The following is a 72089-nucleotide window of genomic DNA, read 5'->3' as shown; positions in this document are numbered from 1 at the left end:
CACGGCTTTTCCCAAAATCTCGATACCCTCTTTCCTCCAGGTTACCAGCTGTGTGTCCGGCTCTTCCAGTTTTCCCCGCTTTGACACCAGCAGTTTTTGAAACTCCCTCTGGCTGATAATAGATCGCGCTGCCCCAAAATCCACTTCCATTTTCACATTATCTCCACCAATCTCAACATCAACTACGTACTTCGGGACAGCGCTTGCTACTTGGCCGATGCTGAATAGGCTATCCTACTCGGTTCCTGTGCCACCCGTAGTCTGAGCCAGCTGGTCCTGTGCTTGCGTCTTATTTGCTTTGCATGCTCTTTCGATGTGTCCTTTTCCAGAACACTTGAAGCATTTCGCATTTTTGAACCTGCACCGCACAGCTGCGTGGTTGCCCAAACACCGAAAACAACGCTGATCACCCTGCTGACGCGCCCCCGCGACACGTTGGCTTCCATGGTTTTCCGCGTTCGGCATTTTAGCTCGCGAGCCTACTTCCGCGGTCATTTCTATCGGAGATTCCGGTTCTCGTCGTCTTTCGCTTATAGCTTGGTGCTGCTTAGCTGTAGCCTTTGCCGTGACTGCGAGATCGTACGCTGCTTCGAAAGTAAGTTTTTTGTCCGCCAGTAGCCGTTGTTGCACGACTTCGTCGCCGATTCCGAAAACCAACCGGTCACGCAGCATTTCAGTAAGCGCAAACTTGTCCCCGCCGAACCCACAGTTTCCAGCTAACCTTCGCAAGGCAGTGACGTAGTCGGCCACAGACTCGCCAAATTGCTGGTCCTGTTTCGAAAACACGTACCTCGAATACAGCTCGGACGGCTTTGGCTGAATGTGCTTCTGTACGGTGTCGGTGAGGACCTGGTATTCCACGTTCGGCGGTCGTAGAGGCTTGACGAGCGTTGATATCAGGGAGTACGTTTCCTGCCCGCACCAACTCAGCAGCACCGCCCTCTTGTCCACGGCCTCCGACACCTTGTTGACGGCACAGTACAGTTCGATGCTCTCGACGTATTCTTCCCATGTCGAATTTCCATGCACGTCAAACTCCTAAATGCGGCCACCCAACGCCATCACGCCTGTTTCCGGCGGCCCGCACGGGCCAGACCGTGCCTCGTCGCCAATGTAGTGACCAAGCCGACACTGCTGCTCCAACAACAAGAACGTTTACTGAAGCGATAGCGCGGCTTAAATAGTTCAGCGCCGATGCTTATCGGCGCTCACAAAAAGAGAAGGAAAGGCGCATGCTCGCCTGCCTGTCCTGCACGTCACCGCACGACGTCACTTGGCACGATATGACACTTTTCATCCATCCATTCACTCATCAGTCCGTCCGTGTGTCCATCCGTCCGTCAGTTCGTGTTGCCATTCTTCCTTACGTCCATCGGTCCTTCTATCCGTCCGTCCACATGTCCTTACCTCCATCTAACCGTCTATCCTCGGTCCGTCCACCTGTCCGTCCACCCATCCATCCATCCATCCATCCATCCATCCATCCATCCATCCATCCATCCATCCATCCATCCATCCATCCATCCATCCATCCATCCATCCATCCATCCATCCATCCATCCATCCATCCATCCATCCATCCGTTCTTCCGTCCGTCCGTCCACCCATCCATCCATCCATCCATCCGTCCATCTGTCCATCCGTCCACCGTTCATCCATCCATCCATCCGTCCGTCCGTCCGTCCATCTGTCCATCCATCCATCCATCCATCCATCCATCCATCCATCCATCCATCCATCCATCCATCCATCCATCCATCCATCCGTCCGTCCGTCCGTCCGTCCGTCCATCCATCCATCCATCCATCCATCCATCCATCCATCCATCCATCCATCCATCCATCCATTCATCCATCCATCCATCCATCCATCCATCCATCGAAGTACGTGACAGAACGAAGTTAACGAAGTACGTGAAAGAAACGATTACGCAAGATAATGATGAAGTTTGCTTTAGGAATCGATGTGGGATACCTGTAGACCCGTTTTTAAAATTACTTAATTTTTACTTAGGCAGCACCTGCGTGGCTTTAAGAATGAGAAATTTATTCAGACATCCGGGGTTTCTATTGGGTCAAAAGTCGCCCCTGTGTTAAGTTCTATTTTCCGGGCTAAATATGATCCGAAACTTGAAGTTCAAATAAATGAAAAAGTGGTAAGAACCTTCCCTTTCGTGGACGATTATTTGGTTTTTGGCAGTTACGAAAACACTGGTGCCTTCAAGACATGGTCTTTGGCATGCATCAACGAACACGAGGATGGTTCAAGTTTCAATTGTGAATTTCCCATAGAAAACAAACTGCAAGTTTAAATTTGATATTATCTTTTGCCTCAGAATACACATGCCACAACTATGCACCCCAGTCTGAGAAAACTCTTTCAAATTTTAGATTATCACTGAAAGGTTGTAAAAATTTGTCTCCATTCAACGTTGTAAAAGTGTTTGGGAAAAAATGTTGCGAACGACCTTCACAACAATTCCACATGGGAAGCAACTGGAATTTACACACGTGGCTCTACAAAGAGTGAAACGAGAGATTCTGCCAGCCGCTACTTAGAATTCGCGGGGGTGCCATCCCGAACGGAGCAGCGTCGGCCAAAGCCGGGCTCTAGCGACAGACGTCGCCGCTGTAGCCTGGCCGTTAGTCGGAATAAAGAAAACGGAGAGGAGCGTGTTTCGAAGGTAAAACAGCGGAACCTAGCCCCTCCTATGTGCTAGCATGGGGCTACACCACCGCGCTACAGAAGCGCAAACACCAAAACAAACGGGCATGTGAGCTTAGCAATTCCCATTTATGCAGATTTAAACTACATAGTTTAGTAGGTGTGAGAATTGCGAGAAGGCTGACGGAAGTTTTACAATCGCTATTTATCAGACCCCGTTGCTCGATTTTTCTTTGATAATTCCTCTTGAAACCCAACCGAATTGATATTCAGCAATTAAGAAAACGCAGTATCTTTCCAGACAAGCAATTCTCAAAAGGTGGCGTTTCTCGTGCAGCCAGGTGTCTGTGATTAGTCTGAGTTGGGTCTGGGTTACCCAGGAGGTGTCGTCGAACAAGTTCGTAAAGCCATGTGAAGTAAGCGCTCAATGGACGTAAAGCTGTGCCAGAACATGCACAACACCATGCTAAAGAAGACGAAAAACCGACGAAAGGGTCCCGCCGACGCGTCCGCCGTTGTGAGCACGGGGAACTATAGGTAACAGCCCTACAAAACCTCGACGGAAGCCCCACCGTACAGGGTGGAGACTCTTTTTGAACGATCCCGTGTTGCTGCTATTTGGTCAAAGTGCTCAACGCGCTGTTTTTTTTTCATTTTCTACAAGAACCAGCAAGGCGGAACAGATAAGACGATTCAAACTTCGCCAGTAACCTGAGTTGCCGCAATAATTACAGCGCGGTTTTGGTACAATGACTTACTGCGGTGGCGACCAAGGGCCCGAAATGGCGGCGTCAACGCATACGTGTGTTCAGCCTCCGTGACTAAAAAGCGTTTTCCGCTTCCCGAGACACGCTGGGAGTAGTATTAACTCAATGGGTGTTGCTTCTTCCCTACGCAACAAAGGAACCGTTGGGTGGTAGAGGTAGAAAGCTGTGCTTTAAAACAGCATTGGCCTCTCCTGAGTTGAGAGTGCATCCCAACAAAATCACTACAAAACATCCAAGTCATCCCAACAAAAATTATTTTTTGATCGATGATAGGGTTTAATGCGCCGACGCAAAGCAGGCGATGATGCGCGCCATAGTGGAGTTTGTTTACACGGGCGTTTAGTGGAGTTTTACCCACGGGCGTTTTTTTTTTACTTTTCGCCTCCATCGCAATACATGCAGCAACCTTAGTCAGAAGTGCTTTCGTAGGAGGAGGCCCACCAGAAGCCGGCCGTGCCAACCGTGAGAACTTCCCTCCATCCTGAGAACCGGCCATCAACCGCACGAAGAAGGACCACAGCGTACGACCCACGCGTTCATTCGATTAGAGCCGACACAACCAATCTTGTGAGTGACTCGCCGCCGAGGGGCATATTGCAGATTTCCAACTGCCCCTACTGACGCAAAGTTTGGATCGTTTTCTTTTTCGCTCACACAAGTTCTATTCTGGACTAGATTATGAGCTTGAGACAAGCACGGCCAGGTCAAACAATACGGTGATTAGTAGTTCGACGTACCCCAATGGCCGAATCGCATTCGCCACCAAACCAACGTGCCCCGACATTGCACTCTGATAGTACTTTACAGACGGAGCCGGTGTCAGATATCACGCAGCCAGTTCTCACATTGATGACGCAGTTGTTCCCAGCAACGAGCGAGTTCGAAAAACAGCTTCTTGCGGTCGAGACAGCGAAACTTAACAGCGCTGAGCAACCGTTTGCTCGAGCGCAATATACCAACGATAGAAGGTGTCACTGCAGCGCGTCGCTGGAGTTAAATTTGCCCATACGAATGTACACGGGTTATACCGACAAAAACAATGTATTTGACTTCCTTTACGAATCGTCAGGTTACCAACAGGCCATGGCAGTTTTGGATGGCATACTGATAACCAGAATCCTGGCAGTGGCGTTGCGCTGTTTATCAGCGGCTAGGAGACGACATCAGAAGCCATTTTAAAAGATGCATTACTTTACGAGGCACTTCAAGCAATAGTTCCTGCCCCCCAGATTTAAGTACCAGATCGAGGATGAACTGCGCGCACGTACTCAAGGTTAGAAAGAAAAACGTTTGGAATATGTACGCTCAATACAGGAATTGTACGAGCGCGCGGAACCGGAAGCTCCCGAACTGGAAAAGGTCACCTGGGTAATCCGCCAGTGCCATCCGATATTCCGGCCATACCTTCCCATCCAGCAGCTCTCGGGTTTTGACGACCTTGCTCAAGAGGCTTTGGCCATTGAGGCGTCCATGCTGGCAGCAGTGGATTACATGCGGCCGCATCGTATAGAGGCTTGCTTGGAGCCATCCTGTGAGGGGAAGAAGAAGAAGTTTATTAAAATGCAGTAGGCAAGTGTTACAACAGTACAAAATTTTACAGACAAGGGTCCCAAAGTCGAAGACTGTACCGGGACCCTCGATAAGTTAATAACAGGGGTAATCACTGATTAAATTTCAGGCAGCAAACAATAAACAGCGACAAGCAATTATGATCCAAAACAACAATAGTAGAAAAAATTTCAATTGGAAATGTATGGCAATTGCAACGTAAAAAGAACTACAACATTTTGAGGAAACCATAGAAGCAGAAAAAGCACGAGGTAGGTGTACAAGGTCGCCATATCAGTTATACAACAGGAAAGACTAACAAGAAAAAGAATAAGCGATAGAAACACAATTAATAAGACAACAGATGGTTTTTCAAGGATGATTTAAATGAAGACACGCATTTAGTGGATTTAACAGCAGCTGGTAGACTATTCCAAATTGATATGGCTGTGAAAGTTGAAGTCATTTTGCCGTAATTGGTAGCAGAAAATTTTTATTTGAGGCAAATCTTGTGGTGTTCTGGTTTACTAAGAATTTTGGGTCGACAAAATTGAAATGTAGTTGGGAACATAGAGACTTAAAAAATATTATGCTTAAATTATACTGAAACAACTTGTTGATTGGTAACACATTATAATGGCGCAATAAATCCTGGGAATTGGACTGAGGATGGCTCCTGGTGATAATGCGAATTGATTGATTTTGGATATGTTGTGCTGATGATGTATGACAATGATAGGTGTTGCCCCATGCTACGATCCCGTAATTTAAATGACTATGAATGAAAGAAAAGTAAAGTGATAAAAGCGCATCATGTGAGAAAAACGGACGAGCTTTAATTAGGGCCCTAATACCGTATGCAGTTTTTTTCTTGATATGGTTGATATGAGAATTAAATTTTAGGTTAGAGTCCAGTAAAATGCCAAGAAACGACACAGAGTTACAAGCAGCGATAAGATTGGTATCAAGCGTTAAAGCAGGAACGGAGGGTATTTGCCTTTGACTAGTTTTAAAGATCATATACTTCGTTTTTTCAGGATTAATATATAAGCAATTATTACGGCACCAATTAACCACGTTCTCGAGATCAGTGTCTAACTTAGATGTAAGGCCATCGATGGATTTGTCAGAAGATGTTATTGTAGTATCATCCGCATATAAAACGCAATGGCATGAATTCAGGGAATTAGGAAGATCATTGATGTACAGTATGAACAGCAGGGGTCCAAGTATCGACCCCTGAGGCACGCCTTGATTGATAGTTTTTGATTCTGAAAATACACCGTTAGTGCACACAACGTATTTCCTGTTTAAAAGATAGTTTTTTAGAAGTGTTAAGGTAGGGCCAGTTACTCCAAAGCTTTCAAGCTTTGTAAATAAAATGCTATGATTTATGGTATCAAAAGCTTTGGTGAAGTCCAGAAATACTGAGCCAACTAGGTAACCAGTGTCAATTGAATGTTTAATGTGATCAGTTAAAGAAAGTAAGGCTAGACTAGTAGAACTTCCCGAACGAAAACCAAATTGACATTGTTTTAATAGGCTAAACTTATCTAAATAATTAGTTAAACGCCTAACAAACAACTTTTCAATAATCTTGCTGAAGGAAGAAAGAATTGAAATAGGTCGATAGTTTGAAGTTGCCGTTTTATCACCTTTTTTATACACCGGAATGACCTTTGCGCGTTTTAACAGGGGGGGGAAAATGTCGGTTTTGAAAATTGGATTAATTATATGGCTCATGGGTACGCAGATCAAGTCCGCCACTATTTTTAGATGACGTGGGCAGATATTGTCTAATCCGGGTCTCGTATTTTTTATGTTGCGGATTGTTCGATATACTTCTTCAGACGTTACTGGAAAAAGAAAAAATGAACGCGTGGGACGAGGCAAGTCTATTTGATACGTTCCTTGTTTATGTACGTGAGATAATGAAAAGTAGGCACTAAAAGCGTTGGCTATGTGGCCAGGCTGACTGTATGTTTCGTTTTTAAATCGAATTTTAGGTATGCACGAGGTCGCGGGTTCGATTCCCGGCCGCGGCGGCCGCTTTTCTGATGGAGGCGAAAAGCAAAAACGCCCGTGTGTACGAGATTTCGGCGCACGATAAAGATCCCCAGGTGGTCAAAATTAATCCGGAGCCCTCCACTACGGCGCGCCTCATCGCCTGCGTTGCGTCGGCGCGTTAAACCCTACAATCAATCAATTTTAGGTATGGCCTTAGGAGCAAAGGACGGCTTCAAAAATTCGTTCAAGAGCTTCCATTGATATTTGAGATTATTTTTGTTATTCACGAATGCATTGCTATAGTAGCGTTGCTTGGCCACTTTCAATAGTTTGTTCAATACGTTACAGTATTTTTTATATCGTTCCGCTAGAGTTGTGTTGAAAGGTTTTTTCTTAGTTTTTTTATACAAATTTTCTTTCTTTCCTAAACTAGTTAACAGTGCACTCGTCATCCAAGGGTTACTAGGAAAGTTATGTTGTTTTTTGCACTTCACTTTCCTCGAGCTGACAAAAACTGCTTCAAGGAAAAGGCTACAGAATTCAGTTACTGCTTCGACGGGATCAGATGATGAATTAACGTTAGACCAGTCAGTGGAAATTATGGCGTCAACAAACTTATTCTTATTAAAGACCGTTGTAAAATACGAGGACTTCATTGGAGAGGCCTCACCAAGGAAAGCAACAAAAATGGGAAAATGATCGGTAATGTGAACTTCAACTACACCAGAGACTGAGGGTGGCGTAACATTTGATAGAGCATGATCTAATAAGCTGTTTGTCCCAAGAATGCTGCATCTTGTGGGAGAAGTAATTAATGACTCAAGGCCATAGCCAGTGAAGCAATCGGTATAAGCTGCATACATATTGGAAGTTTCATCTAATAAATTTATGTTTATATCGCCCACAAGTAAGATATCTTTTTTTTCAAAGGATAATTTGTTAAGAATTTGATCCAGAGCTAATAGAAATTCAGTGACCGAAGATAATGGTGACCGATAAATGCAGCCGAGAATGAATTTTTTGCCACTATCTGGAATGAATGAATGGTCGGTCTCTATCCAAACTGATTCGCAGTTACTGACGTCAATGGCAAGGTCATGCCTGCGACTGTACGCAATGCCAGAAGAAACAAAAATGGCAGCACCACCATGACTACCCTTTTCGCGGTGACAGTATTCAGGAACATAAGATGGGAAACCATACAAATCAGAGTCATCGTCGCAGAGCCACGTTTCAGAAGTACAAATAAACGAAAAAGAGTGATTTAGTGATGAAATAAAGTTAGTGATACCATCAATGTTTTTCCGGAGGCTTCTTGTGTTAAAATGAATGACGGATCGGTGATCGTCGGTGAGCAGAGTTTTGCAGACACCCGCGGACACCAAAGACATCTCGATTTGATAAGCACATGACATTCTTCAAAACTTTACCTGAAAATCCGCAGGTCAGCCTCGGAAAACTGTCCTTCGTTGCAATGCAACGAAGGTCGTTGCAATGTCCTTCGTTACAAGCAATGCACTGGGCATGACGGACCAGCCAATGCACCTGGCCACAATGGGAGGATCGCGGCCCTCTGAGAAGACTGTTCATTAACTCGAGCCCCGACAAAAGTGGTTACCACTGAAAGTCACTTTGGGAACCGAGGAAATGCGGACCAGGTTCAGCCATGGCTGGCCGAAGCCCTGCGGAGCCACTGAGTCAAATCCATATGGGTAAAACTCGACCCAGAAATAGGGCGCCAACGAAGGAAAGTTTTCTGCGCCAAGCCTCCAAAGCGGTGCGGCACCAACGGTGGAGATGGATTTCAAGCTGTGTGTGTGTGTGTGTGGGGGGGGGGGGGCTACTTCCCCAGCAATTAGGAGGCTTCATAGAAGAGGCCTTTGGACCAGGCCGACCAGGGGCTCGTGGCGCCAAAAGCGGAGAAATTGTCTATCCCATGCCTGTAAGTCCGTGCTTACGCAAACAACCCATTCCTCGCCGCATCACCCGTGTCGACTGACACCGCTAGGAAACAAGGGGCTGTCCACCAGACCGAGCACTCGAGCCCATCAGCCTTGTCGAGACCAGAAGCACCATCTAGCCCTATCGCAATGCAGCCACCGGGCACACGACAGCACACGGGTATTCTGGTCGTTCTACCACACAGGACCACGCTGTGCACAAACCCTGCCGCAACCGAGCGACAGACGCCAGTCGATATTGCGGCGAGACTCATCATATTGCGGTATAAACCAGTGTACCGACTCGCCGACGCAGCAGTGCATGGACCCGCTTCCGCAAAAGCAGCTAAAACCCCCGCAGAAAACTCCACACAGACGGCGGAGGCTGACGCAGAACAAAAATTCCCGACGGACTACATTTGAGCACGCCACACCCAATATGGAGGGGGTGGAAGGCGGTGGTTTGGGGCAGGGTGCATCTCAGGGCTTTCAGTGAAGAACTATCAGCGCATGTTGAGCTGTTGCCGTTGGATCTTCGAGAAGAGGCTGCAAGCGTGGATAATGCAGATTCCATTACCGTAAAGGTAATAAAATGAGGGTGCCTGCCCTGCTGGACACTAGAGCAACGGTTTCCGTGTTTGCATATTTTGTGTGAGAATGGTGCTCGACGAGGAAGATCAAATTCCGGCATGTAAGCACCGGTATCAGAACAGCCTCATACCAGGTTGTGCGCGTAACCTCTGCAGCGAGGCAGACGGTGATACATGATGGCCGCAAACACATGCAACGTTTTTTTGCATCTCCCCGGCCTTTCTTGTCCAGCCATCTTGGGTTGTGATTTTATAGCCAGGAAAGGACTAGTGCTTGACGTGAAATCAAAAACAACCCCTACGGCACCGGAACACCACTAAACAGCTTCGCAGCAAGAACATCCAAATCGCTGTCAGAGTTTTTGACGGCAGAGACCCCAAGCGGCAAGGATGAAAATGGGTTGGAAACAATCTTGCAGTCATTTTCAGGATCCGCAAAGGAAACATCGCGGCTGGAAACAGTAACACCGCACTTTGCAGCCATGTTCACAGAGCCTTTCGGGACTGTGAAAATTCTGGAACACCACTTCGAGACAGGCGATGCGCTTCCAATCCGGTTCAACCCCCAGGCCCTTGAGCATCCGCAAACAACCGCAGCTGGAGGGAGCCCTGCAAAAGATGGTAAAAACGGGAGCAGTGAGGTCATCAAAACACCCTTGGGTATTTCGAATTGTGTTGGCAGATAAAAAAGATTGTAGTGTCCGCATGTGCGTAGACTACAGACGTCTAAACGCGATAAACACAAGAGACTCTTACCCTCTTCCATCTATCGATGCGGTTATGTATGCGCTAGGCTGGGCAAAAATATTCACCACACTCGACTCCATTAGAGAATTTCTACAGATCCCTGTAGCTGAAAACGACGTCGAGCAAAACGGCATTCCCTTGCTGCAGAGGGCTATTAGAATTATTAAGGGTTCCATTCGGCTTGTGGAATTGCTCGCAACTTTCAAGTGCATTATAGAAATCGTGCAGGGGGACGCCAAGTTCAACATTGTCCTATTCGAAGCTCTGTTATGGATTATTAGTCTGGGGAACAACGATGTCCGGCAATTATAGTAAAACAATTGTGCTTCAGAAGAAAGTGCTCAGATGTAAACTATCACGGAAACTACCAGAGTCTGCCCACATCTCCCCTGTTTTTGAAGCACGATATATTAAAAGCAGACCAGCTTTACAATTTTAAGCTGCTTCAGTACATACAACAAAATAAACTTTGCAGGTGGGGCGTAGATCACGAATCAGGTTATTTAATACGACAAAAAAGAGAAGAATGCCGAAAACCAGGATAAACTATGGCAAACACACAACTGGATATCAAACACTTTTTATTCTTAATAAATTAAATAGCAAAATAGATTTCACGCGTTCGGTAAGTGCGTTTAAAAAGCACATTAAGAATCTATTGCAGTCACTCGATCTCCAATATACCAACTGATATTGCCTGCCGTTTTTAGTTCACGCAATCTAGCTGAAATTTTCTGGTTTGATTTTCTTGCTTTCTTTATTTTTGTTAATGGCGTTACCGTGCTTAGCGAAATATTATACAAATGTGAATAGTTATTCACTGTGTCATAAGAAATGCTTGTACTATTGGTCCAACAATTTTATCAGTTGTGAACGTTTTTTATTATTATATATCTTTTTTTAATATGTATGTTTTTGGTATCGGTTGTATCAGCCGCTTTATATTATGTTGTGAACTTGCTCGTATATATTTTGGATGTAGTTATTTTCTTGGTGTTCTTTTATAGAGAAGTTGCTTTAGATTTTTTTTTCTCTCTTTTTGTGGCAAACTTTGCTTTGTACAGATACCCAAACTGTCTATATCTTGCGTAAAATGTACACGCAACGTTGTTGAACTGTAGAGGGACAGAGTCCTCGTCAGGCGATTTAACCTTTAGTCTCTGTCCCTGTAGCACACTATGTATGTTGGTTTCTTCGAATAAAGGATTGATTGATTGATTGATTGATTGATTGATTGATTGATTGATTGATTGATTGATTGATTAATTGATTGATTGATTGATTGATTGATTGATTGATTGATTGATTGATTGATTGATTGAACTACTTGATGGCGTATATGGATGATGCGGGGGTATTTTCAAACAACCTTGAGGATCACGTTCTTCATTTACTGGCTGTGTTGCAGCATATGCAGAACTCAGGCCTGACAGAAACTCTCGCAAGGTACAACTGGCTGCCAGCAGGATCGAGCTCCTGGGCTTGGTTGTGGACCATGGTTCAGTGCGGCAAAACGAGGAGAACCTCAAGACGCTCTTTCAGTTCCCGAAACCAGAAAACGTCAAAAGTCTGCAGTGCTTCCTGGGTATGGTCGGTTTCTACAGGTACTGCATTCCGAACTGTGCGGACTTGCACGGCCTCTTCATCAGCTGCTAAGGAATGGCACTAGGTGGTCTTCGGCAGCTCCGGAGGAGCAAGCGTTTGAGGCTCTGTCAAAAGCTATCGCGAACACCACAAGCCCGCGGTTGCCGTATCTGACCCACCGTTTTGCTGTTGAAACCGTTGCAAGTGATTAGGGCATAGGGGCTGGTGTGCTACAGGAGCATAACACCGAACTGTACGCCCTGGCGTTCGCGAGCCCTACTCTGTCACCCGCTGAACAAAACTATTGAATAATGGAGGTGTGTCTCGCCATAGTATTTACCCCGAATAAAATTAACATATACTTGGATGGCGCAGATGCCCCGATGCTGACAGACCACCAAGCCCTGTCATAGTTGACATGGCTTCAGAACCCTTCAGGTCATGAAATTCACTGCAAACTAATGTTAAGCTCTATTCGTCGTTGCACGCATTTAAAAATGGTCTCCGTGAATTTTTTCTAGTCATAACCACATCAGCACTTTTTACTGTCAATGTAAAACTGCCTATTATCTGTTATTTTTGACTATGTGTTAATTTCGTTGATTTATTTGACCTACTGCCGATATTTCATGTACCATTGTCTATGCGCCCACTCACAGGAGGTTCTCTTTCAGCCCTTGGCTCTGTTAGCTCCTTTTCTATGGTCACTATTGAATACCTTACCGACGAACAAATAAAATCTTTTTCTGATTCTGCTTCTGATGTGTTTAAAAACTTCCACTGTATGTATAACTCATGCTATCACAATATCCACACCTACCGACACGAAGAAAACGCAAAAAAATAAATTGGTCAACCGCAACTGAGTGGGCACCGACCACATAAAAATGATTGTGATTCTTTGAAACAGGTGGGGGCTCTTTTAGATGGGTATATATTTGAGAGTGTCCCAGCCCTAAATACTTTGATGCTGTCACCTTTTTTCCCTCCAGCATGCTCTTCTTCACCATTCATCCAGTCGAAACAACGTAATGTAGACCGGGTTCTGTGTCTTTGTCTGCTCGACGATGTACTTGTGTCAGCACGTGCCCTTATGGGGAATTCTTCATGCATGAAATACAGGAACAAGGCAAAAAAGGACACGGACACAGCAATGACACAGCGCTGCGTTCCCGTTATTCTTTTTGTGGCCTCTTCCTGTGTTGCTGTATGAGGTGCATAAAGAATGCCAAAATAAGAAATAGTTGACAGTCAAAATTTACGTAACAACGTCAAGTGGCATCTACATGGCGTCATAACTGAGGTGTTAGGAATTCAGCTGTTTAGACAGCAAGGCTTTGTGTGGCCAACTCTTGTTTTTCACCAAGTACTGCATGCACACAGCCCTACACCACCTTGTCCCAGTTCCATCTCTACATCATGGTTATCAATAATCGAGTGGAATAAACACAACCCACTGTGGCAAACTAATAATTCTAAGGCTACGAAGCGGGACTTCACTTGAAATGTATTAATAATAAATACCCGTAAATATGGAGCCAGAAAAGAAAGTGAAATACTGCTAAATTCAACAGTTAAGATTCATGTTCAATTCAAGTTAGTGCCTTTTTGATACAATAAGCTGCTATTGGAATATGTCTTCGAAAGAACTGGCGATGCTCTAGGCAGAGTCACTCCATGCTTTAATGGTCACGAAATCCTGCCGTAATGCTATGGGAGGAGGTTGCTATGTTGCCGAAGCAGCCGTGCAGCGGCGCTGGGAACACGAAGGGGCCGATGAGACCTGCTCGCTGCGTCGACGAAACTAGGCTCCCGCTGAATCTGGTTGCTTCGGCAGTGTTTGAACAGCTTACAGTAATTACTTCAACTGAACTTTTAGATAGCCGACAGACATCAACTGTGTGCGCTGGTCGCAAACTCTCGGGCGGCCTCCATTGTTGCTACGACGCGTGCCCAAAGGATGCTCAGCGCCGAATAAATTTCCGCCTTTGTCAACATAGCGTGGGAATCACTAGAGTTCGTCAAAAGCATTGAGAGCCTTTGGCATCACCAAAGGAGCTGTCAGTTCCTCGTTACATATATTCAACTTCCGGGTGACACCGTAGACACGAAAAAAAAATTGTACCGCACTGCGTACATTGGAAGGCATGACTTCTCCAGGCGCGGCTGCGCGCCTTTCCCTCTCTATTTCTGGCCACACGAACGACGCCACATCGAGCGTAAGCCCACCCACCAGGACTTACACGCGTTTTACACGCTCTAATGAGTTCATTACCCCTAGAACTTAGACCTTTTGTTGGCGTCACAAGGTACCCTCTCCGCCGCTGGACTAAAAACTACAAAGGTGCGGCTCACCGCAAAGGGAACGTGACAACCTTTCCCTAGCTGGGAATATTTTTCTCGGCTATCTGTTCCTTTGTACACATTTTACCACGACCTGAGAGATCCTATAATACGTTTTGCCTTTCTTGATCGTTCTCCTCTTTTTGTATATATCTACACACATACCTTCCTCATTATCTATTTATTTCACTCGTATATGTTTTCTTGTTGGTAATCGGTGATCCGTGTTGCTGTAGCGTAAAATTCCTTGCACAAGCTGCTCAGTGAATGCCGTTCCGCGGTCCGTGATTAGGACTTTAGGGGCTCCATGTCTCAACACCACTTGGTTTATGAAGAACTTGTCCACTTTGTGTGCAGTCTCCCTTGGAAGAGCGGCGGTCTCTGTGTAGCGCGTCATCTAGTGTGTTGCTACGACAATCCACTTGTTCTCGGATCGGGATGTAGGTAACGGGCCCAGAAGGTCCATTCAAATCTGTTGAAAGTGCCTCGATGGGACAGCGATCAGCTGCAGAAATCCGGCGGGTCTCGTCAGGGACGTTTTTCGTCGCTGGCAGTCATGGCAGCTCCGGACGTTGTGGGTGACATCGGATGCAGGGCGGGGCAGTAGTACTTTGTCTTGAGTCGTGCCGAGATGTCCCGAAGACGGGTCGTCGTGGCATGCTTCCAAAATTGCGTCACGAAGGTCTGCGGTGATTGCAAGAAGATAATTCGTCCTCACTCTGTGGCTGAAATTTGTCTTCACAAGGACGAAGTTTTTCAGACTAAATGCAGGTAAGTTCCGTTTGTTCGCGCTAGGAGCGGCGATGTTGCGTCCTTCGAGGTAGTCGATCATGACGCGTAACTGGGGGTAGGCAGGCTGGTGGGCTGCTAGGTCGCTTTCCGTCACGACTCCAAAGAATGAGCTGTTTTCGTCGGAATCTTGTGGTGGTGGGTCGACGGGTGCGCGAGACAGGCAGTCGGCGTCGGAATGTTTCCTGCCGGTTTTATATACTAATGTAATGTGTGAAATTCTTCCAGGCGCAGCTCCATCTCCCCTGACGGCCTGAGGAGGCATTCAAATTGGCGAGCCAACACAGCACATGGTGGTCTGTCACAACCTTGAACGGTTTTCCGTCCATGTAAGGGTAAAATTTTTGAAATGGTCCATATGATCGCGAGGCACTCTCTTTCCCAAAGGCTGAGTTGTTTTTTTTTCTTTCTTGGACCGACCACGGCTGGTATAGGCGATTGCTTTTTCATGACCACTTTGTTTTTGGACGATGATTTCCCAAAGCCTATATCACTGGCGTCCATATGTATTTCTGTTTCGGTGTTTCCATCAAAATAAGCGAGCATAGTTGGCCTTTCCAGGCGTTTTTGCAGCTCGCAGAGTGCTCCCTTTTGGCCGCTGTCTTGGCAGTGTCCTTCAAGCGCGCTGTCTCAGGTGAAAAGGATGCTATCTTTCGTCAATGGCGTAAATGGCTCTGCTATGTGTGTGAAGTTTGCGACGAAGCGCTGGTACTACGTGCCTAGTTCGAGAAATCTTCGCACGCCTTTCATGTGTCGCGGTCTTGGGAATTTAGCTATGGCTGAAGTTATCACCTGGTCAGGCAGGACTTACGCGGCGTAGCCGACGTGGCCCAGAAATTTATGCTCCTCGCACGCGCATCCGCACTTTTCTACCTTCAGCCTTAAATCCGACGTACGAATGGCCTCGAATACAGACTCTAACCTTGCAAGGTGTTCGTCGGAAATACGGGCGAATACTAAAACGTCGTCGAGGTATACGAGGCAGGTGTGCTACTTCAGGCCATCTAGCACAGTGTCCATGACTCTTTGAAGCGTTGCTAGTCCCGTGCAGAGCCTAAAAGCATCACCTTGAATTCGTATAGGCCATACACGGTTATGAATGCAGTCTCCTATCGGTCTCTCTCATGCACATATTTTTTTGCCAGTAGCCTGTCTTCATATCCATCGATGACAAGTATTTTGCGTGGGAGATGTGGTGGAGGGTGTCGTTGATTCGTCGCAAGGGGTGCACGTCCTTTCTGGTGGTCTCGTTCAGTCCCCGGAATTCAATGCAGAACGTTACTGTGCCATCTTTTTTTTTCACGAGTACGACGAGCGCAGCCCAGGGGCTTTTTCATGGCTTTATAATGTCGTCACGGAGCATTTCACCGACTTGTGTCCGGGTGGCTTCCTGTTCGTGTCAAGACACGCGGTACGGTGACTGTCGGGTCATTCGGTGTGCATCTGCGGTTATAATTTGGTGCTTCGCTATCGGTGCCTGACGCAATTTTGAGTTGGACGAGGTCGCGGGTTCGATTCCCGGCCGCGGCGGCCGCTTTTCTGATGGAGGCGAAAAGCAAAAACGCCCGTGTGTACGAGATTTCGGCGCACGATAAAGATCCCCAGGTGGTCAAAATTAATCCGGAGCCCTCCACTACGGCACGCCTCATCGCCTGCGTTGCGTCGGCGCGTTAAACCCCACAATCAATCAATTTTGAGTTGGACGAAAACAACTCGCTGTAGCGACGTAGCAAAGTCAATAATTTCTTCCGTTTTTCTTGCGGTAGCCCCGGGTTCACGACTGAGGGATGCGGAAGCTTGAAGGTATCTTCGGCTGCGTGTTCATAGTCGGCGACAGCGATCACGCCACTCCCTTCTTGTGTCTCTTAAAGGAATGCAATTGCGGTGCCATTGTTTAGATGCTGATTCTCCTGGGTGAAATTAGTGACCAAAACGTGGGATTCACGTTGTTTAAAGCGCGCAATTTCTTATGCGACAGAGACACTTCGCTCCAGAGGCACACTTTGGTCACCCCCTACGATAGCATCGATGTCGAGGAGAGCATCTTCACAGTATACGGTAATCACCAAGTTTCCGCTGGCAAATTGACGTGATCATCGTAGATTCTTACAGCAGCACGGGGTTCTGGGTTCAGTTCCGGGTCCTGGAGTGATCGGATAAAAAAAGTTATCGACTTCGTCCGCAGATCAATTATGGCGCCGTGGCCCATCAAAAAGTCCATGCCGAGAATAACGTCACGGAAGCAGTTAGGTAAAATGACGAACGCTGAAGGGTACGTGGTACCATCTATGATGACGCGCGATGTGCACGTTGCACTTTGTGGTATGAGATGGCCTCCTGCAGTGCGTATGTGCGGACACTCCCATCTGGTCATAACTTTCTTCAGCTTGGGCACGAGTGATCCGATCATTACGGAGAAGTCGGCTCCAGTTTCTATTATTGCGACTAGATCAAAGCTGGTAATGGACACCTTGACGTCGGATGCCGCCTTTCTCAAGTTCCTAGTTTATTTGGCATTGCATCTCGAATTTTGCGTGTTAAAGGTCGGGCACTATACGTCGTCGTTGTCGTCGTCTCGGCGGTAGGCTCGATTATGTCGGGCACGCGTCGTGCCTTGTGGCTGTCGTCATGTTCGGTAGTTATGTCAGGGTTAGGTCGGGTCATCGGGATGAAGGAACGTCGTCAATAAGGGTCTTCGTGGCGTCCTTGCGTCGTTGGAGCATTTCCGGTTTTTAGCCGTAGAGCAACTTCATCCCCAGAACTTGCTGATTTTAGTTTTCCGCGCGTGGGCTAGGGACCTTCCACTTGTGAAGTCAGCATTGCGATGGCGGCTCGGCGTTTGTGTGGGTAGGGCAACGGCGAACGGTTGAAACGGGCTGGTCCACGGCTGGTGTTGGACAGTCATTCTTCTATCTTAGATGGGTGCTGGCCGGGTCGGAAGCGTGCTGCTCGATGGAGAACTCTCGCAAACCGGGCTTCCTGTAGGAGCAGCAACGGTAGATGTGGTCGGCTTCTCCGCAGTAGTAGCGCAGCAGACGATTATTGGCGGCTCGCTGTACGTCCGTCTTCCTCGCCGTCTGGTTTTGGACTATGGTTTCGAGCAGCGTGGAGTCGACGAACAGCGGCGGAGTACATTATTGCTTTGGGCTCGCGGGTTTCTGCGGAAGGAGTAGAAGTTACCAAGGTGTGCTAAACTTCTTTGCGGATCAACGCGGGAAGAGAGGCAAATTTAGGTAGTGCCGTCGATGAAAACTGTTTTCAAACCTCCCCCCTCACCACTGCACAGATTTTATCGCGTAGTGTATCGGAGCTAACAGTCCCGGCACGGATCGTCTTCGAAGCAAGCGCAATGATTGGGCGGTTCGTACTGCCTTGTACAAATTTCCAGCGTCTTCTTCAATGCGTCAGCCTCAGACGTGAATTCGGCCACCGTTTCGGGGAGGGGGAGGGGGAGGGTTGCGAACAAGGCAAGCACTTCAAGCAAGCACTTCACTTCTCGCATCAGAAACCTGAGTTTCTTTTCTTCTGCCATCTCGGGGTCGGCGCGGCGAAATAGTCTCTTCATCTCCTCAACGAAGCTGACAACCCCTTCGTTGCGGTATTCCGTGCGCGTTTCCAACAAAAGTGCCGCTAGTTCTTTCCGGGGGACAGTGGCGAACGTTTTGAGGAACTCGCTTTTAAAGAGAGTCCAGTCGGTTAGGAAGCTTTCCTGGTTCTCAAACTACGTATGGGCTGTATCTTCTGAATGAAAGAAAATATGGTAGAAAGTGTATTCACCATCCCACCGGTTCAAGACCCGGATGCGGTCCACTTTCTGCAATCAATCCTCAGGGTCCGCGAAACGATGGTGGTTCCCGGTGCTCTCTGCAGAACGATGGGGTGGGTGTCTTGCTGCACCATGTTGTCTGATACAGTGGTCTTTCTTATTGTTCGTTCTGGTAGGCGACCAAACTCGGCCGGTAAACCCTGAAGTCCGCGGCTTGCTCGGCTTGGGCAGGCTTGTAGGCTTCCAGAACGCGTAAGGACCATAAAGGGTCCGTACCCAGCTGCTCAACCAGATGTCATGAAGGCAAAGATGATGCTGTTCTCTCAAAGAAAAAAACGGGTTTATTGGAGCGAACTTTTGCTCCCCTAACAACTTAAACACAGTAGTCAACAAAGTGACGTGCGCAGACTGGTGTGGGCGAGTCGAACGCCGCGGCATCTGCTTAGGGGTCATTGATCTCTCGGCGCGAGGGCTTTTTGAACAGTCGAATTGCATCCAGAATAATGTAAATCATAGAAGGTTATTCTAGGTTAGTCCCCGATACCCTCTCTATGAAAAGAGATAACACGTGCGGCATAAAGAATACAACATGCGCTTTACTTTGCCTTCAGATTACACATATAACATAGCCGGGCGCAGCGGGTCAGCAAAAACAAAATATAAACAAAAAACCCCCAAACATTCTTTCTGGCTATTTTATTTTACCCCGTGCATCACCAGAGAAGCCAAGCGATGTGGTGAGCGGTTCAAATATTTAAATCAATAAATAGTGTTCTTTGTCCGTGGATAAAGTATACAAAGTCTGCAGGGGCCCTGAGGTTAACTTTTAATCAACGAACGACGATATTTGGTTGGAATACAAAACTCACCAATTAACGAAAATAGATAATTTACAACAAAACAGAAAAGTACTTCAGTGCACGTAGCTGAAAATGTTTACCTCACAAGGGTCTCCCAGCATGTGCCCTTTTTCGACAGACGCCCCATAGCACGAAACACTTCAGTTTTTTTTTCACAGCAACACGCCTCCAAAGACCTGTCCCAACACAAAGTGAGGAGGGCCTACTAACATCCTCTGGCCCTCTGATTCGCTCAACAAAGTGTCCTATTCGGCAAGTTGGACATTGGGCCTAAAAATAGCTACAGCGTGAATAGAAACAAGGACACAGAAAGACAGGACATCGCTCGTCCCGTCGTCTTTCAGTGTCCTTGTTTCTGTTCGCGCTTAAGCTATATTTTACTCTTCTTGGTCACGACCTTCACAGAATGTTTGTGCACAAATGATCACGTGATCCGCTCACACTCATAAACACCAATGCACAAGTGCAATGCAGAATAAATGCGGCCAACTAAAAGCAACTATGATCGCTGCCCATCGACCTTCGGGCGCTCTCTCTTAAGTATCGTTCACATGACGCGGGCCGAAATTATAACAAACGGCGAAAAATTCTTGGGTTTGTGAACACAGCGCGCGCCTAACTAAAGGAACTATTAGTCCGTCGTCACCTACATTTGCTGTCGTGGCGACACTCCACGCCCGTATGAATCACAAACTCACTGCGTACCTTCGACTTGACAATTGCTGCCGAGGCGGCGCGCCTTTCCCCATTCATTTCTGTCTCCACAAATGACCTCGCAGCAAGCGTCACCCCACCGACTAGGAAGCACTCGTGCCTCGCCCGCACTAATGAGGTAATTGTCCCCCAACACTACAGCGAGAGAGTGTCACACTAAATATGATTGATAGAACACTATTCTCTGCGCTGTAAACGACTACCTGGAACGGGCAGCTGGCTGGTGTAGCGGTGCGCTTTGCGCACTGGTGGCGCGGGCGCGGACTGCCCCCTCCCTGAGAGCGGCGACCACCGTGGCAGCTTTTGTCCCGGAATAAAACTGAAGCGACAGTTTCGTGAGGAGAAAGTCATTGAAAGAATCTGCTCTAGCTTTACTGTGACCAGAAAATTACGCCTTTTGAGCAACCTCGAAGTTGATGCCAGGTAAACGAAAAAACGCGGGACGGATGCACGCTCACCTCTTCCTTGCGCAGGAAGTTTTACTTGCGTCGCTGGCGTTGCAGTAAGCGACAATAACTCAGGTTTGTTCGGGCTACGCTCAACCCGCATAACTGACGATCTACACAACCTGGTTTCACAGAATTTTGAAGATTTAAAGGTACTCTAAGCACAAAACAATTCCACCACTATCACAGCCTTTAAAACCCAACTTTGAATTTTAAGGAATTCAAAGGACGTGTTTCCACTTAAACTATCTTCATGGACATCAGCAGCAACGCGGTAACTTCTACTGGTGTTTGCGACATGCTCCATCAGCAGGCTCAGCTGATCACTCAGCTGATCACCCGACACAGAAACTTATCAGAGGCAGCACAACTTTATATATTGCTTTTAAATGAGCACTGGATTTAAAGTCTTAAGGGTGTATACAGTACTAAAAGATACCTAAATTATTAGAGTTGCGGTATCCAGCGTTATAACGCTGTCACTTACTTATACAGTATCACGAGGAGAACCGCAAGCATTTGGAACTGGGTCACCTCCCAAGCAAGCATCAAATTGTAATAAAACAGCCACCTTTAAGGCATTGTGAGGCATACATGCATGAAGGGTTTAGCTTTGCTACATCTTTTCATCGCAGTCTCTTCATCTGGAAATAATTAGTGGGAAAACACAAGTTCATCAAAAAGCTCATCCAATAGAGTACCACTTCACGAAAAGAAAGAATTTGTTGATTAAATATTTCGTCAAGTACATTCACACTTTCTACATCGAACTTCCAAAAGATTTCCACTTCCCATAACAAAGGAATTCGTTGATTATTATTTCGTCAAGAACATCCAAATTTTCTACAACGAACTTCTGTTGTTTATTGGCTGATGTAAATGAGAGCTACAAATTATAAAAGACCGGTTTTCCTTCTTTTGTGCATTTCTCAGTAGACGCATGCTGAGGAGATTCCAGTCTGCAGCACTGTAGAGCGTAGAGTCTCACAGAGAGCGCACCATTAATAGTTCTGCCCTAAGAAACCGGAAAATACTCTGCGATTCAGAAAGCATGTTCGGGGGAGGGAAAAAAGTTCCCCTCTGTCTCTCACACATGCTCACACAGTTCGTGCACACGTCTTAACTTCAGCCTATTCGAAATGCATACTTCTACAGTCGATTTGAAGGTGATCGCGGGAGCATCAATTAGCGGGCTTCCAAGCTGAATAGCGGCCGTTTTCAGATCTTTAGAACTGAAGGTAGTGTAGACATAGGGCAAACGTAGTGACAATTTGTGCCACACTCATCAGTACAGAATCCTGAAAAGCAGCATTTGCGATTATTTTTCTTACTCAAGCAAACCTCAAGTCAAATCTTGTTTCTTATGTTTTGTAACAAGCTAGTAAGTCTGTCAAATGTGATAGAAACTGCAGCCCAGATGCGAAAAACAAATATATACGCTCCATCCTAATACATTTTAGTACTTGTTCAGACCAGCCCTGTTTAGCTCCTGGTATAGGGCAAGGGAAGCCCCCCTTCCTGAAACCCACTAGTATACGAAACGGCGGAACATGCCCTGGACTGGATCATTTGCGGTGCGCTTTAAGCGACAGAAATTCCTAATGGTATAGTGCAGCAGAGTCTCTATATTTCAAACAAGAATAATTGAAACTTTTAAATAATTTAACCAATTTTTTAATATTTTTGCTGCTTAGACTGTTTTCTACGTGTTTGAATCCAGCTTAATTCAAACTGCTTCAAAAGTAAATTCGGTTAATTCGTACTTTCTTCTCGGCCCTGACTCTAAATATCGGCTAATTTGCCGCTCCTAGCTGCAAATTTCAATTCTTGTTTCACGAACAGTCACATGTAAAGCCGGTTACCTGCATACACGTTTTAATGCAATGAACTGGTTGATCTTGCTGCCATCGAGAACTTTGTTTCGAACGCTCATGCAAAGACAAAGCAGTCATCCATTTGCAAATTGTGCGTTTCACTTCAGTACTGTGTGTGAGTTTGCAATTAATAAGTATTCAAATGTTTTATTATAAAAGAAGTTGGTGTGTGGCCCCTAGTCGTATTTGTGATACATTTTGATAATGCAAACTTCTGATAATTCAAATAAAATCCTAGGGTCCCTTCGAATTTAAATTAGTGCTACTCTACTGTATGTTAGCGGTTGAGATGTGCACTCAGAAGTGGTTAATTCGAACTTTTCTTTTATTCAAGTGGGTGTATTGGTCTTGCTAGCTCTATGTGCCTTTTAATGTGGAAGAATGCCCAGCAATTCAAAGGAGACCAAATACAAGACTGTTTCAAAATACTGCACCAATAAATATTATCTAACCAGCGGATGAGCTCACAGGGTGCCGCGATTTACTAAGAAATTAGGCTACTGTATGCCATGCAGCAGCCCCTGTGCTACGTGCCACCCTGAACAGCCCACATTTTTGAACCCTTCGGCTCTCAACAGTGAAAATTCAGATGCCAGAAATAAAATGGCATGCTCTTGCCCGAGTGAAGTTACTGTGCATTGTAGCTAGCCTGCAAGCACTAAGTGACGTTTGCTGTGTTACAACACAGCAACTGAATGCACGAACGCTTGACAAATCACTTCAGTTAGCAATAGGCATAAACTCTCACTCACCACTCAAGTCAGACGAATCGACTTGTGAAGCCTAATGCAGCACCGCCCAATAAGGCTCCATTTTATCCTTAAATGCTGAGTTTCAAATTTCTGTTTGGGCATACATGTCATGAGCAACCGCCCAAAGCAGCAGGAGTTTCATCACCGCAAACAAAGATTAAGACAAAAAGACTAGAACTACTGAGTGCCAATCCCATTGTATGGAAATGCGAGGGTTGAGGTGAAAAAGCAAATAGAAACATAAGAAACCAGAGACCAGGCTTTGCTCCTGGAACAGATCCCAGGTTCCTCGGAGCGTCCGCAGGCCCTAACGACACATTAGTCTGGGATACTTTAGGGAGACCCTCTGGTAATGCTCCGTCAGAGACTTTAAACATGGCAGTTCTGTATTGCCCCAGAGTCGATATGCATCCTTGGCTTTTGGCGGTGGCTGGGCTTGCTACAAAGAAGACTTAAGCCATAAGATCAATACCCCACTTGCACCACTAAGACAACCTGATCTAACTATCCCTTCAATTTTGAATTACGACTATTTATAAGGGCTATCTGGAATAGTAGCTTTAAGGACCTTTTAGCCCAGCATACTGGTGACTCTCCATCGGAACTTGCAAAATATCTGTGTTTTTTGTGTGAACTCTAACTGCCTGGTGAATTGAAGTGACAATTATTTATATTGTCACTTCAATATAAGGAGAAGCTATGTCCACAAAGTGTGGCAAAATTAAACACCCACGCACCAGGAAGAGGTCCTCGCCATGTAAGTATACATCGTGCGGCAGAATGCCGAGATAGACTAGATGGTATACATGCATGACTAAACCTTCAAAAAGCCGAACACTGAAACACTGGTCCTAATGTCCTGTCTACCTTCGTTGTTAGTTTTACCTATTTTGGCATTGTGCTTTTTCAATTAGGGGTTTGTCATGAAGTATACATTGTTCAACAGTGAGCATCAACATAGTGCAAGAACATTGTATTGCGCAATTACACTCAAACAAAAGCATTCCATAATTTCAAGTCCGTTTACGTCAAACAATTGCGTCCACAAATAAAGTATCAGCAACACCAAGTGTACGCGTTAAGCATAGTCGAAATAATTTCCAAATATAGCGTTCCGGTAACACATTTTCAACACCGAACAGTTTTGATAAAAATAGTCTTTGGACGTCTAATCGCTATACTGTTGGGGCATGGGCGGTAAGATCTTTGGGGACGTCGCAGAGATGTTGGTGGTTTTCTGGGTCAGGAGAATCGTTGAAGAGTACTTTTGGCCACCATGCAACGTAATGCAAACAAATAGGTGAATACTCCCAAGGTTGCCAGCGAGTTTTGTCGAAGGGCCGGTTTAGCCCGGGCTACCACAAAACGAGGAGATGTTACTTCCGCTCTACTTTGCGATTAACACCAGCATGATATGAGCCGACGATACAAAGCACGAAGTAGTCTCGTATTGAGGAAGACGAGCTATGAAAGTAGCAGTGTTTACTAGTACAGGAACTGCGCGCATATAAATAGGAAGGGAGGTGTAGTGCAGATGTTATGAACAGCTTGACTTATTTAATTGCATTTTTTGTGGAGTATCTTAACAGTTGCCATGTGGTGGTTCTCGGGGTGTCGTATGAATTGGTGAGTGCAGTGATGGGATAAAAACTTTATGAAATTTGAAGTGTGGCCACTTGGGAACTTCTGAACGATACGATGACCTGTTTGTAAAGAATCTATGTTATAGTCTATAATTTTGTGGTGTGAAAAAGAGACCCCTTAATACTTAGAGGCTTCGTAGGACTGTAAGCCAATAAATTGAATAATATTACATCAACTCTAATCTACCAAAACCCACACTGGCAACTCTTTCTAAGACCACTGTAATTTTTGAAGTTATAAGTATAGACATCTCATATCTCTCATCTTCTTGAGAAGCTTGCCCAGGCAGCTTGTCAGTGCTATGGAATGATAATTTCCTGGTAAGGAAAGTTACTTCTTTTTCTGTAGGAAACCAACAAGTCTACCCACCCTGCAAGACCTTGGAAATTCTGCAAAATTCACACTCGCTACTATGAGTGGAGGAATGTTTCAATACTGTCTGCGTGGAAGTATCGTGTAATACTGGAACTTAGGTTGTCGGCTACTGGAGCTGAATGTTAAGAAGGGCTCAAGGCAGCCCTCAGCTGAGGACTGTGCAGCTGCGCCTTTATGGAAGTGCTTGACATGTCACGTATTAAATTATTTCCGAGGGATCTTCTGTTTTGCATGAATGTCATCATTTAGTCCGAAACCGCGGTCACTTGTTAAAAGCGTTATTATTGTGCTTTATACATTTTTTCAAGTGCACCCATGGTTGCACTAACTTGGGGCCAGCTATGCGTCCATTGTCTTTGAAGTGTCTGTGTTTGGATTAATACTTTATGTACCTCTTAGACAAAAACAAAGAAACACACTAACTCTCCTTTTTATCCTCATGACAAAGGCGATTGTAAGCGCTCCCCGCCAGCTTTATATCAAAGACATTACCCGAAGTGAGATGTCGGCAAAGAAATACCTCAGCCTTTTTTCGTGTTTCTAACCACCGCCTACAGTCTTCAGTCAAGGCATCCTAGAGTGCCTATAGCACCACAGATCCTGGAGTATGGTCTTTTCAGCGGCCCCAAAGATGTGCGCTTGACCCCCTTAGTTGTTTCGTCAACAATTATGGGCGTATGATGTTTAGTGCAACTTACTTGTTTGTGAATGGGTTCCACTTCGCTCCAGCTTCGTCGAACCTTTTATGGGAATAAAACTCTTCAAAACTTTGCTTACGTCGGCTGCTGCAGTTGGTAAGTGGTAACTACCTTGTTTGTGCCAAAATTTTATTCCACAGATGGAAAGAACTGCTCAACCAATTCCAAGGGCTTGGTGTAAAGATTGCTCCCACATTAAATTATGCAGGCCCGTTATTTAAAGGCGTTTTTGATGATATTACCAACTTCTCGCTGAGCCGTCCTCGGACACCTGTTCGGGAATATTCCGAATTTAGTCATGTTTCTGCCAATCGCCTTCTCTTATGTCTGCCTCAGGTAATTATTCTATTACAACCTCAAAACAACTCTTCAAGAGGCAGTAATCAGGTGAGTTGTGGATGCAGCTAATGATTATTAACATTTTATTGTTTCAATTGCAACCACGTAAAAAACAGTTTTGCAAGGAAGGATGCGACACTCTACAAAATTTCACGCAATGCTTGCGACACCCGCAGAATAATATGCACAACGGAACCGTTTTTAATGAATTCTATGTAAGTTAATAACAATGTTTTCTTTACTATTGATATGAGTTTATTTGAGCCTTGGCTAATTATAACGCAGTACCGTGTATGCGTTACCTAGGTTTTTAGGGCGTCTACACTTCTACTGTGTTAGCCGGTCCATTTGCACTAATCAGAGCTGAAGCGACTAAATTGTGTGTATATATTTATTCTCTTTTGTGGAAGTAATTCGAGGGGTTCTTTGTTTTTCCTGTAGACTTTGACATCACGCCGCATTCAATTGCGCTTCGATGCAGGCAGGTAGAGCCCAAAATCCATTGTCTTCTCTTCTTGAAATTTTCGACACCTTGGTGTGCCTGTACCTAGCGCCTGTTGCCTTTGACTGACCATGGATGCCGCATGTGTATAAGCGCCAGAAGCAGCGCAGCCGCTGCCATGGATCTTGGAGTCCTTTCCATGGTGGTAGACGTCAAGCGTGCTGGGGCCGGTTTAGCAGGAATGGTCGGAACTTCATTGATCCCTACAGAGGTGGTTGCCACCGTAACTGCTGCGGGCTCTGTGTGCACTGGGGTGCGGGTTTGGGCTGTCCTAGGAAACCCTACAGTACAGATAATATCTGCCTCGAATGCGGTGTAAGAAAAATAATTAAATAAGCGAACGATTCTTTGGATGCGCTTCGCAGAAAGAGGCGGCCAGTGTTCAGTTTAAGCGGTGGGTCAACTAATGGCATGCGACCTTAGTTGCCCCTGAGGAGCCCAGCTGTGCTCCTTCTTGCGTCGGCGCATCCTTTTAATGTCGGTTTATCCTGCGAAAGGATTCATTTTTAAAGGATTCCATTCTCCACGCAGAATGATCCCTAACCTCTTCTAGAGAGCCAATGGTTCTGTGCAGCTGAGTGATGGAGATGTGTTCTGCACTGTGTAGAACCGGAAACATTCCGTTTGGGTTGCGGTTTGCGCTCAGATGAATTCATTTAGTCCGATTGTGTACCGGTTCGAGAAAAGCCCCATGCGAACCGGTTTTCCAAGCGGTTCGCAAGCTTAAACCGGTTCGCGAACCGGATCAAAGAGTGAAATTATAATCGATGAGTAAAAACTAGTCATCTATTTTTAAGGAACGGTAAAAGTTAAAAAGAATTCCGTTGCATTCGAAACGGAGTTTTCCGTAGAAAATTTCGCAATTTTTAATACATCATGCAACAATTGGGACACATTATAGGTAAAACAGGTATAGTGACCATTTACAAGCCACCTCCCGCCTAACCATCCGGTTGTCCTTGAGAATATTTTAGGCAAACCCCAAGGACCATGACTGTGCTTGGGCTATAGTTTCTCCCGCTTCCTTTTTGAGGCGAAGCTCTTTACCTCTACCCCCAAGGGTTCTGTCCCGATGGTTGCAACAGAAAACTCCCGCGAACAAATAAAAGCCGTTGCTGGCAGCGTAAGCGATTGAACCAGGAACGAATAAAGAAACGGAGCGAGAGCTTGTTGTCTTAACGATTGAGGTACGACCAAAGGCGGAGATGGGAGAAACAGACGTTGCACTCAATGAGTTTATCTGCGGGATTACCCGGTGCGTTCTCACTGAATTTCATGTGATGATGATGATGGTAGTATATTTATTTCCGCCTTGTAGATACAGACAGGGGAAACTGCAGAAAAAAGGTGTCCCAAGCAGCTTAACGAAGTCGCAGCTTCCTTAATTAGCAGCAGTTAGACAGCACAAGGAATGAAACACAGCTGCAATCAGGATACATTTGTTAAAGGGGCACACATTTCCTTGTGGAAAAAACATATATATATTTATACAAAAAAAGAACTTTCACACAGTTGCATCTGGAGTATAATTTTGTCACGTGTATAGTACCACAAAGAGCAATAAACAATACCACATTTTTGCATATATACTACGTAATTCACAAAATGAGCATGTAGATAAATTGAAACTCTCAATAACGTATTTAATTAAAAGGTACGGAAGTGTTTGTCGTACAAGTGCCTTTCCGGGGTTTGTTCGCGCTGTAGGCTATATCTATTATTCTCTTTGCCAAGTTGGGTATAACGCCTTTTTTTGACGTAGGTCAGCAAGATTTTGAATGTAACAATCTTCCTACACGTTTCCAATTTTAATGAAGTTCTGAGATGATATTCCTATAGGTTTAAAATTCTGATCACGCCAGCCTGGAGAAAAAGAGAAGAACTTGGTGATACATACGGGGCATTATAAAGGTGCCGCAAAAACCTTTTTTGTAAAAGGAAAACGCGATTCAGACAGGATCTTTTAGCTGCGCCCCTACTAAATGGCAGTAATTAGGATTGGAATAAAAAAAGAGTATTGCAATGCAACAGTTTCGTGGATTTAGGAAGAAGGTATCTAACACGTCCAACAACAGCGCTAATCTGAGCTACTTTTGCTATCACGCTGTTCATGTGATTTTTCCGGGCAGAACAGACGACACCAAGGCACTGAAACCTATCAACAATTTCTATGGGTCGTGAATTCAGAGTAATAACATCATGAACAGGAAGTTGTTTGTTTTTACGTTGAAATATCACGTCTTTGGCTTTGTTTTCTTTGATGCGCATATAATTTGCCTGAGACCATCTCTCCAACGATTTTATTGTGTTATTGCATGTGTGAATTAGCTCGTTTAGGTTTTGACCTTAAAAAAGGTGCTTGTGTCATCAGCAGGGATGACAAATTTTGCGGAGGATCTAATACCTATTATATCATAAATATAGATATTGCCGCGAACCATGCATTGGGTTTGTTTATTTGTGTTTTGCTTTTACCGCCCGGCTGCGCCGGTCTGTGTTATCTCCGTGCCAAGGGAAGCGCGTGTTCCATTCTTTCTTTCTGTGCCGCATATGTTATCTGTTCAGATAGGGAGAGCATTCCGATCTAACGTGAACATCCCGGAATAATCTTCTTGCATCTACAATGTTCTCGATGCGAATCGACGGTTCCAGAACCACGCGCGACGCTCGTCGATTCTGCGATTCGATTCTGCGACGCTCGTCGACGCACGTACGTCACTTTGTTGACCACTGCTTCGCCGCCTCTGTATTCTTTTCAGTTGTTAGGGGAGCACAAGTTCGCTCCAGTAAACTTGTTTCTTTTCCAAACAACTGCTTCGTCCTTGGCTACGTGACAATATTAAACAATAGAGGGCAGAGTGTGCTCCCTTGTAGATTGCCTTATACTAGTGGTCTTACGTTTTAAACCGCATTTTCTATGGAAACTACCTGTTGTTTGTTAGAAAGATATGATTTGATAAGGAGTGCGGCATGCCCACCTATACCATAACATCAAGTTTTATCAAGAGTAAGTCGTGATTTATAAAGTCTAAGACTTTTGAATACTCTATGAAAGCACCTATAACGATATTCTCAATTTCTAATTGCGTAAGAATATACCAATTTAGCTCGAGGAGAACTAGTTCAGTAGATTTGTTTTTACAGGAAGCAAACTAATTTGGGATAAGTACGTTATGCTTGGTAATAAATTTTTATAGTCCCGAGTGCAACATTTTTTCTAATGGTTTAGAAATAAATGGGAAGAAATGACACAGGCCTATAGATTTCTAAATCATTACGGTCACCTTTCTTAAAATGAACTCACACTTTTTCTGTTTCCTGTTTCTCTGAAAAAACTGCTGCACTCAAGGGGGAATTAAATATACGCACAAGTAAAAGTACAAGTACAAGTACTACATACTGTACAGGACGAATCTGAATATGATCTATATCGCGACTGGTGCTATGACTTAAATTCACGACAATTTAGATAACTTATTCAGCAGAAACTGGTTCTAAAAATACTGATTCAATGTTTTGGGATTGGAGGTATTGGTATGCGTCATTATTCGAACCTCTTGACGTCATAGTCGTAAAACAATTGTTGAAGGCCTCCGAAAGATACCACTGTCCAGATACCACTGTATACCTTTCCTTTCGGTCTAGAGGAAAAGTAATAAGCTGATTACGGCGCAGTACGGCGGTCAACTTCGCCCAGACTACGTTATGTCGACCCTTCTTGACATCAAAAATATTAGAGTAAAATTCAGCCCATGGAAACCGCAACTTTGAAAGTTACTCTACTTCGGTACTTCTTGAAGTTTTTTTAAATATTCGCTTGTTCGGGTTTTCAGGAACGTCCTGCAGATCTTATCTTTAGTTTTCATTTGTTGTCTGAGTTCACGTGTTATCCAAGGTTTATGTATTTTCTGCATTTATTGCGTGTTTTAGTGGGAAAATGTCAACTGTATACTTGCTTAGAAACATTTAAATTGATTATACACATCATTCTGACTGTTGAGCCACATAATATTGCTCCAATATACCTGTGCAACAGCATTCCCTAAAGCTTCAAATTCAGTATCCATTATACACTGGTATTTAACAATTTCACGTCTTTATTTTCTTCCCCAATCCTGTCTATGCAAAGAAACACCAGAAGGTGGTCACTCACCGAACACGATACCACACCTGCCTCGAATTTCGACAGCAAAGAGTTGGTAATAAAAAGATTCAAAGAGGATTGCCTGTCTGATGTGGCCCTTGTGGGAACATATATTAGATTGCGAAACCCATTCGAAAATAAAATACTTTCCAGTTTCGATGTAAAGTGAATTCTATTTCCTATATCAACATTAACGTCACCTCCGGCAATCAAGGTATAATTGTTACTGACAATAAAGGTGACAAATGCATTGTACAAGTTTAGAAACGCTGCTAAGTTTCCCTTGGGAAGGTGGTAGTATACAGAAAATACCGCATTTGAACAACGTAACGTTAATATCTCATAGTCAGGCAAAATAACGCTGTAGGTGTCGAGCATGTCCATTTACGTATTGTTTGGAAGCAGCAATGCAACTCCGCAACCTCGGCAGTCTATTCTATTGAGGCGTAAGTATCATCCCAGGTAGCACGGAAAGTCCGTTTCTTGACAGGCCAACCTATGGCTGTTCTCCGGAATGCTCGGCAAGAGGCAACAAATTGGCTGCCGTTGGTAATAAAATGGACGGTACGAGTCCAGCTGCCGTCACCTCGGAACGTTTTCGGCAGCCAATGCTCATATGTTGGTCGCCTTTCACTGGTTTGCCGTAACCACGGTTTCTCCCCGGCGCGGGTTGCTTATAAATTCTCTGGTAAGTCACCCGCCGCCGAGGAACGGCGCTTGCTCCCGCAACATTGATCACAAGACGTGCGGCAAGCTTGCGGCTGCCGAGTACTCTTTTTTTCTTTGAAAGCCGGTCATCAAAAGATGAGCAGCACGTACCCGTCTTCCGAGCGGCCAACCTCTTTTCGCCTGCCGGAGTATAAAAGATGAACGGCTATGATGCCGTAGCCGAGTACTCGTTTTTCCTATGGCAGTTAATGTTCAAAAGTCGACAAGAAAACGGCTGGCTCCCGATCGCATTAATCCATTCGTAACCAAATATATTATTCACGCTCCTGCTCTTCGAAAGGTGAACGGCTGATGTCTGTCACAGGTCTAGCACCGCCCCTGCCCAATCACCGGAATTCCGAAGGTCATGCGTGGGCTAGCGCTTAGCCACGGAACACAGTGTGCTGTATATACATGTACACTCATGGACGAATGAATGAAAACACGAAAATATTAAACGGAACGCTCTAGAGGAAAGAATATGGATAGTGAATGCAAAATAATGGCTCGCTATTGGTATATTTGGAAAGACACAGTTTCAATCTTTGTTACTGTTATATAGCGGCGCGATTATTTCACTTGCATGGAAAGAAATCGCGCTATTTGTGTGTTCCGGTTCATATTTTCGTGATCGCGAAATAAATGTCACTTTTTTGGACTAAAGAAGAAGTGCGCGTAAAACAACTCGTGCTTTGCGAGCCTGCATAGACACTGACCGCATTGGTACAGACGCTGACCTCATTGGTATTGCAATTTTTGATACAAGTTAAAAACGTAAGGTTTGTGACGAACCGCGACGCCGAGGGGGTTAAGGATCAATGCTCCGGGAGCACAACGCATATTGCCTAGAGTAAAAAAGACCGCCCTTTTGGCGTTCTCTTGGTATTCTTTTTTTCTTGGGACGTCAAAATCACTGTACGCAGAACGTTTGTCAGCAAGTTTCCTTGCTCGTACAAGCGACCTAATACTACTATGCGGAAATATGTATTCTATAGAATCTGTATTTTGGAGCAGTCATCGCGATAGCAGTAATTACATGCAACTGGCCCATGTCGTGCCATCAAGCAACCCTTTTCATTCGCCGTCTGTGTTGATGGAAAGAAGCAAAAATCGTATGTGCTATTGAACGAGCTCCAGGCTTTAGCACCTAAGTAGCAGTCAAGAAATGCACTAACATGGGCCCGAACAGCGGCGAAAGCTCGTGGCTTCCTGGACTGAGAAAAGGCCAGCAGCTATGTGCAAACAAATGTGCCGCTCGGCGGACGCTACACCGGCTAAATATGACAGCAGATCTATGTACCGATAAGAACTCCCACTAAAAAATTGCCGAAATTCAGGTTAGAGATAACTTTTTTTTTTCACGTGTCAAGAAAACGAGGATTTCACCCACCGAAGCCATAATAGCAGTCTAAACATGAAGGCAACGATTCATTAATTAGACCACGTGGGCATCCTAAATTTTAGTTCCCTCATTGTTTCTGTGGAAGGCGAAGTGGTCCCAATCTTATCTTTACAACCCCTCAGACGTGACCAGTAAGAACGCTGCATAATTTGAGCTTATTTTGTTACAGCCCTGAAAAAAAAATAAACTGGTACGTAAATTTCTGATTGGTTGATTTATTATTGATTATGTGGCTTAACGCGCCGACGCTATAGATACGCAAGCGACGAGGCGCGCTGTAGTGGAGGGCTCCGGATTAATTTCGGTCACCTGGGGATCTTCAACGTGCGCCTAAATCTCGAACGCACGGGCGTTTTCGTTTTTGGCCTCCATCAGAAGTATAGTTGTATGACGGCGTCAGCAATTCATGCACGTTTCAGAAGAGCTAGCTCTTTATATTTGATTTCTAATATTTTTGCAGTATATAACTTCATTTATACAAAACTAGCTTTAACCAAAGGTAATTGTTTAGAGGAACTCGTTCGTTTGGGGTCTATTACCTAACATGCGCAATTACGGGGTGAGTAAGCTGTCACGCACACACAAAAAGCCACAGCTAGCCGCCGCTGCAGCTACAACTGCCAACCGACCACTACAGAAATGACCCCGTCTGTACTTCCCGAATGCTGCGTGGACCAGTTCCAGTTACTTCAGCATGACCTACGGAAACGTGAGGAAGCCTCAACATCGCTTTCGCCAACGACTACCTGCATGCATAAGACGAGACGAGTATCACCTCTCTGTCACTCTTGTAGTGTTCGTTAGGACATTGAACCTGCCCTGTGTGCTGAAACTCAGCGTTAGCATAGGCTCACAGCATACGACTGCGTCTGCGACAAGGGCTGCGAAGGCCTTGCCTTTCTCCGTGACCGCGCTTTGAGGAAATTCTGCGAACGTTTGCACTGTGTGCGCGTTTGTGCGTCTTTCAGATTTGCGTTTCTAGAGTACTGATAGTGTATGTGCTTTTTTTTTGTGCTGGTGTATGCATTCCTTGTCGTCATTTTCATTCATCAAGCCATCTTGTTTCCAGGCTGACTTCTCCGTATCATAAAGGTATTCCTCCCTCCCAGTTTTCCTCGCAGAAGTTACGAAGAAAACACCCGACAAAAAAAAGAAATGCTAGTGAATAGTCCTGTGCGAGTACAGTAAAGACTCACATAAACGCTGTACCTTTTACGAGAAGTTATAGATTTACCAACCAAGTGGTTGAAAAAGCGTAAGGCGAGAGACACCTGCGACAAAGATTTCCCTCGGTAATGATTACGCACCCTGAAGTCTCAGATCACACCTTCAAATGATTGATGCAACATCACGGTCTGCAAACGCGCGAGCCGAATGATTCAGGACTCCCGTGCAAGCCTGCGCTGAAGCAGGCCGAACGCCAAATTTTGTCCGAGCTGAAAAGCATTGTAAGGCACACGTGAATTTTCCTTTGTCTGGCTATGACCGAGACAAGTCCACGAGACCGCGTACGGCGCAGGGAATCAGAGCCAGAGATAGCGGCAGGTGAAATGGAACATGCCGCCACCCCGATTCAAAGACTTTTACTCGCCATCATCATCCCCGTTCGAGGTTTTTTCAGGGCGCTGCCATGCGCCAAAAAGACAGCCTGATTGGCTTAGATCTTCTGGCCAAAACTGGCAGCCAATCGGAAAAGACCGGGAGCAAGAAGGCAGCGATCGGGAAAGTTGCAATCAGGAGCCTATTAAAACTGAAATACTTGTGAACACAAAAAGCAATAATAATTTTGAATGAATAATTCCTTAAAGATTGACAAATTTTGCAATGTTGTGTGATCACTTTGCATGAAAATACAAAGAGTGAACTCTGCTCTTGTGTCGGCGCTGCAGTCGCTTCCGATCAGGATTCTATTTAAACTGGAATACTTGTGAGCACTGAAAGCAATGACAATTTTCAATAAATATTTCTTTGAAGATTGAAAAATTTGGCAATGTTGTATGATCACTTTGAATTAAAATATATAGTCGTAACCATCGTAACTCTGCTCATGTATTTGGCCGTTTCGGCACGGGGCGGCCTCTCTCGCATCCACCATGGTCCCACGTAATTCGCGCCAGCAGCGCTAAATCCTCCCCTAGTAGTACGTGGTCTCTGAGAAACGTTGCATTAATCGCCATGGCAACGAGTGGAGAGGGGGGAAAGGGCGTTTGCTGACGTCGCGGACGCTGCTGACGTCATTTATCCCGCGGCAGCCAGGCCGTGCCCCGCGCGCCGGCCCCTGAAATCGACGCTCGTCCAACTTTCGCGTCTGCCGCCTGTCGCTGCCTCATGGGCCGCTCGGCAATGGCACCAGGCGCGAAAGTTGGACGAGCGGCGCCGATGACTCGAAATGGCCGCCGCCCGTCGTTTGTTATGTGTGCAGTAACGTGTTTAATAATTGAAATAAGCAAACATGTAGGTAATAGTACGTTTTCTGGTGTCGAATTGTCTTTGTGGCGATAATAAGTGGAGTGTTACACAAACATTATTTTTGCTATGCATTTATTCAAAATTCATATGAGGTCGTTATTGATTCGAAGTCATAAAAACACATGTACTACACCCATATATTGCACATACATTTTATGTACACAGTATTGGACTAAGCAAAAATATGACATATGCAAATTTAGGCATACAATATTGTACAATAGGGAAAAAACGTGCTACATACACATTTACAATAACACGGTTAGGCGGGCTAGTTGGTATTCTGAATTCATGGCTGTAACTTTTGCGCAACTTTACACGGTGACAGGTACAGGTCTTCGAGTCCCTTTTTGTATTGGCCTCCGTCTAAAGTTGCGCAAAAGTTACAGCCATGAATACACATTTAGGTACACAATACTTGATTACGAAAGAAGAACTTCGAAAGTTCTAGTCCCTACACAGATTTTTTTTTTCGCGCACACCTCGGCGGGAGAAGAAATGAACTTGAAAGTTCCACTCAATGTATACTTATTTCTTGGGCTCACCTCGAGACAGGAATGTTCTTTAGACATTAAAAAAATTCGTTTCAGTTCAGAGACACAATAATTGGGAATCTATATGTTAAAAGAAAGCATGCACACGTATGCTTCAAGCCCTGCCTTTCGGGCGAGTTAACGCAAACTCTGAAAGAAAGCGTTGACCCGCCCATTAACCTGTATACACTTCCGGGAAATCATGTTCACACCAACAAAATGCAGCCATAAAAAACTGTTGCAACACAATGACCGCACTGTAGACACTCTTTGCGGGATTATATCTACGTACAAAACAATGCCCAACCATGTGCACGTCGTAGAACACAGAACACAAATTGAACGCACCCGTATTTTCTTTTAATGGCGCGTGAATTAACAGTCTGCTTACCGGGGGTGGGAGGGAAGGCGGGGGGGCGAAGACACCCAGAAAAAAAAGAAGCTTTCCTGTATTTTAAGCCACAGATATCGGCCAGGTTGTTACAAGCTACCCTCTAACTCGTGTCTGGGCAGGGCCTCTTATCTCATCCTGTCCGATACGGCATGACCATTCTAACTTCACAACTATGGAACACCAAACCCATTCGCGATAAGATGACAAGGCGCGGGCGCGCAGTTTAGATTGAACAGCAAAGCGGGCAATGCTACGTGGTTTTATTTATTTTTTAATGAGCGAGACGCTTGCAATGGCGGCTGCAGACAACGCATGTATTTCGGTTTGGCCTTCCACTGCTTCATGTGAAAATCGACTTGCATTGAACACCGCGGAGTTACGTCAGATTTTTCGGAGCTCTGAAGCAACGCTTGGCAGTAGTTTCGCCGCAAATATACGTTTTGGAGCAAGACGGGGGAGGAAAAAATGCTTATGGCGCAGCACCTCCACGCCATCAATCGATGTGGTAGTATGTACGCCATGAAAGGCAAGAAGCGCGTACAGTTGAGCTTGCCTTCTTTGTGAGCAGGTGCGTCGTGATGACATTGGATGGATTGAGGAGAGTCACCGGAGGAAACGTCCACTGAAGTCGCAAACCGTCCTCGACTTGGGACCCAAACCTAGACTCATACCTGCTGCACGAAACAACAAAAAATACCTTGATAAGTATACTGAATCGACGTTCCAGCAGTTACTAAGGCAATCATCAAAAAACGGCAATGCCGCCACAAATTGTTCTTGCGAGCAATTGTGTGCGTGCCAAAGACGCGTTTACTTCTACTAAAACTTTGCGTACCTGCACAGCTGGGATATATTTGCACATTAGTTTCCACTCCAAGACGAGTGACATGTCTCATTAACTTCACGTTACATGCGCGAATTATTTGAAAACAGAAGAGTGCAATCAGTCGGCTTTTAAGGAATTCACTATAACTTGTACAAAGCTAATTTGCTTACCTGTCGTCTTCGGAGAAGGCGAGAAACTTGGTCGAACTGTACCGCCCTGTGTTGCTGCACCACAGAGCTGCGCAGGAGTGGTAACACTCCTTCCTCCGCTGCCCCAAATTTAGAATACATTCGAATGTATTTTATAATGCAGCAAAAGTTTCCGCCCGTGGAAGCGTTTAGGCAACCCGCGCAACCCTTCGCACGCCGGCTCGCTCACGCAGGTACCGAACTGGCCCGCCGTGCGCGCCGAGAGAAAGAAAAAAAAAATATTAGCGCCGGTGAGCTGTTGCGCATGCGTGAGGAGGCGCGGAAGCGTTGACGGTGTGGAAAGAAAGAAACACTGAGGGAAAGGGAAGGGCCACGCCGTAGCACCGTGCCGCTAGGATCGCCACAATTTCGGAAACCGAAACTAGCCAAAGTCGCCGACCAGTGGTTTCGGCGCTGCGGTCGTTCCGGATGTAATTTTTCCATGGAGTGCTGGCGGCGAGGTCGACCGTGATTGCGCATTGTCCGTGTTGTTATTCATGTTTTTTGTGCGATATACCGTCGTAAATTGTGTTCGCCCTTTGTGGATAAAGCCTGCTTGCCACGTTGGAAACACGTGAGATTAAGGATAAGCTGAAATACAGCGGCAAACGATCGAAGAACGGCGGCGTTTTTCTGTGCCCGGACAAAGAAGTTCGGTAAGTTCTTTTTTGCTGGACCTTTTCTAGCGCGAGTAAGGTTCGGTGCCAGAAACGTGTTATTGGCTTGATTTCTCGTTTCCGCGTCAGTCTCACGCTGTGGTTCGTGCAAGCTAAATGCAAGTTGCTGGTGCTGCTCGATATGTCTAGCGTTGCTGACGGACAGGTGGTGGGCGCAGCGGAGGGCCTTAGGAAGCTTCAAATAATTGCCGGTGCTCTTGATAACATCCTAAGGAATCGATGTGTTTTGTTTCGTATGCGGTTTTTATCGCATAAGGTCTATTTCTATATGCGGCCGTGCGGTTTCACCGCGCTTATGTTTTATTTCGATAGCTGTGCCACTTTGAACAAAGCAAAATATCATGTGCGACTGCTTACCTTATCGGACGTAAAACTTCCCTTGAGAAAAATGAAAACCGGAAATAGTTTGAAAAGCTTAACTTGGCAATGAAAGTTTTGATATTTTTTTTTATTGTCTTGTTACTGGCTGAAAACCTTTCCTGACCCTTTTTCGCGTTCTCTTTCTTTGGAAACTATTTGTTTTCTTCAAACAGTTTGTAGTTCAGGAGCACCTAGGCGGAGTATATTTCACATTGCTGTAAACGCTATCTACGCTTACATAGCATTGGTTTTAAGCACCTTTCATCAATTCTGTGGTTAGGTGTTTTGACATAACTGTCTTGATAATAAAACAATCATTGAGTGAGTGTTCTTACTTCTCGGAATGTGTAGTGTACTGTGAGCTTTTAACTTTGGCAGGTAACGACGTTTGTGCGTATGTAACTTTTCTTTGCAACCTTTTCATTTAAAAGTGGCTGCAGCTTCAGGACGGGGGCTGTCTGGCAAGATGAAAAGCAATAGCAGGTACGTACTGCATTTATGTGACCGATATAGGAACCCAGAAATAGAAACTGGACCTAGAAGTACGCGTTTGAGTGATGTGGGGCCTTTACAGCAGGAATTATGGCCAGCTAACTTGTGGGAGTTGTTTATTCTTGCATTACCACAGGAATAATAGTAGTAGGTAGCCCTTTCAGCGGTAGGGTGCTCTGCATGTTTAGGACATTTGAATTATGTTGAATGTAGCTTTTTATACAAGCAGAAAGTGAATTCCTGTTTTATATTTCTTTTGCACACGATGTAGTGCCTGTGCAAACCAGGTTTTCTGGGTGAAGAGTCCTTCAACATCTGCTTGAGGCTGGGCAGCTGTTAAGTCATAATGCTTGTAATGTGAGTAAGCACAAGGTCTTGCAGGTGCAGTCCCAGTGCCGCAAGAAGTAATTGGAATGCTGGAGCTGGGGCCAAACTCGGGTCTGTGTAGCTGCACCAGCGGTAACTGACAGCAGCATATCATATATGCATGCATATCGGCCACAATATCCCCTCTATACCTATGGACCCTTCTGTATTACCGTGTCACTGAGCACTATGCATTGGATGTTGGATGCCGCGCCAGTGGAGTGATGGTGCTCTCAGCAGACACTTCTGGCAGCATAGCCTGCATGCTTCCAGTGAATGTGAGCTAGTCAAGCTGAATCTCTTGCAGATACAGGAACGCACAGTTCTTTTCTGTGAATACAGACTCCTGACATTTTTTGGCGCTATCTATGCACTGAATTTACATGGCTTCCTTGTCAGTGGTCAGTTAATCAGCCCGCTGTTTTGCGACGGGTTAAGCAAAATAAAAAAAAACTGGGGAAATTATGCTGGGTGTGCGTGCAAGGTCCCGAAGTTATTTGTGAACTTGAGTTGTAAGTTGATCTGTCCAATGAATTTCTTTCGCTTTTTTGCATTCAAGCTCACCCACCCCTTTCTCTGAAATAAGATCATGTCTATGCTACTGAGCTGCACTGTTGGTGGCACCTGGAGTGAGGCCCCCGCAGGGGGCACCTTGTGTACTCAAGGTGTTTTGGTGAGTAGCGCCACCACGGTCCCGAGCTACGCAGGGGTGCCTACTGCCATAGGCACTTGGTGACTTGCAACACCACGGACCCGAGCACATGTGGGTTGGACCCACCCACGCCCCGGCTGTGCGTGGCTGAGCCGTGTCCGGGGAAAAGGGAATCCTGGTGGCTGAGCCAAAGCCGGGGTTGTTTTGGACCTTCATGGCCCCCCGGTAGAGGCAACACACCACTTTGGCCCCTGCTTCTCGCAGACGGTGCCCCCGGTCTGACCCGCCCGGGGGGAACCAGCCAGTCGCCTTTTCCTGCCTCCCTCTCAGCTCTTTCACCTTCCTGTCTTCTTTTCTACCCCTATCCTGTCATCTCTTGTTTTCCTCATTTCCACACATTTCCAGGCGGCGAGGGTTAACCCTGGGTAAGGAATCAACCTTGAGGACTTAAACAGGGTTATAGCAGCTATGTATGGCTAACGCGCATCTAGCGCGTTCCCAGGTTGGGCTCGGTGGTGGGCGGCCAGCATAGCTGCTGAATTGATTTCACTTGTTATGGCAACAAGATTTTCTGCATCCCATGATCGTCCTCCAAAACGGGGACGCAACGAAGCAGTCCAGCAGTTTTTCACTCCTAAAAAGTCAGAAAATTTCCTAAAGTTTCACGTCATGCACTGTGAAAAAGAAGGCTTGTCAATGAGACGTCTGTCACCATTCTTGGTAGCCAAAGTTCTAACGAATGAGCTAGGCGGCGGTTATAAAGTAAGCAAGCTGGGAAGCGGTGACCTTCTCCTAGAAGTACAAGATGCAGCTCAGTGTGCCAAGTTGACGAAAATAACCACTGTTGGCGACAATCCTGTGAGCATCAGTCCCCACCGATCCATGAACACTACCAGAGGTGTTATCTCTGATGAAGACTTTCTGAACTTGACTGAGCAAGAACTCCTGGAAGGGTTCGAGGGCCAGAATGTTGTGAATGTTCAACGAATCAAGATACGTAGAGATGGGAAGGAAATTCCGACCAAGCATGTAATCCTCACATTCTCGACCAGTGTACTGCCCGAGTCTGTCGAGGCAGGCTACGTTAAAATCCCTGTGCGTTTGTATATTCCAAACCCCCGTCGCTGCTATAAATGCCAAAGATTTGGCCATGGTTCACTGAGCTGCCGAGGCAAGGCAGCATGTCCAAAGTGTAGCCTCCCCGACCACTCGTCTGACACCTGTGAAGCTCCACTCCACTGTGTAAACTGCATGGGAGAGCACGCCGCGTACTCGCGCTTGTGCCCGCAATGGAAGAAAGAAAAAGAAATAATTGCTCTGAAGTATAAGGAAAACATTACCTTTAGGGAAGCACGACAGAGACTGTTCCTGACACACACTAGCTTTGCCGATGTAGCGCGACGGGGGGCGGCGCTACACTCGGTTCGAGTTCCCCTTGGAACCCTCCCAGTGAGGCCCCAAGGGACACCCCAAGCCCCCTCAGTGCCGGTGGCTAAGGCCACTGCACATGCCACAAAAGAAGCGTCAAGGGCTGCCCCAGCACCCCTTGATGCCAACGCTAGGCCCCTTGCTGGCACTGCACTGCCGGTCCCTGCTGAGAGGCAGGCTGCCGCAACCAGCCAGCCTAGCCCTGCTGACGAGGCTTCGCAAGAAGCCATGGACACAACGCCAAGTCCTCCGTTGCGTAGTACGCCGATAGGACGCGGCACGTCACTCGACCGTTCAAAGCAAAAGACACCTAGGGTCACGGCTCCTGGGAAGGTGTCTTGAGCCTGGGAGGGTGACAGCATGGCACTTCCTTAATCCTTGTTCAGCATAAGCTGATGGTAACTGATAATGTAGTCCAATGGAACTGCAGAGGCCTCCTGAAAAACTTGGACGATATCTATGAATTGCTGTCACAACACCAAATAAGTATTATGTGTCTCCAGGAGACACACTTGAGGACGAACCAAACTAACTTCTTAAAGAACTACTCTGTATTTAGGAAGGACAGGGATGGCTGCATGCATTCCTCTGGAGGAGTTGCGATTATCGTGCAAAAATCAGTGGCATGCCAGTTCTTACCGCTACAGACCAGTTTAGAGGCTGTAGCCATACGAGCCATTATCTTTAATAGACTGGTAACAGTATGCTCACTGTACATACCTCCAGACCACGGGCTCTCCAGTATGGAGTTTGAAACATTAGTTGATCAGCTGCCAGAGCCGTATCTGCTAGTTGGGGATTGTAATGCTCACCACCCACTCTGGGGTTCTGCACGCACGGATGCTAGAGGACGCCTCGTTGAAAAGTTTCTGCTATCATCTGGAGCATGCATACTTAACAAGAAAGACCCAACATATTATAACACAACACATGCCACGTACTCCTGCATAGATCTCGCCATAGCCTCTCCAGTTCTGTTTCCAGCACTCCAGTGGAAGGTCATTAATAACCTGTACGGAAGTGACCACTTTCCAATGAGCCTCAAGCTTGTAGACAACAAACAAGACAACACTCCATGCCCACAAAAGTTCAAGGAGGAGGCCGCAGACTGGAAAAAATTCAAAGAGCTCTCTGAGTGTCACTATACACTTATAGACAACCTTGGTATTGATGAAGCTGCTGAGACTCTGACCACTCATATAATTGAAGCTGCGCTGAGGTCCATCCCCCAGACTTCTTCTAGTAGGGTTGCTAAGCCGAAACCTTGGTGGAATGATGATTGTAGGCAGGCCCGTAAGGAACAGAATAAGGCATGGGGTGTCTTGCGTAGGTGCCCAACGACTGAAAATTTGGTACTTTTCAAGCGGGCAAAGGCCAATGGCAGACGGATTCGGCGTATTGCGAAAAAAGAAAGCTGGAATCGTTTTGTGTCATCAATCACATCATATACTGACACGCGGAAAGTATGGAGGAGAATTAAAGCACTCCGAGGAAGTAACACTCTTACGTACCCTTTGGTCAGCAGAAGTGGAGACACTTTACAAGACCAAGCGAATGCTCTAGGCAAGCATTTTGAGTATGTATCAAGCTCAGCTCACTATTCAAATAACTTCCTGAGACACAAGAATGCAGAGGAACGGAAGATTGTACGTGACAAACGGCAGTCTGAGGTAGGGTATAATTGCCCCTTCACTATGCAGGAGCTTAAAGTGGCGCTCACTACTTGTGGTAAATCATCACCAGGTCGAGACCGAATAACATACACCATGATTAAGCACCTGCACGACGACACGCTAGAAGCGCTCTTACTGTTGTTTAACAAGATCTGGCGTGCAGGGCAATTTCCAAAAGTGTGGAAAGAAGCTATTGTGGTGCCGATTCTAAAGGAGGGGAAAGATCCATCACTTGCAACTAGTTTCAGACCGGTCGCTTTAACCAGTTGCTTATGCAAGGTCTTCGAAAAAATGATTAACCGTCGCCTTATCTATTTTCTTGAGTACCATGGTATTATAGACAATCGCCAGGCGGGATTTCGCTCTGGTAGATCGACAGCAGACCACCTAGTGGCTATTGAATCCTACATCAGGGATGCATTTGTTCATAAGCAGCATTGTTTATCAGTTTTCTTTGACCTCCAGAAAGCTTACGACACAGCCTGGCGTTACGGTATTCTTTGCGATCTTCGCCGCCTTGGAGTTTGTGGAAACATGCTGAACAGTTTGAAAGATTACCTTTCGGAGCGCACCTTTCAGGTTAGGGTTGGAAATGTCCTCTCGAGGATGTTCGTCCAAGAAAATGGAGTGCCGCAGGGTGGTGTGCTCAGCTGCACCCTTTTTATTGTTAAAATGAATTCCTTAGGAACTGCACTGCCTCGCTCCATATCCTACTCGCTATATGTTGATGATGTGCACATTGCGTTTAAATCATGTAATATGTCCATTTGTGAGAGGCAAATCCAACTAGCTGCAAACAAACTTACAAAATGGGCAGATGAGAATGGCTTCTGTTTTAACCCAGAAAAAAGCAAGTGTGTGGTCTTCTCTAGGCAGCGTGGTATCCGCCCAGATCCTGTTATTAAACTTAATGAAACACCCATAGCAGTAAAAAAGGAGAACAAGTTCCTTGGGGTTGTGCTTGATGACAAACTTTCATTCATTGCACACCTCAAACGCCTTAAAGTTAAATGTTTGGATACAGTCAGGATCCTGAAAGTCCTCTCACACCAGTCTTGGGGTACTGACACAAAGTGCCTATTGGCCTTATTCAATAGCCTTGTGAGGTCCCGCATCGACTACGGGTGTCTTGTTTATCAATCTGCCGCGAGAACAGCACTAAAGATGTTAGACCCTGTCTACCATCTTGGCCTTCGTCTGGCTACAGGCGCTTTCCGAACAAGCCCTGTGTTAAGCCTGTATGTGGAAGCCAATCAGTGGTCTCTTGAAACACAGCGGAAGTACACTGGGTTGAATTATGCTCTAAAAGTGACATCCTTGACCGGACACCCGAACAGCACTCTAGGTAACCAGGCAATCAAGCTTTTTGAAAAGCGACCTGCCATGGCTGAGCCATTCCTTCTGTCGGTGAGGGCACTGGCCGCAGGCCTGGGAATATCCTTCACTGACGCTCAGAAAACCAGCTTTGCTGACTTTGTCCCTCCATGGGATCTCTGCCCTATCTCTTATGATCTCTCTTTTATGAAGATTGACAAAAGAACCGCTCCAAAGGTATTAATTATGCAGCATTTTTTGTTTTTGCAGAACAAGTACAGAGCATCTGAGTTCTACACAGATGCATCCAAGTCAGTTGGTGCAGTATCATGTGCTGCACATGGTCCCAACTTTTCCACGTCAAAGACTATGCCTGAAGCCACATCTATATTCACTGCTGAAACACGCGGCCTTGTATTGGCTGTAGAATATATTATTGAGAACAATGTCCCAAAGTCAGTGATATTCACGGATTCTCAAAGTGCTGTGCAGGCTTTAGCGTCAGGAAAGTTACAAAAAAATCCAGTCTTTAATCAATTGATAAAACTACTGTGCTCAGCCCACAAACAAAAACTTGAAATCACTGTCTGTTGGGTCCCAGGTCACTGCGGCATAGCCGGAAATGAGCAAGCAGACAGGAATGCTGTAACTGCAGCTCTTCGGAGTGATCTAGATATTCAAAGCGTCCCGTACGAGGATCTTAAAGCGTACGTACGTAAGAGGCTGCGAGACCAATGGCAGGAAGATTGGAATGGGGAAACAGCAAACAAATTGCACATGGTAAAACCCAAGTTAGGTAGATCGATCTGTGAGAAACGAGACAGGATCACAGAGGTTACTCTCTGTAGACTGCGCATAGGCCATACCCATGCTACACATGCGTACCTATTGAAAGGAACAGAACAGCCACGCTGCTTGAGGTGTGGAGGGTCGCTATCAGTCATTCACGTACTGGTAGAATGCAAACTACTTGAACCGCAAAGAAAGCTTCATTTTCCAGAATGGTACACACGCATGATCCCTCAACACCCATTGCTGTTTTTATCAGACGAGCCACTTTTCTCTACTAACCGTGTTTTTAAGTACATCTCAGACGTAGATTTTTAAAAGTATGTGTCGTATCACCCGTGAGCCGAGCCACCATCGCACGCTAGGACCCGGTAGGGCCACTCATTGCTACCGCAAAGACGGGGGCAAGGGGTGCACGTAGAAAATGCCTGTCATAGTGTCAAATGTTTTTACTTGGCCCTCTACACCAATTCTTGGCCCTCTACACCAACAGAAATCTGAGATACCTTTTATTATATATTCTGTACTTTATATTCTCACTTGAATAATCCTCACCATAGTACTGGCGCTCTTTGGCCTTGATGCCCTTGCGCCAAGAAAACCTAACATCATCATCATCACCTGGAGTGAGGCATCTTTATGCTTCATTTCTTTATGTCGACTGCATACTGTGACTGCTCAAAATGCTGTGAGCACAGTGCTTACATTATGCGCACAGGCTCAGTTGTTGTGTGAGTTCAAATTCATTTCAACCAAATAACCTGCCGCGGTGGCTCAGTGGCAAGGCGTTGCGCTGCAGAGCACAAGGTCGCGGGTTCAATTCCCGGCTGCGGCGGCCGCTTTTCTGGTGGAGGCGAAACGCAAAAATGCCCTTGTGTATGAGATTTCAGCGCATGTTAAAGATCCTCAGGTGGTCGAAATTAATCCGGAGCCCTCCACTACGGCGCGCCTCATCGCCTGCGTTGCGTCGGCGCGTTAAACCCTACAATAAATCAATCATTTCAACCAAATAGATTTTTGTCGAACCGAAACGAACCGTTGTGATTTCTTTGCCATATTTTGTTTATTCTTGCTCATTAATTAAATTTTTTTTTTCAGCTATATAAAATGGCTTTAGTGCCTCTAAATGTGTGCAGACAAAAGTTTACATGCTGGGTTCTGTTTTTAAATGAGGCATAGCCACATGCTACTCAAGATCATGAGTTCGCTTTCTCAAATCATAAGAATTGACGATTTAGATTCTTTCGGGCCAGTAAAGTGACCGCACATGTTGATGGGGTGGTAATTCTGGCGAGGCATCAACCGCCTGGTCATCATATTGACCATATATTTGGCTAGATAGTGTGCGAAGGATGTGAAAAAAAAAATTGTACCAAAACAATGTAAATTAGGTGCAGTCAAAAGTTTGGTTCTTTGCACTATAGGGTAATGTTAGTACCTAAGCAGCATTTACTGTATTCGCAAGTTTGAGACACTGACAGCATAATGCACCCACAGCTAGGCTCAGTGGCTAAGGTGTGGTGCTGAGCCCATATATGCAGGTTTGATCTTGGCCGCGGTGGCGGCTTTTCTGATGGAGGCGAAAAGCGAAAACACCCTTGTCTCGAGATTCAGCATAAGTTAAAGTTTCCCAGGTGCTCAAAATTAATCTTGAGCCCTCCACTACTGCACGCCTCATAGCCCATGTGCAGCTTGAGCGTGTTAAACCCTGCAATCAGTCAATCCGACGGCGTAACGTAATCACGTGATTTTTATCAGAGCCTTTTGGTGGGATGAGGGGGCAAATGTTGATAGCCCTGGCAAATAAAATGCATCAATGGTACGGATGGGTAGATGATGATGATGATTGATTGATTGTGGGGTTTAACGCGTTGACGCAACGCCGGCGATTAGGCGCACCGTAGTGAAGGGCTCCGGATTAATTTTGGCCACCTGGGGATCTTTAACGTGCGCCGAAATCTCGTACACGTGCGCGTTCTTGCTTTTTGCCTCCATCAGAAAAGCGGCCGCAGCAGCCGGGAATTGAACCCGCAACCTCGTGCTCAGCAGCGCAATGCCTTAGCCACTGCGGCAGGTACGGATGGGTAGGTTTACCTAAAGTAGCCCATGCTGGCTTGTGCTCCTGCATGGTCTACTATAGGTAGATATTGGGGCAGCAAGGCAGTGCTCCCTAATGATTTGGCCGCAACCCCCCTGTGTACCAAGCAGGGGTACCTGAAACAGTCCATCATTTTTTAATACCTCAAAAGCTTCTCTCATTGATGATCGGGCACAAATAAGATTTCATTTTGTTGTTGGTTATAGTCTTGCTCTTCTGATCAAGATCGGTCTAAAAAAAGCGCAGAGAACATAGTGTATGCTAATTTTGAATTTTGCCCTTCCAATAATAATGCCAAAGACAACCACGTACCGTGTTTACTGAATTCTAATGTGACCACGATTGTAGTGTGAGGGGTGACTTCATCGCATCCAGAAAGAAAAATTAAAACCACTAAAGTAACTCAAGGGGTAACTTTCTGTCGTGCCAAAAAAAAAAGAAGAGCCGCCAAAGTACTCACGTGAGGCCAGTGGAATTATGGAAAAGCACATTTATTTTTCAAACACTTGGGCTAGGCGCCCACCTTTGACACTTATAACTTCGCAGGAAGCCCATCTGTCGAGCGATCTGTCGAGCAGCGCTGTCCTGTCTAACTCTCGTTCTTTTTCGTTCGTTCTTTTTTGTGCCGTGTTTCCGCGCGCTGGATTGTCAATCATGAACTTTCACCAATTCGCCCAAATCACAGTCCTCTTGAGCGATATCACTTGTTTTGAGCTGTATCAGCTCAACACTGACCGCCAAAAGGCGGTTACACTGTTTCGTGACAAAATCAGCAACACCCTTTTGTAATTCGACGTGGCAGCTGTAGCAAGGCCCTCGGAAACTTTTTGGGCAGGGGTCTCATGTAAAAAGGCGCTCCCGCAGCAGCTGCCATCCACAGACGGTCGATGTTGACTCTTCGGGGAGCTGCCGAATTCCCGATTTCTTGAGCCATTAAAATAGCATGGGTCATACTGAATGCAACACGTTGCCGTAACAAGGGGAGCTGAAGAGGTGTTGATGAAACACTTGAGGGCAATGAAAGTTACCTATGCCTCAATACAAAAGTACGGCGCAAAAACAAAGGAAAAACGTTGCGCACGCTGTCAACCACCACAGAAAAAAAGCAAGGAAACGGAAAAAGTCGGTCTTAGCTTGTAGTGGACCCGAACAACTCTGACACATCTTGCTGACATAGATTGCGAAATGGTCAAAACTGTAGCCATTGATGACAATTGGGTGCATCATTGCAATTTTAGGCAACTTCAGTTGCGGTGTTAGATTGTAACGCGCGGGTTGACTTCAGGTTGCAAAAAGAAAACGTGTTATAATCGACTAAATACAGTAACATTCGTATTTGTATTTAACTATTTAAATTCAATTTAAGAAATGATGATATTTGTTCACCTCCTCTATTGTTTTGATCAGCATACTTGATCATGACAGCATCATGTGACGTTTTCAGACTGCCTAGAGATGGATGAACTCATGTTGCTCATGGCAATTTGCTGAAGCACTGATTGAAATTTTGAAAAACTAGGGAAATTTTGACGCATCAGTTTGGTAGGCGCCCTGACTATAGACCCCAATTTTCCAACCTTCTCAGGGTGGCGCCATTTGCCCGGGATTGGTGTGGAGCTGTGCAGGCATTTCCCGGGGGACAGCGGGAGCAGCCACGGCCCCAGCCACATTGGACTGCGTATCTTATGGCTGATTCGGACACCTAATCTGATTTGAAAATTGGTAAGTTCATATTCAACAGTTTGCAACCCACAGTATAACAGTGTAGTAGAAAGTGGGTTAAAGGCGAGTGAAAGCTAGTTGCATGCGAGGATTGCGTAAGCTGTACACAGGCTGCAAAGTGGACCATGCTGTGCATGGTTCTCACCGAAATCGCGGTTTGTGGAGCTATATTTCTCTGTGCCACACTTTTTCCAGTCAATTGCTGCACCCGACTCCTATACCCTACGAATTAGCTGTGTGTCTCACCGTCCCCGCAGAGCTGAGCTGTAGCACTAGAAAAGGGTTGAATTTTGTTTGTTTCTCGTCTATAAAATGAACACTGCTAACCTGTAGGGAACAAAAATTAGCGATAGATAATGGGATTGGAATCAATAACTGGGCTCTAAAAACAGCGTACGTCAGCGCGTATTGTTGCAAAGGTGCTACATTCAAATATGTTCAATTGGGTGTGATAATCTATTGGCGGAAGCACTCAGGGACCCCCAAAATCTTAGTTATGGTTTTTAATGCAAAATGATCTTGTGTTTGTTATTTTTTTATGTACTCAACAACTGTGCAGTGATGCTCGAACAAGCAGCCTTTGCACATTTTCACTCAAGGCATGCCGACCTGCATGCTGGAGGAAAAAAAAAAGTGAAAAATGTGGGTACAGCTGTTATATTCAAGAGGACTGCCATGACAAAATATACCACTCAGAGGCCATGAATCTGATAAGACAACATGCGACACGGTGCATTTGCAGCCTGTGCACAGCATGGGCAAACCCGTCGTGCAGTTAGTTCTCGCTCACCATGAGTGCGCTCTCTAGTGCACTGTTAAGCTGTAGGGTGCTGACTCATTGAATAAAATTGTACTTGCCAAAACCTTGGTGCTGAGACAAATCGTCTGGAATGCAATTGAGTAAGCACTGTTTGATGGTAATGGCACTATCTAACCTCATCGGTGCTTTATTTTTGGAAAGTTCATAACATTATCGAAAACCATGAAAGATGCAGCTTCTCGCACAAGTTCACGATGTGTGCTCTGAAATCGAGTCTGCGCTTAAAAACTTCCTTACTTGGGGGCAGCTGGATGAAACATAAATTATAATCATACAAAGAACTAAATATTCCCAATGTAAATTCAACATAAACTCGTCTTTATTGTCTTTTAAGCAGCATTTATTTATGCTTCCTCAGAAACTTCACTGCAGCAACCAACCACAAGTTCAGAAGTTCTTGTACTGTATAGACAAGGCTTGCTCAGTTTTTTTAGTATCCTGTGCAAGTTTCTAACCTCCGTTGTTGGCTAGAAGCTTACTGTGTTAATAACCGTGGAATAGAACAAGCTGACAATGTTCCTGTCAGTGCTGCGGCACTAGCTCAAGAGGCAGCTGCTTTTTTGCCATTCACTATGCCGATGTGGAAAAAGCCATGTGTGCATTTCTCCTGACAGGTCCCTGGAGACAGGGGTGCCTGAAGTAATGAATAAGTGCTGAGGTAGATAACGTTAAGCAATTATCACAACACAGACCTCAATCAAGGGCTTCTAAGATGTCGAGGTAGGTATCGGTTTGTAAAGGTCCAGTTAAGGGGGACGCGGTTCTTAGAATGGTCAAAAATGGCCAAAATATCGATTTTGAGAAAATCCAATTTTTGGAATTATTGTACCTTCAAGCACCTGCCTTCAAAATATCAACGCGAAATTCCATCGGGAAATACTCTAAAATCATGTTTTGAAACGCCTCGAGGGCCACGAAATGCCCCGAATCGGGCAAAAGTTGCTTCAAATTCCCGCGCGCCCCGCGGGCGAAGCAGCCGACCGATCGCCGCCATCTTGGTCTTGTTTTGAAGCTTGTTTCTTTGTGCGCATTTTGCGATATCGCAAAATGGCGTCGCTTGAGTACAACGACCGCCCTTGCCAGTTTTCCGAAGGCACCTTCTCGGCCGCCGATTGGCTAGAGCGGGCGCGCGCGGTTTGAGTTCGCCGTACGACCCCTCCCATTGGTCGGCGCGACTGCTGTCATGGCGGTCGCCATCATGGCGTCTGCTACGCTCGTCTGACGGAGTCCGCTCTTCTGGCGCAGCGCTCGCTTAGAGCAGTTTTTTTTTACAGTTTCCTCTAATTCTTCCATCGCGTACTTTCGTGAATGATGCCAGGAGACGTACGTTTGAAGAAGACGACCCGTCATGCACACGGGAAGCGAAAGCGTCGTCCGCCTATCCCAAGGTCGCGTGGTGCGACTTCGGGCCGCTCGACTCCGCCGGATGAGAATCGTTCGCCGCCTCGTATTGCCTCGCCTGCCCCATCGCCTGACCAACCACCTCCGGAATCCATACCTGGTCCAAGCACGTCCTGCCGGCTTGACACGAGGTATTACACGGCGGAGGAGATCGCCGCGCGTACGGAACAAGCGGACGAGGTCAAGCGCGGAATGGAGACCAAGTCAGCAACGCAGCGGAAATTCGACCTCCTTGAAGTGGATTTGGCGCACTCAGAGGAAGATTCCGACACAGATTTTGTCTTAGTGGATTTTGCAATGCTGAAGGACCTTTTTGCGCACGTCAGGTGCGGCAAGTGCGGGCTGGCGGCGCCGGATTTGAGGAAGCCTGACCGGCAGTACGGCCTCGCCGTGAAGCTCGAGGTGACGTGCTCAGTTTGTGAACACCGGGTAGGACGTTTTTCCTTGCCAACGACCGAAGGATCTGGCAATATCACTCTTTTTGAAGTGAATATGAGGGCTTTGAAAAGTATTCAAAGCATCGGGAAGGGGGTGACTGCTCTGTCAGATTTTTGTGCTGGTATGAACTTGTCCCACAGAGGCCTGCACCACAAGACATTCATTCCAAGCGCACTTGAGGAAAGTGGTTCAGGTTTCCGAGGACACTGCAGCAGCCTCTGAAGCTGATAGTGTGCGTGCCATCAAGGACTTGTACTCGGACCTTGGTCAGCCGCCAAACAACGTAGATGTGATGTTTGATGGCACGTGGATGACAAGGGGATGGTTGTCACACATTGGAGTGGGCTGCATCATTGAAGTGTACACCGGCTTGGTGATTGATCATGTAGTCCTCTCTAACTTTTGCTTAGGTTGCGCCATCGGACCCAAAGCTTCAGATGAGGGCTACGAAGATTGGCTGGCAGACCATGAGTGTCAGCGCAACATTGACTGTGGTGCAGGACGCATGGAGGTAGAGGCAGCCCTGATAATGTTCAAGCGCTCGCTCTCCAAGAATGGGCTGCGGTACACAACCGTGATGTCCGATGGAGATAGCCGCACCATGCACGGCTTGAAGGAAAAAGGCGTCTATGGGTTTATCCCCATAGGCCAAGAAAGTTTGCCTTTCGGCTACATTTATTTTCCCCAAAAGACCCTTTTGAGGCCAACAACATGATGCATTTGCGGAAAACACACTGCGCAGTGTCCCACCACGGTATCCTCTCAAACTTCCAGCATAAAAACCGCGAATGAAATAGCCTCACCAAAGAACAAAAAAAAAAGGGGGGCACCTAAAGCAAGTTTCACCCTCACACTTTTGCCGTACACAATATTCTGGGTACCACAGTGCACTGTAATAGATGATGGCACTTCACGAAGGACTGTTGCAGTTTTCACGACGCCGGCAAGACGCTACCAGATTTCACAACGCTAACAAAATGCCAACCGATTCGAAGTCGATAAATTTTGCTAAATTCCTGATCGGGTCCGTTACTTGGCCTTTTGTATCTCTAGTTCTAGTTGGCATTTTTGGAATCCAAAGACATATTTGAAAATGGGAAGAACATGTCTTTGTTACTGGGAAATTTTGAAGCTACACTACTGACGGTTCATCTCATAACACATGGCCAAACTTCAAATGCAGTTTTCTCAGTTTCATATTTTTGGTCACTTCCCTCAGCCTTACGCAGCTTTTTGGAAACTTCTTTTTGCTTCATAAGGTCAATCTTGGTACCATTTTTTTCAGTACAGCCTGAAGCAGCCGATGACATTCTTAGTTTTTCTGTTTAGGCTACGCATAAATAATGACTTGCAGTTATTTTGATGAGCCAAAATATCCAATACTGCCATTTTTTGTACTTGACATATTTTTTTAGGATGCCGTGACTTTAGAGAAAAACGAAGAATGTCATCGGGTATGGGAACTCTCTGGCTATCCATTCATGTAATAAAAGCGACAAAATGCAATGCAAAAGTTCATTAAAGCTGCGTAATAAATTACCTAATTGTGGTTTAGACTTTGTATGATAACTTTTGAACTAACAGCACCAGCTCAAATATAATTGCATATTTGAAATCTACAGAGAAAAGCACATCCGTGTGCAAATTTTCATAAGTTTCTACCCATAAATAAAAAAGTTAGTTTTAAGACCCTCGTCCCCCCTTAAGATAGTAGGAAATTGTAGTGCATTTTCTTGCACGAAAGGAAAAAAGTATTTTTAGATGTGATGACATTTCTCAGAAGATTTTGCTCTACGAGCTTGTAGGTATTTTGCTTGCACACGGTGGTGCATGCATGCTTCCCAGCTTTGGGCTAGTGCATGGGCCGCCGCTATCCTGTAAGCACCGCAGCAAAGACGTGAATATTGTCGACTGTTTTTTTTTTCCCATTGTGAACACAGTACACTGCTAACCTTTAAATGGAGGTTGCAAACCTTCCTTAGAAAGCTAATATAAAAAAAGAAACATTCGAGGAAGCCGTTTCTGCAGTACAAATAAACCGCTGTTTTGAAAGCAGTAAAGATGATGCCGAGTGAAACACTGCGGCAAATAGTTTGTTCTTTGCAAAACAGCATTTCTGGTAGAAAAGTTCAGAATGCAGCCTGGCTGTAATTTTAGAGCAGTCGTAGTTATTAAGAAAGAAGCCGTGGCTTTCTACAGTGCTGTAAACCTCTTATAAATAAGTCGTCAGTGAGCTTGGAAAGTTCTGTACGGCTAAACAGTGAGTAGTCAAATGCATTCACACATTTTTTTTGAAGAAAATAGTTTTTCTACCTTTAGTTGCAAGACAACCGCTGGTGGCTTTACTGAGCAACTACTGATGCCCCCTCCTCACCCCCCCCCTACACACACATACGCACCTTTTTTGGCATCTTTCTTTGTCAACTACGACTGCACACTGCAATTTCTGTGACTGCAAAGCTCGTGCGAGCGTACTGAGTTTGTTCCCTGCCATTTCCGTGGCCTCAACAATATTGGGGCAGCAGAGTTTTACAATCTAGGCAACTGACCATTCATAGCCGTAGTGCAAAAAAATTGGGCCTGTTTGTTTTCTCATTGCGTGTGCTTTTCTTTTCTTTTTTTTTTGAGGTTCAACACTGCGAGGACACCTATGCGCAGAATTTTGCGGTGTGTGCTTCTTGCAATATCCTCGCTTTGTTACACAAGACTAAAGAGAAAATGTGGTACTATGCCGTAATTGAGACAACTGAAATAAAGCCAATGGTATGTATGCTGTAAAAAGTGCAATAATGTAAGTACGAGGTCCAGGTTTTGTATTTTCATGATAGAAGCATTCCTTTCCCGTCATTCGCACAAACATTTTTACTCAGTGGCTGCTATGAGGCTTTTTGATCTTAGTGATTATTCGAATAAATGCTAATGTACTGCAGCACGGCTGAGATGCACTGCTTTAATTTGATAAAGTTACAGGGGGGGAAATGTAGTATGATGCTTAATAATGACAGAACTGTATCAGTAAGTGTTCTCAAAATACACATTTCATGGGCTTTGTTTTTCCAAATGAGAGATTGAAATGGCCTATTTTAACACACACTTCAGTTGGTTATGTAATGAGTAAAACTCGCCTGATAGTTTCCCACAGTGGACTGGGACACTTATACCCTAGTTACACGGGCACAGTTACCCCGCTAACCATGGTTAACGCAATCTGAGCTTGGCCACCTCAGTTCGATTACGCTAACCGCAGTTGCCGCTGCCGCAGTGTTCAAAAATCGCACAAGTCAGTTTGCACACAAGTGGCGGCGCATCAGCGTAGGTGAAAAAAATCACCTGGCGTTCGCAGAAGACGAAGGCCTCAAATAGCGGGGCCTCCGAAGCTGCCCCCAAGAGGAGCTTGTGCTCTTTGCGTCGCTCTCGCAGCCGGCACGACCGCGCGTGAGCAGCAGCTCGTTTCCCGGTCCACCCGATCAACTACGAGAAAAGCCTAAATTTGTAAATTCCGCTAATCGTTCGCAAAAAAAAAAATAGACAAAGCAGGCAATCATGAAGCGTTTTCAGCGCTCAGAAACGATCCGTGCGCACGTCGGCCGTTCCTGCAAACATGCCGGCTTGTCTGTCCACACGGCACTGAAAGCGGCTCGAACCAGCCCAGACCACGGCAGCAACAGCTTGTCGCCCCTCTTCGAAATCAATCTGATCGCGGAAAAGAAGTTCCACATGCGACAAAGTGGATATTATAAAGGTTAAAAATTGTGCTATGTATTGTAATTCGCAGTTGTAGAGATAGCGCCGGTCAAATATCGACCGCGATACCAAGTTCCCAACACCAAACCGACCCGAGAACAAGCCGGTCGCGAGCTGATGGGGAAGCCCCTTTTTCGCCGTGGGCGAGTGCGTCGCGTTTGAGTCTGAAGCAACTGTTTAACGATATTTTATGTCTACACTGCTTCGTCTTTGGTTTTTATCATGAGGTTAAAAGTTTGTTACTTTCTTTTGTTACGCTCGCAACCAAGTGACCGCTGTCGACACACTTGGAATTTCCCATGTAACAGCCAAAACTGCAGTTTGCGATAACCGCAGTTAAAATTTAGTAACCACCGTTAAACGCAACTACAGTTACTTCCGCCATGTAACTAGGGTATTAATCTCAATTAAGGGATGGTGTGGGGACAACCAAATTATTTGAGTATTAAAACAGTTGTGTTAACTTTTTGCTAGAACTTCTAGGGCTCCATGTCAAAATTAACAATATTTTCTAATGATAAGATGACGGACAAACAGCTGCAATGCAGTTGCATAAGGAGAGCAGCATAAACTGAAAGAAAGCTGTTTTGCAAATGGTAGGATGTTGCACCATTCTTTGGATGGCTCTTCAATTGCATGGCAGCTTTTAAAGTTGAAAGAATTTTCAGCAAATCATGTAAATCATGCCTGGCATTCTCTTGGAACTCCCTGAGGGTTCAGGTGAGCTTCAGTTGCCTGCTTCTACTCAGAGTGAGCACCTAAAGCAAGAACGAACACCATGGCTATATCATTTTGCACTTAAAACACTGATAAGCTCTGCAAGGTTGTTTGATCAGCGATTCCAAAGATTTGGTTTCATCACAATGGTGAGGAATCTAGTTTGCTGACTGCCCATTTTTTTGCTGCTGCCTTCCAGTGTGTCACAGGGCCCTTGCCACATTATAGTGTGGGGAATAATGAAAACTTCAATCCTCCCCTTAAAGGAGTGCTGGCACAAAATTTCAAAGCACAGATGACTACATAAAAAGCTTTCGTTTTAAATAGAGATACCCCTCAGGAAGGTTAACCTGTAAGTGTTCGGAAGAACATATTTCAAGTCAATTTTAATATGTGCATGCTCGAAAAAGTTAAGGATGGATTTCCTTTCGACATCGAGATCAGTGTGATGCCATGTGTGCCTCTCCTCAAACTGCCTATGTCAGGGCTCCCGTGACGTATCCAAGGTGGCCTACTCTGCCTGATCCTTCTGAGAAAACGCAGATCCTTCAGTGATGGTGCCAGTGTTTTCTATTGAACACAATTGTCGAGAGCCATAAGCTACAGCCCAGTCTTTAAAAAAATGTCTGCTGTCGTCTTGGGTGAAAAGGAAGGAAATGCCCAAAACAGGCGACACAAAAGACGAAGAAATAAGTAGAAACAACAGCACTTGTGTTTTTTCTCATTTCTTTGTCTGATGTATCGCCCATTTTGCAGTCTCGTCTTTTTCAACTTAGAATCAACTTGGCCTAGCCTCAACCCTAGCAAGTCTTCATGGGCCCTTCATTGAAATTACGAAGGGTTTAATGGGTTTGTATGCTCGCGTGATGCATACAAAGGAGAGATCTTACTTATTTTCATTCACTTCGAATTGAACAAGCAGTGACAGGTTAAAAATTTGCAACTTTTGCTGAATAGCAGGGGTCAGCAAGCTTTTAAGGCGGAGAGCCGGGTTTAATGTAATGGACACGGAGGGGGCCGGAGGGCACATTGGTTGGGAGGGGAGGGGGGCTTTGCAGGCAAATAAATTTTGGGGAGGAAATTGAAAGCAGTGTACAAAACTAGAATAGCAATCCTTATCATGTTTATTTCCAGCACGAATGTCACGAGCTTTCATGCCAGTTGAGGTCAAAACTGCCATGTCGGCCTTCAGGTAGAAAGGTACAGAGGAAAAGGGGTCTACCATTGTGCCGGGGGCCACATAATACTGCCCCATGGGCTGCGGGTTGCCAACCCCTGATTTATAGCATTTTCGTATATCGTCTGAACATGAAGCACTGGACAACCTAAGGTTGTCAGTTCTAGATGCTTTCATTTGTGACAGAGATGGGTGGCATCTAGGAAACTTTCTGGGTGTTGCGAACAACTCAAGGCAGGTTTTCGTGGGAAGATTGACAAGCATGCTCTCATTACGTTGCAACACTTGTGGGAGGGAACCCCTGTGTCAGAGGACCTGTTTACAGACTAATTTCCTGGTGCTAACAAATTCCAAAATTTTTATGGCTGCTGCAAAGATCTTAAGAAAGAATTGTTTTTACAATTTTGTAACAGTTTGTGACCCCGCTCAAGCATTCAAAATGCTTGCCCGGTTTTCTATTCGTTTTGGTTGCTTGTCCATTTTTCATTTTCAAAGTACCGTAAATTATGTGTGGTCTTGTTTTTTTTCAGTGCCTGGCATGAGCTCCTTGCTACTGATCCTGCCACAAACGCTGTGGATGAGAGTGGGCGAAATATGTGCGTCACTGCTGCTAATCTCACAAGGTTTGTGGGATTTCTGCATCTTAAAATCGAGGATATTGACATGCAGTTTATTAGGCTGTAGATAATACCTGCTGTTAATAGTTACTGGTGGGTTTTTTAGCATAGCCGTGAAGCACAGTGTGATTGCTTTGTGTTTTAGGTTATTTCATCCCTTCTTTCAAGCTTAGAAAGACGTGTTTGGCGAGTTGGTGCATCTTAACGATACTTGAACTTGGCGCGAAATATTGACAATCACAGAAAGTAGCTGGTGAGAACAGGCAATGACTAGCAACTAACTTTTAGGCAGCGTAAGAACACATAATTGCAGGCCACAGTTACGTGGCTCCACTTGCATGCAAAAAAGATTGTGATAAGGAAAGTTCACAGCCTAATAAATACGCTGTTTCATATGAAGACCCGTTGAAATGTCACTGACACAATCGAATCCGTTCTTTCCTATGTGGTAAGCTTCCTGTATCTCACTGCACCTGGACAATTTTCACTTGCTTTTTAAGAGCGTCATGTATGCGCTTGCAGAGCTATGGATGGGGTTATGCCCACTTGTGCAGTTCTCAACTGAGAGGTTATGTCCATGTTCACGCAATCGCACGTTCACACACCTTCCAGTGTGCCCAATGCAGACCTTTCCACATGAAAGAGGTATCTCATCAGCAATGTCCCTACACAGCATCTTGCGTAGGCATTGGTGGGCTTTTTCTCGCACCCTTGCCTATCGATGGGACCCGCAGCACTTTCCCTCGACTACTCGTAAGGTATTTTGGGGTAACGTCTATCGTCCCAGCAATCACCTCCTACAAGAATCATGAAAATATGGTCGCTATGATGGAAGGTACGTGCGATGCAAGATCGCACATAATCATTCCCTCTCAACTCATTGCGCAGGGTGCTCTTTAAACCTTTAATTAAGGCAATGCCCCAATTGCCTATATAAGACATTTTGCAGGAAAGTGGAATCTTTCTATCACTCATGATTAAAATTCAATTGCTAGTCTGTCAAATCTCATTTTGTCTGCTTCCTTTTTGTGTGTGTGGATTTGTCCCTCGTGAATTTCTCGAACAGAGCACATTTCTTTCAGGTACTTTTTGGGCACTACATCTGTTCTTTGTGTCGTGCAGAGATAGATGCAAAAAAAATGCCAAGATCCGTGTAGAAATAAAAAAGTTGTTTAATTTTAAATTTAAAAATACAAGCAAATAGAGCACTGCCCTCTTCTCGAAAACTGAAAATCCGCTGCTCACTTTCTCACTGACCCTGATGTCATATGGCGGGACAAATGAGGGCGGCAAAAAATACGTCCTGGAAGTTTTAAGCCCATGGTGGCCTGACCTGGGAAGCTCCTTTCTGCGCTTCTTAACGCTGTCGTTCGGTGGTACCGTGCCGGCAAGTAGAAGAGGACAAGCAGCCACACGAGACCAGCAAAGTGACGTGCCTGCCGCTGCGTCGATGGGTGTTGCTATGCCTCTTTGTCTGAACTCTGTACCATCTTTACCTCTCTTTAATTTAGTGTGAAGCCATGTTCAGCGCTGCCTTGCTATTGAGGTTTCATGTGAACGTCACTTGTGGGTTCAAAGAAAGGTTAAAGAAGCAGCTGCATATTCTGGTAAAAAAACCTTATAGAACGCTCACAGCAAAAAAAAAAAAAAAAACCGCGGGATTAGAACCACTGACTTGCAAAACAGTACTCCAGCTTCTTACCTCTCGACCATATACACAAGCTGTGAGGCTTGCAAAAATTGAGCACAGAGCTATATAGTCAACAAATATTGCCAGGTGTGTCTGTTTCTTGTCATGTTTGAGAAATTCTGGCAGTGAGAATGCTTGTGTCTCACGCACCAATCTTGCAGACAACCCCCATCTTGCTAATACTAGAAGCAATATAGCTAGAGCTTCCATATTTACCTCATGACAAGCATCACGCGATCGCAATCTCTACGACGCAAGCAAAGGTAGCGAAATACAGAATGTGCCACTAGAATTATATCTGTCTCCAAGAGATAATAGCTTGCCAACAAAAACAGTTTGGTTCAATTTGTCTCAAGGCAGCCAATCACTGCTAGAGAAAAAAAATGTTGCTATTTTTTAGTGAACGGAACAGCATTTCCCAGTGCTAAAACATGTCCCTAGACTTAGAGACGGACTGATAACCTGGGAGCTGCCGTCCACTTTTGCTACGCTCCCTGACCACGCCTCCTGTACCATCGATGCCAATATCTGCCGTGAATAGACATCAGCATACGGCGTGCGAAGGAACAAGTTCGCATGTATTTCGGCGATGCGCGCTGACGCCAGGCGATGTCAACAGTGGTGCATCGTAACACGCCATGGATAGGCACACGTGCTCGAAGCGGAGCCATAGGCTCTCTGTTACTGTCTCTATAGATTTTTGTATTCTTTGAGCCCACGGTTAAGCTTTTATGCTTACTTTAAAAAAAACAAGCAGTAAGGCAACATTTAGGCTCGTTTGGTCAAAATAATGGCATATACACTTTCAAGCTGAGCCAACTGTAGGGCCGCCGCTCTTTGTCGTCATATCCGGAGGCCTCAAGTGTGACGTTGCCAGTACTGCATGTGCTTGTATTTTTAGACTAAAAAATAGAACTTTCTCATATCTGCACCGCTTTGATCATTCTTTTTGCGCATGTAGAATTTTTTTCATAGAATGTGGACATAAAAACATTATGAACAAAATTGAGGCGTGGCTTTGCTATTGCAAACAGCAGTGACCAGTGCAGCTGAGGGGAAGCCTCAGAAAATGGCACACCTTCCTAGTCTACCTCGACGACGCCGTAGTATTTGCCCGGAACTGCGACGAGCAAGTTTAACATGAGCGCGGCCCGACGAAGCGTGTTCCGAGAGGGAAACGAATGTCCCGGGGTTTTTCATCCCTGCGGACTCGCCATCAAAGTAGTCTGCTGCCGGAAACTTGGTGTAGACCCGCGAAAACGATCTGAAGGCAAGAAAAGGCGTGGCTTTGCTGTCGCAAACAGCCTCGCGAAAGTTATGCGCGGAACGCTGATGTCATTGCTAACGTCATGCCATTGCATTAAGCAAGCTTGTAATACTTTTTTTTTCACCCGCCGCGGTAGCTTAGTGGCTAAGGCGTTGTGCTGGTGTGCTGAAGGTCACGGGTTCAATCCCAGCCACGGTGGCCGTTTTTCTGACGGAGGCGAAAAACAAAGACGCCCATGTGTTGAGATTTCGGCACATGAAAGATCCCCAGGTGGTTGAAATTAATCCGGAGCCCTCCGCTACGGCGCACCTCATAACCTGCGTAGTTTCGGCATGTTAAACCTCATAATCAATCAATTGAATTTTTTTTTCAGGAAGGGCATTGTGGATATTTTTATTACTTATTTGTCTGTTTTCAATTTTCTTTCAGTGTCAATACAGCCCAGGTACCCCGACGCAAACAAGGTCTCTGTGGCAGGTGTTATTAAAAAATGGCTATACTCCGCCGGTGACCGGGATGGCGGCCCCACGAAGCGGAAGACACTGGACAGTATGAACTGAGCAAAATAAATTAAGTCAAAAAACCTAATCACCACAGGCTTTGTAAATCATTACATTTGTCCCTGAAAAGGGCAAACAGTGCTCTTTAAAAGGGCACAAATGCTTATGCATGCAGTACGAACTTACAGCATGTCCCGTTTTTAGGAACCCATGTGCGCAATTCGAACTGAATGTGCGCAATTCGAGCTGCTGGGGTTGGACAGCCGGGATGTAAATGGCAGAATGTCTACTATGGTTGAACGGCTAGTATATACCTAAAGTTGAACAGCCAGGCACCAGAATATGTTCAAGAGCCGCTCACCAGGAGAAGCTGACTGGCCGTACTTCGGCAAAAGCTTATGGGCCATTGATTAGACTCATTTCAACGGCTGACCATCGGCATAAGGTCAACAGCTGACCTCCTGCAAAAGTTAAACAGCCGGCCTCGGGCAAAGGTTCATCAGCCAGCCATCGGCAAAAGTTAACGGCTGATCTGCGGCAAAGCTGTACGGCCGGAGACTGTTGTGAACCCCTCTGCAATGAATTGGTAAAAGGAGAGTGGCCATTGGGTGTACAGCAGTTAACTTTAAACACACGGCAGAGGCCCACCTTTGAGTGCGCGCTTTACACTTTCACTGGAGAAAGGCCGGGCAGAAATTACCCGGCTGAAGTTCTTAGGTTGATTATAAGCCGTACAGGCTTGTGCTGCTTGGGATATTCTGGCGTTCTAAATACATCATTCGTACCTGTGCTCAAGGTTTCACTTAGCATAATTACAGAAAATAGAAACGAAAAATCACAGAAAAATGTGTCTAAGGGTTCAATTTTGTTCTTCACGGATCAGGTGTTTAACTGTATAGCTTTGAGCGAACTGCGGGAGAGAGAAAGAGAATCAACTTTTACTGAGCCCTTTAAATAAGGTTTGTGCGCGCAGGCAGCAGATGGGGTGGTTCCCTAGTCACGGGACCCATTAGTGTCCAGCAGCTCCTGGGTCCTGGCCACCAGTCCGTACTGAGTGGCTAGGTCGGGGCTGGACAGCAAGGTCTCCCATCACTCGAGGGGGTTGGGGATAGGGGTGGGTGGAAGGGAAGGTGGGGGGGTCTTGAATTTCGTGCACTCCCCTATGATGTGCGCGAGAGTGCCTCGCTCCTCCTTGCAGAACGGGCACGAGCTGTCGTGCTCGGCCGGGTAGATTCCGTTCAGGAGCACAGGGTGCGCTAGCGACCCCGCTTGCACGCGATGATTGATTGATTGTAGGGTTTAACGCGCCGACGCAACGCAGGCGATGAGACGCGCCGTAGTGAAGGGCTCCGGATTAATTTTTACCACCTGAGGATCTTTACCTGCGCCGAAATCTCGTACACATGGGCGTTTTTGCTTTTCGCCTCCATCAGAAAAGCGGCCGCCGCGGCCGGGAATCGAACCCGCGACCTCATGCTCAGCAGCGCAACGCCTTAGCCACTGAGTGCACGCGATGAACGATCGTCTGCTGTCGTCTGTCCAGTTGCAGATGCGGACCGGGAAGCCTACATCGCTCGTTTCGGTACATTTGGACAATGTCTTTGCAGCTCGTTGCGGGGTGCGGTAGCTCGTCCTCGGCCCGGATAGATATTTCTCGGGCGTGGTGGTCGGCAAGGAGGTTGCCTTCCACCTGCGAGTGAGCCGGGACCCACACGAGTTTGATCGCTCGTCCCGGTGCTTTTCGTTTGTTCAGAATGGCTAGTGCCGCGGGAGAGACTCTCCCCCTCCGGTAGCGCGCGTATGCTGTCTTGGATTCGGTTAGCACGGTCTTAGCCTCCGGCGTAGCCAGGGCGAGGGCCACGGCCACCTCTTCTGCTTCGGCCGGGTCCTTTGTGCGCACCGACGCACTGGTGACCAGCTTGTCGATGGTGGTGACCAGTGCGAAGCGATGCCACCCACATCACTGGGGAGGTGATATGTACGTTGGTTCATGGAAGGTAATTCCTACAATGAACACGAAATTCGCTGATCTACAGTCACTCAAGTTCAGCTATTCCTTTCATATGGATCGCTCGCGCTCCCTGGCCCCTGCAAACCAGGATTTTACCATTTGCCTGCCAGACAAAAGCATAGCCTTTAGTTTTCGTAACGTGTTTGGTAGCTCGGAGCAGTTCACGGTTTCCACGGGTAATGTTTTCTTGAATAAAAATGCGATGTTTATTGTCCTTTATATTGGTTCCTTTTTTTCCAGCCATGCATCTCTTATCATTTTAAAGCGTGGAATGATGCCAGGGACATTCTAGAGGAGGTAAATCTAGCTCGTTGGCAACGTGGTTCGTCACGTCCAGCAGGCTCTTACCCTGCCTAACTCGTATGCCATGGATTTTTATGTTGAGTTGCCTGCTTCTGAATTCAAAGTTGTTTAAATCTTGTTGCAGTTGTACTTGCGTCATTCGACACCTATCGTCATTGGCTTCAATTTCAGTGAGCCTTCCTTTCATTTCTTCAATTTCAGCCTCTCGCCGACAAACTGTTATTCTGAAATTCATCAAATTTACGAGAGATGAAATTGCGCGATTCCTCCATCTTTTCAACTTTTTCTTTTAAAGTTAGAAGATTGTCCAGTTTTTGTTGATTGCTGCTAAAAATAGCCTTATGGCCAGGTCTGACTCATTGCTTTTAAAGCTGTCATTGCGCGAACAAGAGTCCGGTATGTCTGGCATCTCCAAGTTTTCTTCGTTGCATTATTTTTTCCTTTGAACGATTTCTGAGTTATACCAGCACAATTTCCAAAATGGTATTCGCCAGAGCATCCAGGACATTTCAGTGATAGTTCATCTTCGCTGATGACCACCTCGAACAAAAACACCTGACCGTCATGACTTCACAGTCATCATCATCATCATCATCATCATCATCATCACCAGCCTGTCTACGCCCACTGCAGGGCAAAGGCCTCTCCCATTATTCTCCAATTACCTCGGTCCTGTGCCAACTGTGACCAATTTATTCCCGCAAACTTCTTGATCTCATCTGCCCATCTAACTTTCTGCCGCCCCCTGCAGCGCTTGCCTTCTCTAGGGATCCACTCTGTTACCCTTAATGACCAGCGGTTGTCTTGCCTTCGCATTACATGCCCTGCCCAAGTCCATTTCTTCTTCTTAATTTCTACTAATATGTCTTTAACACCAGTTTGCTCCCTGACCCACTCCGCTCTCTTCTTGTCCCTTAATGTTACACCTATCATTTTCCGCTCCATTGCCCGCTGAGTCGTTCTCAATTTAAGTTGAACCCTCTTAGTGAGCCTCCAAGTTTCTGCCCCGTAGGTGAGTACCGGTAAGATGCAGCTGTCATACACTTTCTTCTTCAACGACAATGGTAGGCTGCTATTCATTATCTGATAATGTCTGCCATATGCACCCCACCCCATTCTGATCCTTCTAATTATCTCTGCCTCATGGTTGGGATCTGGGGTCACAACTTGGCCTAAGTATATATATTCGCTTACCACTTCCACTGCCTCGCCATCTATCTCAAACTGCTGTGCTGTCCCGAGGTTATTGATCATTACTTTAGTTTTCTGCATATTAATTTTCAGGCCCACGGTTCTACTCTGTTCGCCCAGTGCGGAAAGCATGCTTTGCAATTCGTCCCCCGAGTTACCTAGCAAGGCAACGTCATCAGCAAATCTGAGGTTACTGAGGTATTCTCCATTAACCCTTACTCCCACCTGTTCTCAATCCAACGTTCTGAATACTTCTTGTAAGCATGCGGTGAATAACATTGGAGAGATTGTGTCTCCTTGTCTGACACCCTTCCTTATAGGTATTTTACTGCTCTCCTTGTGGAGGATGATAGTAGCTGTAGACCCATTATAGATATCCTCTAGTATTCTTACATAATGCTCATCTACCCCCTGGTTCCGTAATGCCCGAATGACTGCTAGGGTTTCGACCGAGTCAAATGCTTTCTCATAATCTATGAAGGCTATATATAGGGGTTGAGTATACTCAGCGCACTTCTCTATCACCTGGTTGATCGTGTGAATATGGTTCATTGTTGAATAACCTTTACGGAACCCTGCTTGTTCTTTAGGTTGACTGAAATCTAAGGTTGCAGAGATTCGGTTAGCGATTACCTTGGTAAATACCTTGTAGACGACTGGCAGTAAGCTGATCGGCCTGTAGTTTTTCAAGTCCTTCATGTCGCCTTTCTTATGGATTAGGATGATGTTCGCGTTCTTCCAATATTCCGGTACCATCGCGGTCATTAGGCATTGCGTATACAGGTTTGCCAGTTTTTCAAGTACAATTTCTCCGCCATCCTTCAAGAGGTCTGCTGTTATCTGATCCTCACCAGGTGCTTTGCCTTCTTTCATTTCTTTCAAAGCATTCCTTACTTCTTCGGTCGTTACTGGTGGGATGTCTATCTCCTCTGAACTACTGTCTCGTTCGGCATTATCCTGTATGTCCCGGCTACTGTACAGATGCCTATAGAACTCCTCGGCCACTGTGACTATTTTATCCCTATTTGTGATGACATTGCCTTGCTTATCCTTAAGTGCAGACATCTGATTTTTCCCCACGCCAAAACGTCTCTTTACTGCTTTCAGGCTACCTCCGTTCTTTACAGCGTATTCGATCCTCTCCATATTATACTTCCGAATGTCAGCTGTCTTGCGCTTATTGATTAACTTCGAGAGCTCTGCTAGTTCTATTCTGTCAGCGGCGGTAGAGATTCTCATGGTTTGCCGTTTCCTGATTAGATCTTTCGTCTCCTGTGAAAGTTTACCAGTATTCTGTCTAGCCATAGTGCCCCCGACTTCTACTGCACACTCCGTGAGAATGCGTGTAAGGTTGTCGCTGTCTTCCTGTGTCGTAAGCTCGGCTTCCTCGTTAAGGGCGGAATATCGGTTCTGCAGCGCGATCCTGAATTCTTCTACTTTACGTCTTACTGTTTGCTCATTTATCGGCTTCTTTCGTACTAGCTTGTTGCGGTCCCGCCTCAACTCTTGCCTAATTCGAGATCTTACCATACGGTGGTCACTACACCTTACCCTTCCGAGCACTTCCACATCCTGCACGACGCCAGGGTTATCGCATAATATGAAGTCTATTTCATTTTTGTGCGCCCCATTCGGGCTTTTTCAGGTCCACTTCCAACTCTCCCGTTTACAGAAGAAGGTATTCATTATGCGTAGGTTATTCCGTTCTGCAAACTCAACTAGTAGGTCCCCCCTGCTATTTCTACAGCCCAGACCATACTTCCCAACTGCCTTCTCTCCAGCCTGATTCTTGCCTACTTTTGCATTGAAGTCCCCCATAACTACAGTATACTGCATTTTTACTTTAGCCATTGCCGATTCCACATCTTCATAGAAGCGTTCCACTACTTGGTCGTCGTGGCTGGATGTGGGCGCGTAGCCCTGCACCACCTTGAGCTTGTACCTCTTATTGAGCCTAATTACAAGAGCAGCTACCCTTTCGTTAATGCTGTAGTATTCGTATATGTTGCCAGCTATGCTTTTATTGACTAGAAATCCCACTCCCAGTTCTCTTCTGTCCTCTAGACCACGGTAACATAAGACGTGTCCATTTTTCAGCACCGTGAAAGCTTCGCCTGCCCTCCTAACCTCGCTAAGCCCTATTACATCCCATTTATTGCCCTCTAATTCCTCGAACAACACCTCGAGACTTGCTTCGCTAGATAAGGTTCGCACGTTAAACGTTGCCAGGTTCAGATTCCATTGGCGGCCTGTCCGGCCGACTTCACAGTCACGGAGATCTTATTAGAGTCAATGGCAGCAGCGGCAGCAGAACAGGTGGCATTCGCGCCAACCTGTAGAGAGGCAGTGCTTGGGCTACCGATGTGAGCGAAGCGCTCCCGCTGCTACCAAATGACCACTGCTCGACGGCATGCTGCTTATCACCAGCTGCACCGAAGCTTGCGCTTGCGCAGATGGAGCTCCCGGCGACGAAGAAACAGTGGAAGGAGTGCAGTGGTGGTCACGCAGTCACAGGGACGCTGAAGAATTGTTTCAGGAAGCCGTCAGACAGGCCCATGCAGCAAGCAGGCAGAAGAAATTCCGGGCACCGAGCTGTAAAGGGGCAGTAATGGTGTTACCGATATGAGCGGAGCGCTGCCGCTCCTGCCAAAGAAAATACAGCGTCACGGGACCTCTCGCGCCGCTGTGCGCTGTGATCACGGACGGTGTAGTGGCCGTGTGCGGGCCTTGCACCTGCGATAACAGATAGTAAAAATTGATGGAATCTCACACCAAAACATGGCATTTAACCTTTCGTGCGTCATGGCCGCAGGTCTCTGCCTTCGTCGGCGGCGAGAGAGACAGGGGAGTAGTGAGATCAAATAGTCGAACACCGTATTTGAGCTTCCTTTATTTTATAAAAAAGAGTTTCCACTCATGTGCTTCACCAATACAACTCAACCAACCACAATTCCTGGAATATAGAGGGATTTAACCTTGGCAAAAAATCACTTTGAAGTAATAAAGAGTGTGGTTAGTGCATATCATTTGTCTCTGCTTTCGGTCTTTGTGGAGCCACAAGTGTGAATTCAAGTGACGCCGCATGGCTAATCGTAGTGAGCGTTATTTACAGCTCCGCTTTTCAATCACGTTCACAAGGTGGATTGGCCCACATTTTTTTGCTGTATTTCAAACGCAATATTCGCGCTCAAATCTGCTCCTTATTAAAAACAAAACTTGGAGTTCGCCCTGCGTACCAATGCGTCCCCTCCATACATTAGCAGGCAATGCGTTTATATACCGTATACCAGTGGTGTAATATTTTTATTGGTTGTAGCATTGGGAATATTTGTGGATGTGGTCTAGTGGCCGGTGCAAATACTTTTGGTGCTGATGATAAGGATATATTAGCCACAGCATGAATTATAGTAAAATTACATATTTCAGTTAAAACAAATAATCTAGCATCTTTATTTCCGCCCCCCAAACAGGCAATACACCATTATCACCATTGTGAACTTTCTAAAACAGTAGTTTCTTTTGTAAATTATGGTTGCCTATGAAAGGGAAAGAACCCTCCCACATCCCTTCTTGAAATCTGCCACTGGTTACAGTAGCCTAATCATCAACAAAAGCCTACTCAGGACCACTGCAGGGCGAAAACCTTTTCCATTGACTTCCAACCACTCCTGTGCTGCGCTGCTCAAGCTTAGTGTTGGCCACCGAATTTCCCTAATCCTCTTTCTAGTCATGGGCCTTCACCCAATAGACACAATCCTTGGTATCCACTCTGTTACCCTGATTGTAGAGCGGTTGTAGGGTCGTCTCACTAAAGGCCAGCTCAAGCCCATTGTGTTTAACTATAATATCATCAACTTGATTTGGTTCCCCGATCAAGGCAGCTCGTTTCCTGTCCAGAAGGGTTACTCCCATCATTATTCCTTCTGGGGTCAGTTCAGGTGATGTAGGTTTGCATTCCAGTAGTTCAGTAAGGCGCCAAGCTTCAGCTTCATATGCCGTTACCGGCAGTATGCGCTGCTTGCATATTTGATACCAAAGCTTTCTACCTCTACCAGCGAAAGGTTCCTTCGCAGTGCGTGGGACAAGAAACAACTAACGCGGTGAAGAGAGAGAGAGGTAGAGAAACAACTTTTATTGAACCAAGCTACTACGACGTCTTCTTAGACGCCGTCGATGGAAGTGGTTCCCTTATAACGGGACCCATATGCTTCTCTAGCCACCTGGCCCCTAAAGATCAGGACGAGGTGGTCTTCCAGGGCGCGGCTGGTTAACAAGTTCTCCCACCGCTCGGTAAGGGTGGATGATGGATGGGGTGGGGTAGTGGGAAAGGTAAGATGTGGAGGGATTGGCTTGTAGGAATCGCATACTCCAATACCTGTTTGAGCGTGCCTAACTGAGTCTTGCAGAAATTGCATTCCTTTTCGTACCTTACCGGGTACATCTTGTTTTGAAGGTAAGGGTGCGGGAAGGATCCTGCTTGCATCTGCCTGTAAATAGCTTCCTGTTCTCTGCTAAGCGATTTGTAAGGATCGGGGTAACGTCGCCTCTCCATACTGTAGTGGTTCCTAATGTCCTTATAACTAATTATGAACTGTGGCTCACCTTTCCCTACCCGGTGTTCCATCTCTCGGGCGAACTGGTGGGCAAGTTCCTTGCCCTCCAGCCTAGATTGAGCCGGCGTCCATATGACTTCAACTTTTCTTTCAGATACGTCGCTATTACTGCTGAGAATACCTAGTGCCGCAAGAGACACCCACCCTATTCTATAGCTGTTATACGCCTTTTGGGGGTCAGTGACAATTCTTCCTACGTTGGGCTGCGCGAGCGCCAGCGCTATTGCGGGCACTTCTGCCACCTCTGGGGAAGATGTCTTGATGGAGGCGCAGGTTACGAGCACATCCCGCGTCGTAACTGTCAGCGTTGCTTTCGAGGGAAACTTAAATAACGAAGCGTCTGTGGCGGCCTGGGGCGGTCTGTCCGTGGTGGTCTGTGTGTAACGAAGCAGCAACGTGGCGTCCACACAGCACGTGACCGCTCAGCGTGGCTGCGAGCATACCCTCGTCGGAATTTACAGCAGAAGAGTGCAGGGTGACAAGAACATTTTCGTCCTGAATGCGTATTGTCGACCGTCCAGCAGGGTCATTGACTTTGAAGGCACAATGTTGGACTGCATCAACGAAGCAAGGATAAGACCGAATTTAATGCTAGGACATTTCAACGCGGCCCACACCATGTGGGGTTACAAGTATTCGTCCAAAAGAGGAAATCAATTAGTAAAAGCCATTAAGAATTACGACATGGAGGTAGTGAACGAGCCGGTCGTGCCGACCAGGACAGGCACTAGCATGGTCAGAGACAGCACTCCTGATCTGACGTTAGTTCGGGGGAACCTCGACGTTACTTGGCGTAACACAGGAGAGAATCTTGGCTCAGATCACAATATCATTTGTGTCACCCTCGGGGGGGGGGGCGCCATCAAGGCGCCATTAAGTCAACCCATCATTACAGACTGGGACCGGTTACAGTGGACACGCAGACAGTGAAGGCGAAGACGAGGACCAAGACACCAAGACGTATGGGGCGTGAGCCAAGAAGCAACGCTAGTTTGTCATGAAATTTGCGCAGACGATTACTACGACTACGCAAGCTTCCTTCGTAGGCAGCAGGACTAGCCACATGTGGGCGGCCAGCCATGGTCTTCCTCGAAGGTGGTTGAGAAAAAGACATAACAAGAAGCTTCGCAGAAGTATACATGCGTTTAGCGAGCAGGCGGCCGAGTATAAGGAGCAGCTAGGAAGGGAAAATTGGATGAAGATGTGTGACAACCTACAAGGCACACTGTCTACGAAGAAGGCTTGGAAGATGTTACGGCACCTCATAGATCCGTTGCAAAGCAAGAGCGGAAGCGCTCGAGTCATCACAAGAACGATCAATAGTTACGACGTGGACGGGGAGAAGCTCATTCGTGAACTCACAAGTAAGTATCTCAAGACTGAGACGAGCGGTCCCCGGACTCTCGAGTACGAAGGGGAAAGCAACGTTGAGCTTGACGAAGTCTTCACCGAACTAGAACTGGTTGCGGCCATCGACGAAAGTAATCAAGGCAGCGCACCGGTGACATCGTCACATACAAGGTGCTTAAAAATATGGGTGATCAAAGCCGACAGCAACTGCTCAACCTCACCAACGTGGCCTGGGAGAAGGGTTCGTTACCCTAAAAATAGAAAGAAACGGAGCTGTGCTTCATTCCCAAGCCAGGAAAACCACCCCACGTAGTCAACCTGCACCCTATTTCCCTCAGGTCATGTGTGGGGAAGGTGGTCGAGCGTATGGTTTGCAAGAGACTACAGAGATATTTGGACGTCGCCGATGAGATGCCACCGACCATGTACGGGTTCTGGGGGTACCTAAGCACGGAAAACATCTTAGTGCAACTACACGAGCTGGTAATGAAGAAAGCGAAGATCCCTACACCAAGAGCTATCCTGATAATCGATCTCAAGGGTGCCTTCGACAACGTTACACCCAAAAGCATTATCCGTAACCTGCGTCAAACTAGATGCGGTAAGCGAACATTCAAGTATATGCAAGACTTCCTGAGTGATAGAAAAGCAACAATCAAAATTTGAGAAGAGACGTCCAAACCGATAGCCCTGGGAGACAGACGCATCCCCCAAGGGTCGGTTCTTTCGCCGCTTCTCTTCAACCTGGCCCTCCTCCCGCTCCCTGACCTCCTTCAAGGCATAGAGGGCATAGATCACGGTCTATACGCCGACGATATCACTGTGTGGACGTTGAGGGCAGGGTCGGAAAGTTGGATGGAGGAGACCCTACAGAGTGCGGCAGAGACCATGCACGAGTTCGTTAACTCGTGCGGCTTCATTTGCTCGCCACAGAAGTCCGAGTTGTTCGTCATCAAGCCAAGAAGAAAGAAAGGGAAACAAGGGAACGTCCGCATCACCATCGACAGGACGAACATAACGCCAACCACGCAAGCACTTATCCTAGGTGTCATATTCTAGAACAACG

The 72089-nt window shown here is 46.0% G+C and overlaps 1 long non-coding RNA gene across 1 annotated transcript; it reads left to right on the top strand.

Moving 5' to 3' along the window:
- The first annotated feature begins 47761 nt into the window (after positions 1 to 47761).
- Positions 47762 to 61618, top strand: LOC144145033 (uncharacterized). The gene is made up of 3 exons (XR_013317402.1): positions 47762 to 49184; positions 58012 to 58104; positions 61485 to 61618. It is a non-coding gene; the product is annotated as an uncharacterized LOC144145033 (long non-coding RNA).
- The last annotated feature ends 10471 nt before the right edge of the window (positions 61619 to 72089 follow it).

The sequence above is a fragment of the Haemaphysalis longicornis genome, unplaced genomic scaffold (assembly GCF_048455015.1).
Source record: "Haemaphysalis longicornis isolate Haplotype H1 unplaced genomic scaffold, Haemaphysalis longicornis Haplotype H1 scaffold_7, whole genome shotgun sequence".
Classification (NCBI taxonomy): Eukaryota; Metazoa; Arthropoda; class Arachnida; order Ixodida; family Ixodidae; genus Haemaphysalis; species Haemaphysalis longicornis.
Note: the sequence above shows the minus strand (reverse complement) of the source record. Positions and strands in the feature narration are given on the sequence as shown.